This window comes from Phocoena sinus, chromosome 3 (assembly GCF_008692025.1).
Source record: "Phocoena sinus isolate mPhoSin1 chromosome 3, mPhoSin1.pri, whole genome shotgun sequence".
Taxonomy (NCBI): Eukaryota; Metazoa; Chordata; class Mammalia; order Artiodactyla; family Phocoenidae; genus Phocoena; species Phocoena sinus.
The window spans coordinates 5,831,057-5,896,122 of NC_045765.1; the positions used below are offsets into that span (position 1 = coordinate 5,831,057).

At 56.7% G+C, this 65,066-nt stretch overlaps 7 protein-coding genes across 12 annotated transcripts in view; 5 read left to right on the forward strand and 2 right to left on the reverse strand.

Moving 5' to 3' along the window:
* Nucleotides 1-4,327: 4,327 nt before the first annotated feature.
* CAMSAP3 (calmodulin regulated spectrin associated protein family member 3) lies at nt 4,328-19,194 on the forward strand. Of its 2 annotated transcripts, XM_032628947.1 has the most exons (18): nt 4,406-4,604; nt 10,072-10,325; nt 10,624-10,746; nt 10,830-10,925; nt 11,986-12,033; nt 12,295-12,433; nt 13,044-13,183; nt 13,269-13,362; nt 13,442-13,496; nt 13,647-13,720; nt 14,032-14,101; nt 14,187-15,642; nt 16,822-16,961; nt 17,042-17,349; nt 17,706-17,805; nt 18,229-18,341; nt 18,420-18,538; nt 18,627-19,194. In XM_032628947.1, the coding sequence occupies exons 1-18, from the start codon at nt 4,457-4,459 to the stop codon at nt 18,930-18,932; spliced, it is 3,783 nt and encodes a 1,260-aa protein (XP_032484838.1). In that variant the 5' UTR covers nt 4,406-4,456; the 3' UTR covers nt 18,933-19,194. The 2 variants fall into 2 exon arrangements, with proteins under 2 accessions (XP_032484839.1, XP_032484838.1); XM_032628948.1 differs by lacking the exon at nt 11,986-12,033 and having other exon boundaries at nt 4,328-4,604.
* A 1,155-nt stretch (nt 19,195-20,349) lies between these two features.
* Nucleotides 20,350-29,950, reverse strand: XAB2 (XPA binding protein 2). The gene is made up of 19 exons (XM_032628618.1): nt 29,875-29,950; nt 28,630-28,778; nt 28,202-28,325; nt 27,771-27,968; nt 26,636-26,770; nt 26,393-26,557; nt 24,979-25,123; nt 24,354-24,505; nt 24,148-24,267; nt 23,923-24,054; nt 23,687-23,818; nt 23,470-23,583; nt 22,065-22,227; nt 21,766-21,956; nt 21,423-21,545; nt 21,167-21,338; nt 20,826-20,955; nt 20,591-20,694; nt 20,350-20,496 (listed from the first exon to the last, which is right to left on the reverse strand). The coding sequence occupies exons 1-19, from the start codon at nt 29,923-29,925 to the stop codon at nt 20,435-20,437; spliced, it is 2,562 nt and encodes an 853-aa protein (XP_032484509.1). The 5' UTR covers nt 29,926-29,950; the 3' UTR covers nt 20,350-20,434.
* A 226-nt stretch (nt 29,951-30,176) lies between these two features.
* On the forward strand, nt 30,177-31,557 carry LOC116752280 (protein PET100 homolog, mitochondrial). Its single transcript, XM_032629129.1, has 4 exons — nt 30,177-30,259; nt 30,829-30,915; nt 31,067-31,099; nt 31,405-31,557. Exons 1-4 carry the CDS (start codon nt 30,233-30,235, stop codon nt 31,486-31,488), a joined length of 231 nt encoding a protein of 76 aa, XP_032485020.1. The 5' UTR covers nt 30,177-30,232; the 3' UTR covers nt 31,489-31,557.
* A 61-nt stretch (nt 31,558-31,618) lies between these two features.
* On the reverse strand, nt 31,619-33,433 carry PCP2 (Purkinje cell protein 2). The gene is made up of 5 exons (XM_032625484.1): nt 33,389-33,433; nt 33,182-33,277; nt 32,696-32,942; nt 32,345-32,469; nt 31,619-31,738 (listed from the first exon to the last, which is right to left on the reverse strand). Exons 1-5 carry the CDS (start codon nt 33,431-33,433, stop codon nt 31,619-31,621), a joined length of 633 nt encoding a protein of 210 aa, XP_032481375.1.
* Nucleotides 33,434-37,955: 4,522 nt separating this feature from the next.
* Nucleotides 37,956-46,210, forward strand: STXBP2 (syntaxin binding protein 2). Of its 3 annotated transcripts, none has more exons than XR_004349395.1 (19): nt 37,956-38,044; nt 39,305-39,354; nt 39,613-39,694; nt 40,131-40,207; nt 40,334-40,412; nt 40,499-40,602; nt 41,006-41,154; nt 41,329-41,413; nt 41,501-41,631; nt 41,723-41,830; nt 42,117-42,174; nt 42,323-42,388; nt 42,484-42,564; nt 42,992-43,130; nt 43,617-43,726; nt 44,527-45,108; nt 45,371-45,456; nt 45,573-45,730; nt 46,052-46,202. XR_004349395.1 is itself a non-coding variant. In XM_032628608.1 (19 exons), the coding sequence occupies exons 1-19, from the start codon at nt 38,008-38,010 to the stop codon at nt 46,135-46,137; spliced, it is 1,782 nt and encodes a 593-aa protein (XP_032484499.1). In that variant the 5' UTR covers nt 37,956-38,007; the 3' UTR covers nt 46,138-46,210. The 3 variants fall into 3 exon arrangements, 2 of the variants coding, with proteins under 2 accessions (XP_032484499.1, XP_032484500.1); XM_032628608.1 differs by having other exon boundaries at nt 44,527-44,622; nt 46,052-46,210; XM_032628609.1 differs by having other exon boundaries at nt 40,343-40,412; nt 44,527-44,622; nt 46,052-46,203.
* A 2,512-nt stretch (nt 46,211-48,722) lies between these two features.
* Nucleotides 48,723-58,149, forward strand: RETN (resistin). 3 transcript variants are annotated; one of them, XM_032625081.1, is made up of 4 exons: nt 48,723-48,869; nt 57,001-57,128; nt 57,486-57,563; nt 57,862-57,995. In XM_032625081.1, exons 2-4 carry the CDS (start codon nt 57,011-57,013, stop codon nt 57,993-57,995), a joined length of 330 nt encoding a protein of 109 aa, XP_032480972.1. In that variant the 5' UTR covers nt 48,723-48,869; nt 57,001-57,010. The 3 variants fall into 3 exon arrangements, with proteins under 3 accessions (XP_032480972.1, XP_032480971.1, XP_032480970.1); XM_032625080.1 differs by lacking the exon at nt 48,723-48,869 and adding an exon at nt 53,825-53,953; XM_032625079.1 differs by lacking the exon at nt 48,723-48,869 and adding an exon at nt 55,508-56,840 and having other exon boundaries at nt 57,862-58,149.
* A 5,661-nt stretch (nt 58,150-63,810) lies between these two features.
* The window catches only part of MCEMP1 (mast cell expressed membrane protein 1), a 2,799-nt gene continuing 1,543 nt past the window's right edge, over nt 63,811-65,066 (forward strand). Inside the window, exons 1-3 of the mRNA XM_032628147.1 lie at nt 63,811-63,883; nt 64,354-64,516; nt 64,810-64,893. Of these exons, the coding sequence (XP_032484038.1) occupies nt 64,447-64,516; nt 64,810-64,893 (154 nt within the window). The 5' untranslated portion in view covers nt 63,811-63,883; nt 64,354-64,446. The remainder of the gene's footprint in view (nt 63,884-64,353; nt 64,517-64,809; nt 64,894-65,066) is intronic.

Sequence of the window (65,066 nt, forward strand, 5' to 3'; positions counted from 1 at the left end):
TCTCTGCCTGGAACGCTCTCCCTCCAACTGTTCCAGGTCATCATTCCTGTCTCTGCCCATCTCCCTCTCCTCAAAGAAGCCTCCCGGGCTTCCCTGGTGGCACAGTGGTTGAGAGTCCGCCTGACGATGCAGGGGACACGGGTTCGTGCCCCGGTCCGGGAAGATCCCACATGCCGCGGAGCGGCTGGGCCTGTGAGCCATGGCCGCTGAGCCTGCGTGTCCGGAGCCCGTGTTCCGCAATGGGAGAGGCCACAACGGTAAGAGGCCCGTGTACCGCAAAAAAAAAAAAGAAGCCTCCCTATTCCAAACTAAAGCAGCCGCACCCTGGTTATCTCCAGTACACTCGCTTTGTTTTGTTACGATCCCAATAGTTTGTCCCTTTCTGAAATGATGTCTTTGATGTATTTGTTTATTGCCTCTAAATGGGAGTGTCATGAGGACAGGCACAGCCCTGGGCATGCACAATAGTGTTTTGGTTTTTAAAAACATTATTTTGAAATATTTTAGAAATGTTTCCCTGAGGTCCCTGGGGGTCTGATAATAATCTCCCTCTACTCTGGCCAACCTTCAGAGGGGCCACCATGTGAGGAGGACAGAAACAGTGGCCATACCTGAATCCCATCACCACAGCTTGCTTTGGGCTAGAGGCACAGAGAGGGGACCCCAACCCTCCTCCTCTGCTCTGAGATCCCCACAACTACAGGCCTCACCCAACCCCATTTGAGGGTCATAGATATTTAGAGAAGGTGGGCCAGCCTCAGGATGGAAGTTTCAGCGGGTGGAACTTGGATCCAGGTGACTTGGGCTCAAAGCCTCCTTCCATTCTCCTTGCCATGTGACTTCCGGGCTCTTGGCCTCAGTTCTTCTGTCTATAAAATGGGTATAATACTCACTATGCTGGGGTGGCGGTGAGGATGAGATGAGATTGTGCTGGGCATATAATACTCTCGAAAATTGTTACCTGTTAGCATGATCCCCGAAGTGCACACACGTGCAGAATTTTGCAGATGACTTTTTTTGGGTTCATACAGTTCCCTAAACCTAGTCCTGAACCCTTGACCTATAAAGCCTCTAAGTCGTCCCCACCCCCAGCTTAATAAAACCAGGGTCCATCGAATGACTTAGGAGGCTTGAGAGCCAGGCCCCGGGTGAACGAGGATGCTGGAAGCAAACATGCCGGGAGGACAGAAGGGGACGGTGGGGAGGGGGCCACCTGGTGCACACAGGGGAGCCAGTGTGTCCGGAGCTGCCTGGGCCCCAGGAACAGGCCCCGGAGAGAGGTAGGACGTCGATTCCAGCAGGCGTGGGTGGGGCGGTCCAGACCAGCAAGGCATTCCAGTCCGGCTGGTGTGGGGCTGGGCTCCAGGAGGCCCCCGGCTCCTGCTCTGACGCCGCCGGAAGCCCCCTGGCTCTCGCCTCCAAGGACGCCTGAGGGCCTGCGGGGCGCCTCCCAAGGCGGGAAAACCTTTGCTTGCGTGCTCACAGCGCTTCCCCCGGCAGAGTGTGCCGGCAAGCGGCAGGCACTGTCTTCACCCATGTTTACCCTTGGGGTCCACAAAGGTCACGAGAATCTCCCCAGGGAAAGCAAACACACGTGTGCGCCGGCAGGACACGCCACGCTCCCAGGAGGGGATGGGCACGAAGGCACGCCCTTCCCCGCCAGGTCGCCTCCCCTTGCCCTGAGCCCCAGATCCCCCGACAGAGCCGCACATGGGGACACAGAAGCCCAGTGCGAAAAGGACTTGTCCAGGTCTTTCGCGGGGGGCGCTGGGACACGGGCCAGGGCACACGCACCACGCACATCCCACACGTGCGCTCAAACACATCTACACTGGCCCCGTGGTGCGTGCGCCCACACCTGCTACTGCACGGGCACATCCAGACAGGAGGGCCCACGCCCCAGCTCCCCTCCTTCAGGAACCCCCACCCACTGCCCCATGACACCCACGCCTCAAACACGCCTGTGCAACGCATGTTAAGGGGATGGGGAATTTCTACAAAGGCTGGGGCTCAGGGACCACCATGGGCGGGTGGGGGGAGGGGTGGTTCTCAGGAGCCTGACTTGCTGTAGTGATTTCTCATCTCATAAAAAAAATTTTTTTTCATTTACTTTCTTTTTCAAATTATTTATTTATTTTTGGCTGCGTTGGGTCTTTGTTGCTGCGCGTGGGCTTTCTCTAGTTGCGGTGGGCAGGCTTCTCGTTGCTGTGGCTTCTCTTGTTGCAGAGCACGGGCTCTAGGTGCGTGGGATTCAGTAGTTGTGGCACGCGGGCTTCAGTAGTTGTGGCTCGCAGGCTTGGTTACTTCATGGCATGTGGGATCTTCCCGGGCCAGGGCTTGAACCCGTGTCCCCTGCACTGGCAACCGGATTCTTAACTACTGTGCCACCAGGGAAGCCCTCATCTCATAGAATTTTATACAGTCAAGAAAACACTGTTCTGTGCGTGTGTGTGTATAGATTGAAACCCCCGCCGTAATTGTAAAAATTCACCCACCTGGTCTCACTTATATATGACAAACAAGGGCATCTAGATGCACACAAATACCCTTACACACCCACAAAACCATTCAAAACACAACTCCTTACACATGTACACCTCCTCACACACTACAGCCATATGTTCACAACCAGGCACCCATAAATGCACTTACACATAAAGAGATACATTCAGATACTCAGTTTACATTCAGAAACCAGATACACACACTCATACATGTGCACCTCGTCAAACTCACACTCACAGATCCGTGCAAATATCCACAAATCCACACAGATGTAAACGCCAGCTTCACACACACAAATACACAGAATACACTCATCGATACATGTCAACAAATAAACAGATAACATATAAACCCAAACACATACGTACACCTATTATACACATGAAACTACACTCAGGTATACACATCGGGACATACACGAAGACCTCACACTCACAAGCACAAACACTTGTGCATTCACAATTACACACAGTTAAGAGGCACACAGTAGATACCTTGACAAAAAATCACATGGAACACACAAGCAAATATTGACTATCCACAAATAGAGGCTCAGACATTTACAAGTACACCAGGCAACCTCCATACAGTTGCATCATGTATACAAATATCTGCGTTCACACACACACAAATATATTCTCTCTCACACACACACCCCTTCACACTGCCGTACACAATCAAGCTCATGCCACACATAGATTTGCTCACACAAATATGCAGTTCCTAGATAATCTTGCAATCTCATAGATGCATCCAGAAATGGACATTCTTCTACAGTTATACCCACTTCCACTGTTTACGCACCGTCACACCACCTTATCTCACACCATATACCCAAACACAGTCACCCACAAATACACTCACATGTAAATACACATATATGAGCAAAACACATTCCACAATCGCTACCCCCATACACACACCCATGTGCACACAATCATACTCATAGACTCATATACAAATGCACTTAGATAGAAATACATCATCCTCATTTACACACAATTGGAGCCCAGCCCCCAACACATTCTGTTGATACCACAAATGCACACACAGACATTTGCAAATATACCCAGTAACAGCCATTCAACCACACTCACAGATACAAGCTGTCACACTCCTGCATAATTACACACACTCTCAATTTGTCGCATATACTCCTTCATTGACATTCATCACACCCTGACACAAAAGAGATGTACATTTAGATGCTCACAAATAGGAAAACTCACAAATGCACTAACAAAACACAAATACACACACACTCCTGAATCTTCAGGACACCAACACCTACACAACACAGATCCTTGTACACACAACACACATGGAAAACAAGGACGCGCGCGTTGTCACATTCGCACAGATACGGACACGCAGACACCCTCAAACATATTCCACACCCTCCTTTCACCACCCAAACACGTCCAGAGATGCACACACTGATGCGAATACAGACACACCTTCTTGGACGCTCACAAGACACAATGAGAAACAGGTGCACACACGCGCGCGCTGCCTCCAGGCCGGGAATGACTAGCTCACACTCACATCTAAGGAAACACAGTTGGGCAGGCACACACACCCGCAAGCAGAGGGTCCTTCATCCTCCCCAGCGCGCGCGCACACACAGGCGCGCGCGCACACACACACTCCTCCGCAGCCTCCCCCGCCACCACCGCAGTCTGGGCCCGCCCCACCCTGCGGCGGCGAGGGGCCGGGAGAGGCGAGGGGACAGGGTCGGGGGCCAGGCCCGGGGGCGGGGCACACCTGGGCTCCGCCCCGGGGCGGGGCCGACGCAGCGTCGTGAGCGCGATCGGCCGCACCTGGCTCGCCTGCGGCCGCGGCGGTGACGGTGGTGGTGACGGCGGGCCCGGCCGGGGTGCTAGCGCGGCGCAGCCCAGCCCAGCTCAGCCGGAGCGAGCGCGGAGCCGGTGCCCGCAGCCCCGGCGCCGCCATGGTGGAGGCGGCGCCCCCCGGGCCCGGGCCGCTGCGGAGGACCTTCCTTGTGCCCGAGATCAAATCGCTGGACCAGTACGATTTCTCACGGGCCAAGGCGGCGGCCAGCCTGGCGTGGGTGCTGCGGGCCGCGTTCGGGGGCGCAGGTACCAGGCTTGGGGAGAGGGGGCGGCAGGTGCGGGGGGCGGGGCGCCGCGCCGGGGAGGCCGGGGCCGTGGGAACAATAGCGCCGGTCGCCGGGGGTCCCCGGGCCCGGGCCCCTGCGCGCCGGGCCTCTGGGCTTCCTGCTCGGCCCAGGCGGTGGACTTTGCCCGGCCGGCTGCGGGAGCGCGGTGGGGGTGGGGCCGGCGGCCCAGCTCCGCGCCGAGACCCGGGCGTCCCGGACCCCAGGTGACCCGGGCAGGGTCTGCGGGCCGAGTGTTGTCTCCCACTGCGGGCCTCGCCTGGCTGCCCTCCCCCCCTTTACACACACATCGTGCGCCCGCGAGGACCCCCGCCCCCGTCCAGCCCGGACGCACACCCCGCGTCGGCCCTGCCTGCTCTGTGGGCGGTGAGGGGAGCGGGAAGCCCCTGTTTCGCCTCCACTGCCCCGGCCGGCGGCTGGCAGCTGTGACTTATTGCCCCATTTTGCTTAGGAGGCGGGCGAGCCCAGCAGAAGGGAAATGGCTTTTCCAAGATCGCCGGGGGTGGGGGCCCAGGTGCAGGGCCTTCTCCCACTTCCTCCCCCCGGTTCACGTGTGTGAAGAACTCAGGCCACCCCACCGGGGAGGATGCGAATGGGTCCCTAGGTTTTGCGGCCCAGGGAAGGATCAGTAATGGCCCCGTTCCAGAGCTGAGAGTCAGGGCCTGGCCATGGGGAAGACGAGTTAATTAAGGTCTGGGCCTTCTGGGGGGACGCCCTGCCCTCCCACTGGCCCTGCCCACTGGTCTTGGCACCAGCTGAGCACAGCCCATCATACCTTCAGTGGCCTTCCCAGAACAACCAGTTCTGGGTGTGGGTCTTGGTGACAGCTGTCCGGCTCCTGGTTCCGCCTGAGCCTGTCTTTCTCCCAGTCTCTTTCCCTGCACCCTCCCAAGCAGGGCCCACTCTGGGGCTCACCGCCCACAGGGATCTGCTTGAGAAAGGGGGTGGGGGTGGGGGGATGGTTGGCGGGGAGAGACCCAGGTCTGCCCCAGCCCCTCGCATCCCAGGTTATGAGGCCACAGAGGACTCAACTTTGGGAATCAGAATTGGCTTTGAGTCCCACGCTCCACCAGAATGTGGACGAATTAACCCAATTCTCTAAGCTTCTGTTCAGTCCTCTATAAAAGAAGGCATTTGTGCACTTTGTTATCCATTTCACAAATGTCTGCGGGGCACCCACGAAGTGCCAGGGCAGTGCTGGGGTGATTGGGGTCCCAGTTCCTCCTCTCGCAGGGTGAGAGAGACTGACCACAGGATTACTCTGTTTCTGGCGCACGGTACACGCTAAGTGGATGTTGCTATTCCTGCTGCCGTGACCAGTGGTATTTTTATTAACGATAATATTATTCATCATCTGGTCAGGGGACAGAAGAGAAATTACTGTTCCATTTCCCAGAAAGAAAAGTCAGGTCCCTGGGGGACGCCCTGACTCACCCGGTTCTGTTCTCACTGACCCAGCTCCCCTGCGTTGTGTGACATCCTTCCCGAAGGTCACGTTGAATCTGCCCCCCCCACCCACGTTCTCTAAACAGAGGGGGACTGAGGAAGGTGGGACCCCAGGCTCTGAGCAGGAAGTGGGGAGCAGAGCCCTGCTTGCTTCATGAACTCTGGGACTCTTTACTGATCCCTGTTGGGTGCCAGTCCAGTGCTGGGTGCTCAGGATGGCGAGAGGGGGATGAGACTTGAAACCAGATCATTGGTGCTTAGGGTGATAAAGTCGGTGATGTCCAGTTAATGTCGAGGTGTGCTGAGGGCCTTCCAGCGAGCAGGCTGGGGGAGGAAAATCCCGGAAATCTTCCGGGGGGGGAGGAGAAAGGAAGGCTCCCAAGAGGAGGGAGCATTTGAACCTTGAAGGCTGTGTAGGAGTTTGCCAGGGGGAGGAGACGAACAGCGAGTTCTCCAAGAAGAGTGTACAGGTCCCAGTGGTGGCCAGGAGTGGCCAGGGAGATGAGGGAGTCTGGTGCAAGTGATGAGGGCCTCTCAGGCCATGGATGGGGAATCTGAGGGCCCTGGGGAGACATGGAAGGTGTTTGGGGACTGACCAGATGAGATCAGATATGCAGTTGCCCCGGGGGAATAACGGCTGGGGGAAGGGGTAGTTCTGATGGCCCCAGGGTACAGGCGTGAAGAGGCTGGGCAGGAATGCAGGCTAGTGGGCTCCACAGAACTCAAGCTCAGAGATAAGGAAGGGTGGCATCTTTATGCAAGTTTGGGAAACACCACATGCAGTCCCTTAGGCCGCCAGAACCTCCAGGTGATACTTAGGGAACTAGGGTCCCATCGCTCTGCCCTTTACTATCTCTGTGATCTTGGCCAAGTCATCTTAGCTCTCTGGGCCTCGGTTTTCTTATCTGTACAACAGATAAGAATAAGTCTCGGAATAATTCAACGAGCAAATGCACACAAGGCGGCCAAGGCGGCGGCGGTGGTGGTCCAAGGGCTAGCTGCGCTTTAGCTGTGCTGTCCAGTGTGGTAGCCACGAGCAGCATCTGGCCGGTCTGAATTGTGAGGTGCTGTACATGTAAAAAACACAGGGGCTTTGGAAGCCTTTCTACCAAAAAAAAAAAAAAAAAGTGAAATATCTCATTAATAACGTTTTTATGTTGATGACGTGTTGAAACGATAATATTTGGGGTATATATAGGGTGAAATATATTACTAAGGTGATGTTACTTGTTGCAACTTTTTTAATGTAGTGACTATAAAATTTTAAACTTCCTGTGTGGCTCACATGCTATTCCTGTCGGACAGGACTGCTCTACAGTAAATGGTCAATAGAACACTTTATAGTACAGAGCGGTGGATCTCAACCAAAGATGAGTTTGTCACTTAAGGGACATTTGGCAGTGTCTGGAGACATTTCTGGTTGTTGCTACTTGAGAGGACAGTGCTCTTGGCATCTAGTGAGGAGAGACCAAGGATTCTGCTAAATATCTTAACAATGCACGGGACAGCACCCCCCTGCCCCAATTCCCCACACCTCAGCCCCACTAAACACAAAATTATCCAGCCCCAAATGCCAACTGTGCCGAGGTGGAGACGGACTGGTGTAAAGTAAGGACTTGATAAACATTAGCTATCGGTAGCTCTAGCTCAAGTTGTCATCTTCAAGGCCCTGACAAGTCCTGCAGGAAAGAAACTTTAATTTTGCTGATGGGACCAGGAAGCAACCGGGCGCTGGAGAGAGGGGGAGGAGGGTTTGGCTTCAGGGGATGCCAGGAGCTGAAACCAGATGACGGATTGGATGTTGGAGCGGGGAGAGAGAAGGAGAGATGGTGATCTGTCTCTCACTGTGATGATGGGGACAGAGAGAAGGAGCACGTTTGGAGTAAGACGCTGAGCATGACGGGCGATGCCTGGGCTGTGGCAGGTGGCAGTGTTCAGATGGCCATGGAAGCCATCATAGTAGCGGGGGCAAGTCCATTGACAGGGCTGCCCAGAGCTGTTGGGAGCCCAGCATCAAAGAGGCATGTCAGGAGGTGGCCTGGCTTGAGTGGTGGGAGAGAGAGAAAAAGATGCCAGGGGAAGGAAGTTTTCTGGAAGAAGGAGGTACTCGGCAGAGAGCCCAGGCAAGATAGTGGGCGTTGGAAGGCCACTGCTGGCCTTGGGGAGGCCGGGAGCTAGGAGGGCAAGGGCAGATCAGGGAGGTTGGGACAGGGGAATGGTGGAAGGAAAGAAAACCTGGAGAGCTCTTTTTTTTTTTTTTTAATTGAAGTGTAGTTAATTTACAATGTGTTAGTTTCAAGGGTACAGCAAAGTGATTCAGTTATACACACACACATATATATACTTTTTCAGATTCTTTTCCAGTATAGGTTATTACAAGATACTGAGTATAGTTCCCTGTGCTATACAGTAGGTCCTTGTTGTTTACCTGTTTTATACATGGTAGTGTGTATATGTTAATCCCAAACTCCTAATTTATCTCCCCTGCCCATCATTTTTGCTTACCCTAAGTTTGTTTTCTTTGTCTGTGGGTCTATTTCTGTTTTGTATCGTCTCTTTTAGATTCCACATAGAAGTGATATCGTATGATATTTGTCCTTGACTGACTTCACATAATATGATAATCTCTAGGTCTGGAGGACGCTTCTTTCAAGGGGCAGAGAGATGGCCCAACTCTACATGGGGTTTGGGTATTAAGTAGGAAGGTCAAGTGTGAGCTTAGGGGGTGGGGAAAGAGTGGGGGGTGGGGCAGGGAGGGGCTGAAAGCCAGGGTGCCTGGGTCCTTGTAGGTGAGGGTAGGGGCCTCTGGAGAGCATCGCTGTGAATTCAGGCACCTGAGGAAGGCCTGGTACGACACATCCAAATGTTTTTAAGCAGTAGAATCCTGCCCCCTTCCATCTTTTCAAACACACAGAAGCCCAGTATACAAAGCAGCAGCTCTGACTGGGATGAGTTGGGGCCTCCCTGGAAGACCCATAAGGGCACATCCAACCGCCTTGGCCTCGGTTGCCTCCTGTCTACCTCCCAGATCTTCCTGGCGGCTTATTCTGATCTTTCTCCTCCCCACCCTTGGGTCCCACTTGGTTGGGGCTCTGCCACCCCTCCTCCCTCCACATGCGGCTTCCTCAAGCCTCTTCCTACCCTGCCCCTCTCTTTCAGGGTTTTTGTGGCTACCTCTAAGCTCCAGCCCCTCCTGTACCCCCATCTCAGCCACCACCCTCTTTCTCTCGCCTTCCGCCTCCCTCTGTCTCTCTTCCCCCTCACTCCCAATGGAGCCCTGGGTGCCTCTCCCCCCTCCCCTTCAGTCACCAAGTTCAGGCCATTCACCCGCCCCCCACAAAGTATCTGCAGTCTGTCCCCCTCCCCCATTGCATGTCCTGTCAGCCAGCCCCCCCACTCCACAGCTCATCCCACCCCCTGCTTAAGGCCTGGGTTTGAATCCCAGTCCAGAGCTGTGTGGCCTTCTTCGTGCCTAGGTTTCCTCATCTGTAAAGCGGAGTTACCACGTGTGCCCTGGCTGCTTCTTCCTAGGGTTGCCTTAAGGCAAAGCGTGTCCGCTGGGGTGGTGTAGGGCACCCAAGGAGATCGATTAAGTCACACTGTTGTGCAGTCCTTAGGTGAGGGCGAGAGGGGTGGCTACAAGACCCCGCCCATCTGGCCTCCGCCCCCTCTCCTCAGGGTCCAAGAGCCCGCCATCTCCTCGAAGCACGTGCTCTCTCCCACCTCCTCGCCTTTGTATGCAGACCCCCTGCCTGGAACACCGTCACCCCTTCCTCTGGCAAACTCCCCCACACCTGCACCTCGTGTCTCAGGCCAGGTGCCCTATTTTCCCGTCCCGGTGCCATCCTCCCTGGTCCAGACCCGCAACGACCGCCCCCCGCCCCCCGACCCATAATTGGGTCCATGTAATTGTATGTATGCGGAGGGGTTATGTCCGGTGGCCCTGACCCGCCATGATCCACCCCCCCTCCTCGCCCCGGCAGAGCATGTGCCCTCGGAGCTGTGGGAGCCCTTCTACACCGACCAGTATGCACAGGAGCACGTGAAGCCCCCGGTGACGCGGCTGCTGCTCTCGGCTGAGCTCTACTGCCGGGCCTGGCGCCAGGCGCTGCCGCAGCTCGAGACGCCCCCCAGCCCCTCTGCGCTACTGGCCCTGCTGGCGCGGAGGGGCATGGTGCCCGCGCTGCCCGAGCGCCCGGTGCAGGAGGCCGACCTGAGGCACCAGCCTATCCTCATGGTAGGCCACGCCCCTACCTCGTTAGGTCCCGCCCACCAGGCCTGGCTCCTCCCCTCATGGCTGCTCCACCAGGCCAGGCTCCTCCTGCCAAGCCTGGCGCCTCCCAAAAGGCGCTAACTCTGGCTCCTGAGGACTTGCCTACCCGGCCCACCAGATCCCTAAGGCCTAGTTTGTGACCTCAGAGCTTGGACAGCCTCCCAAGCCCCTCCCACTTCGAGCCCCTCCCACCTCCAGGTTCTTCCTCTTTCTCCTCCCTGGGAGGCGCTCTGGTCTCACCCTGCAGCTCTTGCCTCCACAGGGAGCCCACCTAGCTGTCATTGATGCCCTCATGGTTGCCTTCGCCTTTGAGTGGACAAAGACACTGCCTGGTCCCTTGGCCCTGGCCAGCTTGGAGCACAAGCTCCTTTTCTGGGTGGACACGGTAGGTGGGGCTTGGGCCAAGGTGGGCTGGTGGGGGCCAGGATCACCCAGTGACTAGAGCACTGACCTCTCCCTGCTCCCCAGACCATCCGGCGGCTGCAGGAGAAGACAGAGCAGGAAGCTGCCCAGAGGGCATCTCCCGCGGCCCCTGCCGATGGGGTGGCCCCAGCGCAGGCTTCGGTGAGCCTGGGGCGATGGATGGAAGGAAGGAAGGAAGGGTGGCCCCTCGAGGGCTGGGTGGGCAGGTTGGAGCTGTGCCTCGAGGCCATGCCTGCACTGGGGGTGCTGGAGGTGACTCTCTCTCTCTGCCCTCTCCCCTCTGCCGCCCCTGCCACTCTCCTCTCTGCCTCTCTGGCATCAGTGTCCCACACGCTGGTACTGGAAGCTGGTTCCTGTAAGTGGGGCTCTCTCTCTGCCCCGTCTGCCTGCCCTGCTTGTCGCTGTCTGTGTGTCTGTTTCTGCCTGCCTGTCCTGCTCCCTCTCCTGTCTCTCCCCAGATATGAGCAAAGGAAGTAGGACCCCAGCCCTGGGGGCACAGAGAAACCCTTTGGGAACCAAGGGAAGGGGGGAATCTCTGCTGTTCCTGAAAGGACAGACTTCTCCCCGGTACATGACCCACCTCCCAGTAATCAAGAGGCTTGTACACTTGAGCCAAGGTGGGGAGAGGGAGGACCCCAGCCCATCAGACACATGGATCCTGACCCCAACAGGCAGGGCACATGGAGAAGACCCCTCTAGCCAAGAGAAAAAGAGGGTAGAAGAACCTTCCTAACTGAGACTCCAGCTTCCCTAAGGACAGCTCCCTGCTCTCAGTTTTGGGGGCAGTGGGGTGTCCATCCCTGAAGTACAAGGGGAAAGTGACCACTGCAGGTGTCGGGGGGAGGTTTTGGGCTGAAGTCCCTGCCTTTGCTCACTTCAGGGTCTCCTTCCCCCCACACTAGGGCCTGGGTTGGGAGTTCCTCTCCTGCCTTCCTGCTTCCTCTGCATCCCCTCCCCCAGCTGGGACCTGGGTCTTGTGTTGGGGGGAGAGGATTCCCTGCATGAGTGGCTGCTCTGTGGGGTCGCTCCTGGCTGGGAGGAGCTGGGGTCCCTAAAGCCGGCCAGGGCGCAGTCAGGGAGCTGGATGGCCGGGGCTCAGGACAGGGGTCAGGGCTGTCTCCTCCCCCGCTGGAGGTGTGCTTGGGGGCCCAGCAAGTCAGCACCCCTCCCGCCCCGCTGACAGCTGCTCCTCTCCCCCCAGCACGCAATTGCCTTCTGTTTGAAGGAGTCGGGGAGCAAACCCCCCATGGTAACGTATCCCCCACCCCAGGGTCCCAGGAGTCCCTGTCCCCAGCCCCCGCTGCTGGCCTGGCTGCTCGCAGACACCTCCTCTGCCTCTTGCTGCTGCCCTTCCCCTGCTCCAGGCTGGCCCCCCCCACTCTGGCTCTGGGACCCCCGGCTTCACGCCCCCTCGTGGCGGAAACCCCAGGCCCCCCCGCCCAGCCTGCATGACTGCTGACCTCGGAGGGGGCCAGCTTGACCTCTGACGTGACCCGGCTCCCACCCACAGATCCGATATCGCAAGGACCGCGCCGTGGCCCGACGCGCCCCCTGCTTTCCGACCGTGACCAGCCTCCAGGACCTGGCAAGTGGGGCTGCGCTGGCCGCCACGATCCACTGCTACTGTCCCCAGCTCTTGCGACTCGAGGGTGAGTAAATGTGCCTGAGCCAGACCCCGTCCTTGCAAGCCTGGCACCCAGGCATTGGCGTCTGTCCCCAGAGTAGTGCAGCGATTATAAGTGCAGCTCCCAGAATTGGCAGACCTGGGTTTGAACCCCTCTCTTCCCGTAATGAGCTGTGTGACCTTGCACAAGTGTCTAAACCTCTCTGCGCTTTATACAATTCACTCCTGCAGCAGATACCGATAGAGTACAAACTGCCAGGTCCTGTTTTAGGTGCCAGAGCTCCAGCCAGAACAATGCAGACCCGTTCCTGACCTCAGGCGGCTCACATCCTAGTTGGGAGAGAAAGACAATAAGTTCATCGAGTGGAATGTTCCGGATGTTAGGTGCTCTGAAGGGCACTGGGTAGTCAGGATAAGCTTTCTGAGTTGAGTTCTTGGGGAACTAGCACTCCAGGTGGTGGGAACAGCAGATGCAAAGGCCTGAGGAACAGCGTGTCACGGTACGCACCTTGTGAAGGGGGCCTAGCCTGGCTCGTCAGAGGTCCTCTGTACATGTTGGCTGCTGGGCCCCCGCTTCCCCGGGGCCCCATCCTCCTTCCCTCAGAGCTGGGGACGCAGGCATCCTGTCCTTACAGAGGTGCGCCTCAAGGACCCCATGTCTGTGGCGGACAGCCTGTACAACCTCCAGCTGGTGCAGGATTTCTGCGCCTCCCGCCTTCCTCGGGGCTGCCCGCTCTCTCTCGAGGACCTGCTTTATGTCCCACCGCCCCTCAAGGTAAGGCCATCTCAGGGCCTTGTGGGCAGAGGGGGGGTGTCGGGGGCCGTGCGCCTGGTTGGCTGACCCTGCTTTCCACCTCCAGATCAACCTGATGGTGCTGCTAGCGGAGTTGTTCATGTGCTTTGAGGTGCTGAAACCCGACTTCGTGCAGGTCAAGGATCTGCCTGATGGTCACGGTGAGGCCCGACCCTGGGTCCGGGGGGCATGGGGGCGGGGGAGGCCAAGCCCTGCCTGACCCTCCGCTCTGTGCTGCAGCTGCCTCCCACAGGGCCACGGAGGCCTCCCCACCTCAGAACAACAGCGGCAGCAGGTACCGCTCCCCTGTTGGGTTGAGACTACACAGCCACAATGGGCTCCTCCTCCTGCGGGGACGGGGAAGGGAGATGATCTGGTCTGCACTCCCAGGAGGGGCGAGGGAGGGAGAGAGGGGGCCCCTCGGGTGACGCGCATCTCTTGGCAGTTCTCCTGTCTTCAACTTCCGCCATCCACTCCTGTCATCCGGAGGCCCCCAGTCCCCACTCCGAGGATCCACAGGTGAGGGCAGGGAGATAGCTTGTCACTGGAGACCCCCATCCAAAGACCACCCCAGCTGACCTCATGTCGTCCCTCTAGACCCCTCCATTGGGTCCCTCTGGCACCCGAATGATCCTTGGTGATGCTCATTGTCCCCCCAGTGACCTCCCCAGTGGCTCAACAGGACCCCGTAGTGACACCACCCACAGTTATCCATCCGCATAATGACCCATCAGTGACTCACCCATTGACAACCCGTGGCTGAGGCCACCCAGGGTCCCCATTGACCCCCCCGAGTGAGCACTGAGTGACCACTCACTGCCCCTCCCCAGGCTCGCTGAAGTCCTCCCCGTCCATGTCCCACGTGGAGGCCCTCGGCAAAGCCTGGAACCGTCAGCTCAGGTGAGCGCATGGCAAGGGCCCGGGCAGTGGAGCGGGTGGGGCCCAGGCTTGTCCCAGGGGCTGACCCCTCCCTCCGGCCGCCCAGCCGTCCCCTTTCCCAGGCCGTGTCGTTCAGCACTCCCTTTGGCCTGGACAGCGACGTGGATGTTGTCATGGGAGACCCCGTCCTACTCCGCTCCGTCAGCTCAGACAGCCTGGGTCCCCCGCGCTCTGTGCCAGCCCGGACCCCCACCCAACCAGCCCCGGAGACTGGCGACCTGCCTACCATCGAGGAGGCCCTGCAGATCATCCACAGTGCCGAGCCCCGGCTGCTCCCGGATGGGGCTGCCGACGGCAGCTTCTACCTCCACTCTCCCGAGGGGTCCTCCAAACTGCCACTGGCTTCCCCCTACCCACCCGAGGGGGCCTCAAAACCACTGCCCGACGGGCCCACCAAAGCACCCACCTACTCGCCCCACCCCGAGGGCCTCTCGAAACCGTCTCCCTGCCCAGTGGGGGAGGTATCGAAACCGCCAGCCCTGTCTGAGGGCTCCCCGAAGGCGGCGGCTTCATCCCCAGTGGCCAGCAACTCTGAAGTGAAGATGACCAGCTTTGCTGAACGCAAGAAGCAGCTGGTGAAGGCCGAGGCTGAGGCAGGGTCCCCGGCAGCCACCCCAGTGGCACCAGAGGCCCTGAGCTCAGAGATGAGTGAGCTTGGAGCCCGGCTAGAGGAGAAACGCCGGGCCATAGAGGCTCAGAAGCGACGGATCGAGGCCATCTTTGCCAAGCACCGCCAGCGACTGGGCAAGAGCGCATTCCTGCAGGTGCAGCCGCGGGAGGCCGGCGGGGAAGCAGAGGTGGAGCCAGGCCTGGCCCCTGGTGGGGAGCGGCCGGCAGGCGAGGGCCAGGGTGAGCCGTCGCCACGGCCAAAGGCAGTGACCTTCTCGCCGGAACTGGGCCCGGTGCCCCCCGAAGGGCTGGGGGACTATAACCGGGCGGTCAGCAAGCTGAGTGCAGCGCTGAGCTCGCTGCAACGGGACATGCAGAGGCTCACGGACCAGCAGCAGCGGCTCCTGGCCCCGCCAGAGCCCTCTGGGCCTGCCCCGCCTCCCGCAGCATGGGTCATCCCTGGTCCCACGACGGGCCCCAAAGCCGCGTCCCCCAGCCCCGCCCGGCGTGCTCCGGCTGCCCGGCGCAGCCCCGGGCCTGGCCCCAGCCCCACACCCCGGAGCCCGAAGCACGCGCGGCCGGCGGAGCTGCGGCTAGCACCCCTGACGAGGGTGCTCACGCCTCCCCACGATGTGGACAGCCTCCCCCACCTGCGCAAGTTCTCGCCGAGCCAGGTGCCCATGCAGACACGCTCCTCTATCCTTCTGGCGGAGGGGCCGCCTCCCGAGGAGCCCGCGGCCCGGCCTGGCCTCGTCGAGATCCCGCTGAGCAGCCTGGAAGAGCCCACGGCTGAGGATGACGGAGATGGGAGCCCCCCTGGTGCTGAGGATTCCTTAGAAGAAGAGGCATCTTCAGAGGGAGAGCCCCGGACCGGGCTGGGATTCTTCTATAAGGTGAGAGTCACCTGAGCAGGTGGGGGAGGGGCCAGGTGGGTAGATGGATGGATGGTCAGGGATGGGTGGGCAGGTGGGTAGACAGGCAGTCGCATGGATAGGGCTTTCCCAATGGATGGACAAACAGATGGAACTGGGGTGAGGGGGGAACAGAGGTGGATGAGTGGTTAGCCAGCTGGCAGCTGGCAGACAGACAAGGTGTGTATGTCCAGATGGACACATAGATGGGGTGGGTGGATAGACAGAGGGAGAACAGGTAGTAGACAGTTGGACAGGGCTGGGCAGATGGATGGATGGGTGGGTGATGGACAGATGGATAAGAGTGGGTTTAGACAGATGGGGCTAGGGTCCTCTATGGTATCCCCTCCCTCCTGCTCCCTCCTTCATCCCCTACCGGCTCCCCTTCCGGACTCTTCCATATCCAATCACTCTTCTTCCTGTTGGCATCCCCAGCCTGGGCCACCACCTCTTACCTGGACACCTGCAGTCATGTCCTGATTGGTCTCCACTGCCCACCCCTCACCACACACCAATCCCTGGCCATTTTCAACTGAGCGGTCAGCAAAATTTATTTAAAATGTAAATTGGACCTGGTCACCCCCTTATTTCAAACCCTTCTGTAGGTCCTCTTTGCTCTTAGAATAAAAGTCTTTCCCATGGCTGTAGGCTCTGCTTGCCCCTGACCTCATCCTATGGCATCCTCCCCAGCTCTGCATCCCAGCCACACTGGCCTCCCTGCTGTTCCACACCTGCTAGGCTTGTTCTGGCCTCAGGGCCGTTGCACTTGCTATTCGCACTGCCCAGAATGCTCTCCTCACCGCTCACCCCCACCCAGTTCAGTCCTCATCATCACTCTCCGAGGTTGCTTCCTCTGGGAGGCCCCTCTCGGTGTCCCCAGGCCAGGATAGGTCCCTCCCCACAGTGTAGACTGACCGCAGCCTCTGCTGGTGTTCACCAATGTTGGTGTGATACCTGATTGCCTTCCCCGCTGGGTTAAGTGCTTGGTGTGCCCAGAACCCAGCACGGGGCTGTGCGTACAGCAGGTGCCCACCAAGTGCCTTCAGAACAATTACAAACACTCAAGGACAGGCGAGCGGCTGGCAGGCTGGGTCGACACAAGGTCAGACTCCAGCCGAACCAGGGGAGAGACAGCCAGCTACACTTGGTGCCTGCCCCCAGGATGAAGACAAGCCCGAGGACGAGATGGCCCAGAAGAGGGCCAGCCTGCTGGAGCGTCAGCAGCGGCGGGTGGAGGACGCACGGCGGCGGAAACAGTGGCAGGAGGCCGAGAAGGAGCAGCAGAGGGAGGAGGCTGCGAGGTGAGGCTGGACCCAGCCTGGGGAGTCTCCCACCACTGGCGTCCCCACAACCTGACTGCTTCGATCCCCTCAATCTGCAGGCTGGCCCAGGAGGAAGCAGCCCCCGGGCCCCCGGCCCCCACAGCTCCTGCCGCCCCTGCCTCAACTGCAGCCCCTGCCACCCGGGCCCCAGCCGAGGAGGAGGTGGGCCCCCGGCGGGGGGAGTTCACGCGGCTCGAGTATGAACGCCGGGCCCAGCTGAAGCTGATGGATGACCTCGACAAGGTGCTGCGGCCCCGGGCGATGGGGAGCGGGGGGCCGGGCCGGGGCGGTCGGAGGGCCCCCCGGCCACGCTCCGGTTGCTGTGATGACTCGGCCCTGGCGCGAAGCACAGCCCGTGGCCTGCTGGGTGAGGCCCCCGTGGGTGTGTGGGGCGGGCGGTGCAGGGCGCATCCGCAGGGCCGAAGCGTGGGCTCCCAGGGGTCAAGGCTTCCACAAGGATGTGGGGCTGCAGCAGGGTAAGGGCCGTGGGCAGAGCTGGCCTGGGGTTCTCTCCACGGCTTAACAGGTGAAGGGCCGCTTCCCACAGCCTGGCGTGGTGGGGTGAGGTGGGGAGGTCATTCTCCAGCGAGGCTGCGCAGGGCGAGGGTCTTGGACAGGGCTGACCGCACATTCCCTCACCAGCCGGCCAACTAAGGTCCCCTGGGCATATGTGGAGGTAAGGGGACTTCAGGTGGGGCCTGACCCAACACCCTCTGCTCCCAGGCTCTCGGCTCAGCAAAGTCTACTCCCAGTCCACCCTGTCTCTGTCCACTGTGGCCAACGAGGCGCCCAATAACCTCGGCGTGAAGAGGCCCACGTCTCGGTGAGTTTAGCCTGGGCAGGCAGGCGTTTATGTTCCAGGTGGCCTCTCAGAGAGAGGAGAGGAGAGGAGAGAGGGAGAGGGAGAGAGGGAGGGAGGGAGGGAGGGAGAGAGAGAGAGAGGGAGGGAGAGAGAGAGAGAGCGGGAGAGGGGGAGGGGGAGGGAGAGGGAGCCTTAGGAGGGTGATCTGGCACGAGGGTGTGCACCTGCCACCGAAGATGCAAGGCTGCACACCTGAGATGGGTGTTCAATGTGCCCGGGGCCGGAAGAGGGCCTTGCGTGGACTTGGGAGCCCAGATGATGTCAGTGGATGCGTCCTGCCTGCTCGGCTGTGTCCTTGGCTCGCCCTTCCCGGGTCCCACCGCACACTGATTGGGAGGCTTCGTCCACCGCTGAGCGCACCCCACCCCACCCCTCCCCCCGCAGGGCTCCATCTCCATCCAGCCTCATGTCCCCAAGCCGCCTGCCTGGCAGCCGAGAACGTGAGTGGGAGAACGGCAGCAACGCCTCCTCCCCGGCCTCAGTGCCTGAGTACACGGGTAGGTGGGACTTCAGGGGGTGAGCACCGAGCCCCACCGGCGCCCCAGGTTGTCCCTGCTGACCGCCCCGCCCCCTAGGTCCACGGCTGTACAAGGAGCCGAGCGCCAAGTCCAACAAGTTCATCATCCACAACGCCCTGTCGCACTGCTGCCTGGCAGGCAAGGTGAACGAGCCGCAGAAGAACCGCATTCTTGAGGTGGGCCTGGGCCGGGGCTGGTGGACTGGCGGCAGGCGGGTCGCAGGGGCCCTGCTGGCCTGGCTAACTGCTTCCGCCCCCCACCCAGGAGATCGAGAAGAGCAAGGCCAACCACTTCCTGATCCTCTTCCGCGACTCAAGCTGCCAGTTCCGGGCCCTGTACACCCTGTCTGGGGAGACGGAGGAGCTGTCGCGGCTGACAGGCTACGGCCCCCGGACGGTCACGCCCGCCATGGTGGAGGGCATCTACAAGTACAATTCGGACCGAAAGCGCTTCACCCAGATCCCCGCCAAGACCATGTCCATGAGTGTGGATGCCTTCACCATCCAGGGGCACCTCTGGCAGAGCAAGAAGCCCACCACTCCCAAGAAGGGCAGCAGCACCCCCAAATAGCCCCGTCCCGGGTGGTCCGCAGGCCGGGCCCCATGTGCTCTGGCCACCGCCCTCCTGGGGGACAGCCCAGAGGACAGTCCGTTGGTATGCCCGGGTCCTGTCTGTCCCCCCGTGACCTCGCCTGGGTGGGGCTGGAGTCCCCACCCCCTTACTTTGGTCCCATCCTGCTGTGGGGGCTGAGCTGGGAGGTTCAGGGACTCAGGGCTCAGCTCAGTCCCCCGTCTGTCCTCCCCACCTTCTCGAATAAAGTAATTTAAAGAGAGCTCGACTGAGGCTGGCTGGGGTGCCTGGTGACATCTCTGCCCGAGACGGTTTCCCATACTCGCCGGCTGTTCCCTGCCTCCCGTTCCCTCTTGAACTTGCTCCAGCCTCTCCTCTGCCCCCTCGACACGACCCGGCCCCCAGGGCCCCGTGGCCGCTTCCCAGCTGCCTCTTAACTGACTTCCTGGGCACCTGAGGCCTCTGGCCAGCCCTCCCCGCCCCCGCTCGCTTCAGTTTTCTCCTCAGTGTGGCTGTTATTATCGGCCAGTCCTGGCATTTGGTCCTTGGCCAACTGCTAAACGTGATCTCTCCAGCTGCCTGCCTACGTTTCTAGGCTCCATGACCGCCTCTGGGCCGGGGGTTCCTGTTTCTCTCCTCTGAGCTGCACGTCCAAGGGTCTGGTTGCCGCCTTGGCACGGCCGCTGGACGTCTCAGATGGAGGAGCTACATCACAAGCTCGAGCCGGGCGGAGCTCGGGTCTCCCTGCAGCTCAGACTCTCCACCGCCACTGGATCCCACACATTCACCTCCCGAGGGCCTCTCTGTCCCCGTGACTGCACCCCCAGTCACCTCCTGCCACAAGCCGGTCCCCACAGCAGCCTGCCTGGCCTGTTCAGGGCACAAATCCGGTTAAGTGCCCGAATGCTTAAAATCCTTTACTAGCTTAGAGCCCGCTAATGTCTTCCGGGAGCTTAGGACTAAGGACCGCACCTAGGCCATGGCCCATGGCTGAGGCCTGGCTCCTGGCAGCTGTCCAGGGAGAGAAGCGCCTTGCTAAGATCACAGAGCTGGTTGGGGCCCGCCTGCCCCCGGAGCTCTCAGCCCAGTCTCTTCCCAAGGGGAGGGGGGTGCCCTCATCCAAGGAAGAAGGGTTCGTGGTGGGGAGGCTGAGTATCTCTATCTGCTGAGAGGGAGGGGCGCAGGGGCCCCCTCCAGGCTCAGGGCCTCAGGCGGCAGAGAGACTGGCCTCTCGGAGCCCAGAACTGGCTCTGCGGGGTTAGGGTGGAGCGTGTGCCCTGGCCTGGAGCCCAGCTGCCCCACCTCCCCACACCGGCCAATCTGGGGGGTGGGGTGGGGGGCAGGGCGGCACTGAGCTGGCAGTCCCCAGGGGCACCGAGGCAGTAGGAGAGGTCGGGGAGGAAGGAGGCTCAGACCAGAACGTCCAAACACAAGCTTCACTGGGGCAGTGGGGGGGGGGGGGGGGGGGGGGGGGGGGGCGGGGCGGGCGTAGGGGATGGGAGTCAGTCTTCCTTCAGGCTCCCGAACACGGCGGCCGGCACGCTCTGCTGCTCCAGGCGCACCTCTGGGGGTGGGGCGAGGAGGACTCAGTCAACTTCCAGGAGGGGGTCCCGCCCCCACCTCCGCCCACCAGCCCACCTGGCCAGCCGGCCTCTTACCGTTGGGCTCCAGGTCCATCTCGTCCTCGTCCTCACCCAGCTCGATCTCCTCCGGGTTGGCCTGCTGGGCCAGCTGGGCCAGCTCCTCCCGGGAGGCGTCACTCCTGGGGAAGGCAGGCGGCCGGGGGAGGGGGCCACACTGCTCAGCTGGGCCCAGCAGCCCCCCAACCTCCCCGCCCCTCCCCTCCTGCAGAGCTGGCCGGCTCCCAGCTCGGCTCCACCGCCCCGCCCTCACCTCACAAACAGGATCTTGCTCTGGGCCCGCGAGGGCTGGTCCTGCTCAGCCTCAGCTGCCAGCTGCTCGGCCCGCTGTTCCAGCAGTTTCATGTCGTCCATGCCGCTCTGCCCAGGGGCCAGGTCGGACACTGCGGGGGGAAGCGTGGGAGTCAGATGCCTTGGGCAAGCTGTCCTCAACCACGGCCTTAGGTGCCTGCCTCGGTCTGAGTGCTGCTGGGCGTCCCCCGACCTGGGCCTGAGGCCCTGGCCCTCGAGGAGCTCCCAGCCTGAGGCAGGGGAGGCAGAGGAGACCCTGATGCTCCCAGCCCGGGAGACCACCACTGGGCCACAGCTGCTCACCAGTGCCTGTGGCGCTGCCCGTCACCTTGAGCATCTGGGAGGCCATGAAGTTGACCTGAGTGTTGTACGTGGCCTGCACGCTGCGGCGGATCCGCAGCATCTCCCGGATGGTGTCCTCGTTGCCGTGCCGGACCTCGAAGTCCTTCCACGTCTGCCAGAAGGCCCCGGTCGTCTGCAGAGGGGCAGGGCCGGGGGACGTGAGCCGGCTGGCTCAGCCGCAGACTCCCACACCCACGGGCCCGGGACCCGTCCCTACCCGGGGGTCACAGATCTGCGAGCAGAAGCTGTAGATGGCCCGGGCGCGGTCGATCTCCCCGAGCTTGCACTCCATGTCCGCGAACCGCAGGCACATCTCCCGGGCGTGCTCGTCTGACAGCACCTGGGGGGGGTCGGGAGGGATCAGGGAGGGTGGGATGTGAGGCGGAGGGGGCCGCCCCTCTGGGGGAGCCCTGGTGGTTCCCAGCACACCAGGCCGGCCCCTGGGCGGGCGGGCCTCCCCACAGACGCCGCGCACAGGCTCGCTCGGATACCCTGCCTACAGGACCCCTTGTTCCCCCTCTCTAGCCCCAGCTCCGCGCCCCACCCCCTGCAGCGGGCACCTCGATGGCCTTCTGATAGATGCTGCGGGTGTGGGTGACCCCGTAGATCTCAGCCGCCCGCTTGATGTAGATGTTGAACATGTCGTATTGCTGGGCGGGCTCTACGGCCCTGGTGGCGCGCTCATACACGGCCATGGCGTGCCGGGCCAAGCCCCACTCCTCCTCCAGCTGTGCGTACAGCAGGTACAGGGCTGTGACAGGATGCAGCGGCGGGGGGGGGTGGTCAGAGGTCAGTGGCTGGGCCTGTGATGCCCCCTCCAACCCCCCCACCCCCACCGAGCCCACCTGACCCTCCTCACTCTTTGCGTATTTGGGAGGGCAGCCATCCAGTGCCTGCTCAAACAGGTCCCGTGCCCGCTCCAGCTTCTGGCCCCCGTAGCGGGCGATGAACTTGGTCAGGTAGGTACTCCAGATGTCGGACACGTTGGGCCACTTGAACAGCGAGATGCCGCGCTCGTATGCCTGCCCCGGGGGGGAGTCATGTGAGTCCACAGGGGGAGACTCCTTAGGGCTCAGCAAGTAGGCCCCTTGTCTGCCCACCTCTCCCCATCCCACTTCTCCCTGTGATCACGCAGTCAAAGCCAAGAGTGTCTGTGCGCTGCCTGTCTCCCTGGACAGACTGCAAGGACCCCAAAGACAGAGCTGGACTAGGGCTCACTAGGATCAGTCAGTGACTTTATGGCTGAAGAGGAGGGTGGAACCTCAGCTTGCAAACACTGGAGCCCGGTGCCCCGGAAGAAGGTTCACCACCCAGGCAGAGGGGCAGGGCCTGCCACTCAGGCAGAGGGGGCACTCGCACGTGTGTATGACTTCCCCGTCCATGTATGTGCACAGTCTCCACTTGTACACGACAAAACCTCAGACAGTGGGGCAAGGCCCCGCCACACGTACACGTGCACATGGAAAACACCCCACGTGCCTAAAACCCACCGCCTGAGCAGCAAGGCAGGCGCACCCCCGCATACACAGGCAGAACTCCATGCCTGTGACAGGCTGACCTGTGTCCCCCCCAAATTCAAGTTGAAATCCTAACTCCCCGTACCTCAGAACAAGACTGTCTTCTGAGATAAGATCTTTAAAGAAGCAACTAAGTTAAACAGAGAGAACTTCCCTGGTGGCGCAGTGGTTAAGAATCCACCTGCCAATGCAGGGGACACGGGTTTGAGCCCTGGTCCGGGAAGATCCCACGTGCTGCAGATCAGCTAAGCCTGTACGCCAAGACTACTGAGCCCGCGAGCCACAGCTACTGAAGCCCACGTGCCTAGGGCCCGTGCTCCACAACAAGAGAAGCCATTGCAACGAGAAGCCCACGCACCACAACAAAGAGCAGCCCCCACTCGCCGCAACTAGAGAACGCCCACACACAGCAACGAAGACCCAACACAGCCAAAAATAAATAAATTTAAAAAAAAAAAAGAGATTAGGGTAAATTTCATTCCAATACAACTGACAGCCTCACAAAAGCAGAGCTGGGAACAGGAGGGACACCAAAAACACACAAAAAGGTGTCCACGTGAAGACACAGTGAGAAGGCAGCCTCTACAAGCCAAGGAGAGGGGCCTCAGAGGAAACCAGCCCTGCCGACACCTTGATCTTGGGCTTCCGACCTTCAGAACTGAGAAAACACATCTCTGTTGTTTAAGCCTCCCAGTCGGCGGTGATGGCAGCCCGGGTAGGGGACAATGCCGTCCGGGGCCCCCTCACCTTGAAGCTCTCTTCAAAGTACTTGTGCTCCTCCAGGAACATGGCGTAGTTGATGACGATTTGGGGTGTGGCGATGCGCAGGTCCAGGATGCGGTCATAGACGGCTTTGGTGGACTGTGGGGCAGGGGGCCGGTCAGAGCATGTCCCGGGGGTGGAGTCAGCGGCCCCCCGTGGGGCGTGTTCCATCCCACGCCCCCATCCCATCCTGGCGGCTCACCTGGAAGGTGCCGAGGCTCTCCTCCAGGTCGGCCAGCATTGACCACACCTTCAGAGACTTGTATACGCGGTTCTGCACGGGCTCTGAGCCGTCGAAGTACTCGGCGCGGCGGGCGGGCAGCGCCGTCGCCTTCTGCACGGGCAGCGCCAGCAGGGGGAAAGCCACGGGGGGTGTCCAGGACCAGATCACACACCCTGAGGCTCCCCCACCCCCTCCCAACCCGGGCTCGTGTTTACTCGCAGCAGCCGCAAGGCCTGGTCGTAGTTCTCGTGCCGGAGCTCCAGCTCGCCACACTCGCACCATACGCTGGCCAGGTCGTCCACCTGCTTGAAGCTCACCTTGGTGGCTTTCTCCAGGATGACGCGGGCCTGTGGGGTGGGCAGAGGCCAATCTGAGACCCCGCCCGCCCGCCTGTGGGCGCTGGGCGGAGGACCTGTAAGTACTCGCAACACGGCACTCACGTCATCCAGCTGCCCGTTGTCCTCGTAAAACTTGGCGAACGCAACCCACAGGGTGTGGGGCTTGCCCGTGGCCTTGAAGGGGTCCACAGTCTGCACGGCCTCCGTGTACGTGTTAATGATCTGGGCAGGAGGGGTTGGGTCAGGCTGGGCAGGGCCCTGGTCGGGGAGGGCGGGGCCTGGGGACAGGGGGTGGGGCCGCCACGTACCTCCCTCGGGCGGCCCTCGTGCAGGGCCACGCGCTTGTGCCACTCGTGCACGTGGTGCGGGTTCTGGCGCAGCAGGACGCTGTTGAGGAGCAGGGGCCGCCGGCTGATGAGCTGCTCAAAGCGAGCCAGGCGTAGCTCCAGGTCCACGTCGTCTGGGACCCGTGGTAAAAGCCGGGAGCAGGGGGGGAGGCCTCAGCACGCGGCCCCCGGCCACCTCCGTCTCTCAGGTCTCTCTCCCTTCAGCCCCCAGCTCCCCGCCACTGTCCATCCGGGCACTCCCTCCCTGAGCTGCCCCAGGGCCACCCTGACCTCACACTTGCCCTGGGGCCAAGCTACTCTGGAACTCCCTCCAATCCCCACCATTCCTCCCAGCCCTTCTTCCCTGCCAAGCTCTGGCCCAGGCCCCCCCTCCCCATGCCTGCTGTCCAGCCAGCTCTCCCTTCCCACCAGTGGCCGGCCCGAGCCCCACTGAGATATGTTCCCAGTCCTGGCTACCCGCCGAGATCCCACCCGCAGCGCCCATTCAGACTCCCTCCCTGCTGGCCTCTGACCCCAAGCCCCACACCTCCCCTGACCCAGCCACTCGGGACCCCTCTGAGCCCTGCGGTCCACCCCTGCTGCTCACCTTCCTCCTCCCGCCCCAGCTCCGAGGCCGTCTCCATCTTCGCCGCAATCATGCTCTCCTCAAACTGGGCATAGCTGTCGAACACCTGGGTGAAGTCCCGCACGGTCATCACGGTCCGGATGGCCTCCTCGTACACGTCCCGAGCCTGTGGGGATGGGGAAAGTGCTGGCAGGGGAGAGGCACGTGTGCCCACCGCATGCACACAGGGCATCCGGCAGCACCGCCCTTGGCACCAGTCCCAAATCAGAACCCCCGTAGGGCCTTCCCTGGGCCCGCCCAGCTCTGTCAGCGCACGGCCGTGGTCGGAGCTCCCCTCCCGTCCTCTGCCAGAGCGAGTTGGAGGCCTCAGCTCCTCAGCAGTAAACCGACAGTGACAGCCCCTCACGCAGAGTCACTGCGGGGCTCGAGTGAGACGCACAAAGGGTCTGGCCCCAGTGAGACCCAAAAGGTGACCAGCCACCCTGCAGGGACCCTGCCACGGAGTACTCAATCGTTGCTACAAAGTACCCCTCACGCCTGCCCGACCCCCTTCTGCAGCTCACGTTCTCCCCGTCACCCCCCACACCAACCCCCAAGGGCAGCATGAAAGGGAAGTGCTGGCGTGGGCGAGGCGCATCCCCACCAAGGGCAGGCCCGTCGCTCTACCCCTGGCCCTGGCTGATCCTGCCCCTCTGCCTCTGCCTGGCCGCTGGCTCCAGCAGCCTCCTGGCCGGTCTCCTGCTGACGGCCTCGGCCTGTGCGCTTCACTCAAAGTGTCAGCCTGAAGGGTCTTTGTAAGACACACACCTGGTCAGGCTTATGTCCTGCTCACGGCTGGCTGGCTGGCGGCTCCCCACAGCAGGACACAGCCGGCCCCTCCTCAGCCTGCAGGGCCCCCCTTCCCTAGTCCTTCACCACTCCCTCTGAGCCCCCTCCAGCTCCTCCTTCCCACTCTGCTCCCCCCGGCACCCCCCTCCCCAGCCAGTCCCAAGCCAGCCCCTCTGGGGACCTCTCAGAGCTCCACACCCCGCCCCCCACCCCAGCCCCAAGCTCGCCACTCCATGGCCCGATGAGGAGAACAGCCGACATGGACACTGACAGAAACACCAACACCTCGGGAGGGACCCTCACACCGGACACCCCCTCGGTGCCCGAGTCCCAGTAGGCAAGGAAGTGACTGTCACTCTCATTTTGCAAATGAGGACACCCAAGCTGAAGCAGGTCCAAGGCCAGAGCAGAGAGATCCAGGTCTGGCTGGCCTGAAGTGGGTGCACTTGCCGGCAGGGCCATGATGCCTGCCTCTCCCCACCTTCAGAAAGGCAAAAGCGGTCCACGTGCACGTCTTCTGCTCACACGCGTGTCCTCAGGCATCCCCCAATACTACGTGCTGGAGGGAGACCCCACCCCACTCCCGGAGCCCCACGTGCTCAAGCACCTTCTCGAAGTGACCGCTGCGGATGTAGTAGTCGGCCAGCGAGCACCAGAGCTTGCCCAGTTGGTCGGTGAAGCGGGTGAGGCCCCCGCGGATGATGGCGTCCACACTGAGAGACTGCACCTTGTCTGGGTTCTGGGAGATGAGGTCGCAGAGCTCGTGCCACAGCTGCAAGGCATGGGAAGGAGCGTCAGCCTTGTCCCTGAGGGGCGAGCCCTCCCGCCCAGCCGTCACCCCGGGGCCCACCTGGTAGTTGGACTTGCCGGCCTTGGACACGAAGCGCTCGTCGTTCACCACGGTGGCCAGGCGCTGTGCGGCCTCGTCCAGCCGGTCGCTCGACTTGAGGTACTCGATGTACTCCTCGGCACTCTCGGGGCTCAGCTGGGCACCCATCCACCCGCCAGCTGTCAGTGGGGCCACAGGGCCATGCCACCGTGCCCCCTCCCACTCTGGGCTTTCTGTCAGCCACCCACCACTGTCCCGGACAAGAGCTCGCCCCGCACACCCAGTCATAGCCACACCTGTCCAGCCTGGGCCTCATTGGTCCAGCTCCAGCCCTGACTGGGCCCTGACTGGTCCACCCTGCGCCCCAGTGGTCCAGTCTCAGTCCTGACTGGTCCAGCCTGGGCCCCAGTGGTCCAGTCTCAGTCCTGACTGGTCCAGCCTGCGCCCCAGTGGTCCAGTCTCAGTCCTGGCTGGTCCAGCCTGGGCCCCAGTGGTCCAGTCTCAGTCCTGACTGGTCCAGCCTGCGCCCCAGTGGTCCAGTCTCAGTCCTGGCTGGTCCAGCCTGCGCCCCAGTGGTCCAGTCTCAGTCCTGACTGGTCCAGCCTGGGCCCCAGTGGTCCAGTCTCAGTCCTGGCTGGTCCAGCCTGCACAGGCCAAGACCTGCTTTCATCACAAGCCCCTAAACAGCACCATGCTAAGCATTTCAAGACGCGTAAGAGACGTTATAAGTTCAGGAAAACCACACAGTGCCTTCCGACTATTGGCACCTCGACTCTCAGCCCTGCCTGTTATTTGTTTCCCTAGTCGTTTATCTCCTATTCCCTGCCCTCCCGTGGCTGCAGTTTTACTCTGATTTATGGGGTCAGGTAATATGTATCTGTCTGCAAAGTTAGACTGAAAGCTCCATGGAGGCAGCAACTGTCTTAGCCACACTGCCCCCGGCACCTGTCTTAATACCTGACATGGTTACTAGCAAACTGTCTGGAGATTAAACACAGAACTCACAAACAAAACCCTGTCTTAAGAAGCCTTGTTCCCATATTCTGTCTGTTAGGGCAGACAGTGTCCCAACGAGCCAGTTTCCGGAAAGTCTTGACCTGGGGGAACTGGCCCACCTGGCTGAGCCTGGCCCCATCTCGCCCTCTGAGGGGCTTACCTTGAGGAAGCGCCGGTAGCCCCGCACAGCAGTCTCAGGCAGGGGGTGTGAGCGCAGGAAGCGCAGGTACAAGGGCCAAATACGAGAGTGCTGTGTGATGGGCAACGCTCGGAGGGCACGGTCGAAAGTGCGCCGCGTGTGTGTGACGCGTCCCTGGTCCATCAGGAACTGGCAGTAATCTAGCCACAGCCGGGGCATCTGGAGGTGCGGGGAGAGGCAGGGTCTGAGCTGCCGGCACCACCACCAGGCCATAAAGACACCAGAAGTCCATTGCAGCAGGACCCGGAAGTCCCGTGTCCCTGGAACCAAGTCTTGCTCAACCCTGAGTGCACAGAGGCCACAGGACTCCAACCCCCTGCTCTGTCCACTTCCGTGGACTCTGAGCCCCACCTCCCCACTCATCCCCTGGCCCAGCCAGGCCCCCTCCCCACCTTGTGCATGAACACAAAGGCCCTCTCGTGGCAGTTGTTGACATCTTCGTAGGCAGGGTCAGTCACACAGCGATGCTTCACCTGTGCCCGGCGTGCCTTCAGGTAGCGGTACCAGAGTTTGTAGCTGGGGGGGTGGGGGGAGAGGGGAGGGGCAGACAGTGATTGGTCAGCTTTATGGACCTGGGGACCCTTCACTCTGCCCCATGAGACAAGTGCTGGGAGAAGGGGCTCAGGGAGGGGTGACAAGTCTCTGCAATGGGGGAATGGCCGGGACGTCAGGGAAGGCGTGCTCACTGATCAGGGGAATGTATATTCGGCAACACAGCACATAGCAATCACGTGGGACCTACTAGCAAGTTCTGGGGTGATTGGATAAGGTGGGGTGGGTGTGGGGCTGGGGCAGGCAGGGCAGCTGCAACCAATCTCACCTGCAGGGCAGCAGCTTCAGCGCCCGCTCATAGAGCTGATTGAGTCTGGGCTTCGGGGCACCCTGCTTAAACTCAATGTAGCGGAGCCAGCATTTGACGGAGAACTGGTTCCGCATGATTTCCTCCTCATAGGGGAGGTCCTCCTCCTCCTGCCAGGGCCGGGGTACAGGGAGAAGACAGGCCTGTTCTCAGAGCCTGCGCGCAGCACCACTCCACTCCAAACTCCAGACCCCTCCCCAGGTCCCACAATCCTCACCATCGGGAGCCCGGTCACCAGACACCCAGATACCAGGAATCTGGTCCAGACCCTTCAGAATACTACTGCCTACAATCTGACCCAGACCATCAGACTCCTTGGTCACAGCGTTCTAGGCCAGATATGAGACTGTCACCCAGACATCACTCTTTTGGCCTTCCTAATCAAGCTATCCACTCTGGTCCAGATCACCAGACTCTTTTGCCACCAAGACCCTGGTCCGACGCCAGGCCTCTGCCCTAGACGTCAAGTGTCACCTCCTCACAACATGGCTCTTCCCAGACACGAGACGTTTGGCACCTCAGGACCCCACTAGCCAGAGTCTAGCTCAACTCTGCCCCAGAACTTGGAAGCTAGACCCTTATCTCAGAAAGAAAGGTATGTACAAGATGCCTAGCCTTTAACTCGAGACACCAAGAATCTAGTGAAGATACCAGGCTTCTACTTCAAACACCAAGCCTTTGACTCTTCAGGAGTCCACGGGCCATCGCCTGATCAGCTCCACATCACCCGGTCTTTACTTCTGATTCCAGGGTTCTCCCGGTCCAGACACCATGCCCTTATCCCAGAAACTATAACGCTCAGGACCAAACCTAGACCGTTACCCAAGACACCAAGATTTTACCACTGAAACCAGAGACCTGGACTGGTCGTCATGCCTTTACTTCAAACACCAGGCCTCTCAAGATTGAGCTACGCGAGTCTCCCTTCTCGCCCACTCCCATTTCCGCCCCAGGCCCGGGACGCCAGGCCCTTAACTTCAACCACCTGCTATTTGCTCAGGTCACCTGGGCTCTAGCACCAGACCTCTGCTCCTGACCAGCCTGGTCCGTACATCATAATCCGGTCTCTGGCCCGTAAGGGTCCTCCTGCCCTCAGACCGGCATAACTTTGGCCTAGATCCCCCGGGCTGCCATGCCCGAATCTCCTGAGGCATCTGAGCCCCAGTGCCCCCAGGCAGGCCACCCCCGGGCCCGCCGCGGACTCACGAAGACAAGATCCGGCCGCTCGGGCCTCGAGAGGCGCGCCGTCACCACCATTTTTCTGGCACTCCAGGTACGCGCAGGAGTCGCGTTATAATGACGTCTCCGGCTGAAGGCCCACCCTCTCGAACCAGGCCCATTTCCTATTGGTTGAACCCTTCCCGATTGCGCGCCCTGCGTTGTTGACTTTCACGTAGACGTCCAGCTACCGGAAGCACAGGAGAAGCGCCCGAATATGACGTCATCACGGATCTCATCGGACCAATCAGGTTCAGCAGCGGAACCCTCGGACTCCCAATGGGCTGCTGTCTTGCTGGATGGTTGGCTTTGGGCGGAAGCGGCTTTGAAGCCTGAGAAGAGCGAGATGGGGGTGAAGCTGGAGGTGTTTCGGGTCAGTGAGCAATGGAGTGGTTGCATGCCTGGGCGCGGGGTCTTCCTGGTTGAGGAGGAGGCTCTGAAAAGGGGGACCTCTGAGAGAGGGCACTCTGGAGCGAAAGCTCTTGAGATTTGATAGGGACCTTTACGGTTGGAATCCTAGAGAAGGGGGCACAGGGTTCGGGGCTCTGGGAGGGCTCGTGTGAGGAAAGCCTTCTGAGAAGGGTGATCTGGGGAGGGGGTGGGATAATGAGATCTCAAAGAGATGCCTTTACTGTAGTACGAGCTTTTCTGTTCCTGGGGCGAGTGTGTGTGTGTGTGTGTGTGTGTGTGTGTGTGTGTGTGTGTGTGTGTGTTTGAGAGGGAGTCTCCCGGACTCGGAGGGGGCTTTTGGATTATGGAGGCTAGACTTTAAGGTGTATGGCTTCTGTACCCTTGATGGGAGTTTTGGAGTTCTGGGGGCGCTGGGGAAGCACCACTGGTCTCTGTCAGGGGATGGTCCTCTAGGCTCTAAGCAGCCTCTGCACAGTTTGGGGGTGGTGGGGGTGACTCCTGGCTCTTCTTATCTCACCCCTGCCCTTCCAGATGACCATCTACCTCACCTTCCCTGTAGCTATGTTCTGGATTGCCAATCAGGCCGAGTGGTTTGAGGACTATGTCATACAGCGCAAGGTGGGCACAGGTTCATTCCGGGGGTGGGGGAGGTTATGGGGCACCAACCTGATGGGGACCAGTGTCTGCCTCCCCTGAGCCAACCCTGCCCTGGGTGTGAGGCTCTGGAGGCTCCTGGCTTGTGTATCCAGCTGTGACTTTGTCCCTACAGAGGGAGCTGTGGCCCCCCGAGAAGGAAGACAAGGTAAGCAACCTCCTTTTCCTCCCACCGGAGGAGGGAGGAACGTGGGTTCCTGTGGCCATCATGGGACCCTCAGTCATGGACAGGGAACCGAGAGTGGAGGGACATGTGATTTCCTTATTGCCCTCTCCCTGAAGGTTGAAGCTAATCCCACTTGGACCTGGGTTATAATTGGCACAGGCTTCCAGTGTAGTCACTGAACTGTGAAGTGGTGGTCTGGGGGATTAAAGGGAGGGGTGCTGAGAAAGAGGTCCAGGCCCTGAGGTGTGTACGCCCCTCCTTCCTTCCCATCCCACTCCCTTACCCAGCGCCAAGAGCTAGAAGAATTCAAAGAAAGGATACGGAAGCAGCGGGAGGAAAAGCTCCTTCGTGCTGCCCAGCAGAGGTCCTGAGGCCTCCAAGTGCCTGAATCCCTGCCTCTCCACCCACAGAATGACACACATACACGGTTCTTCGTTGCTCGTGGAAGTGTTTTATTGTCTGCTTTGGGGGGCCAAGTGGGGCCCAGGATGCCTCAGGCCCTCACGGGGCTTGTGTCTGGGGCTGGGGGCTGCTGTTTCGACGGAAGCTGAGTGCAGTCGGGTCCTGAGGGGTGAGGAGGGGTTGGGGGCTGAGGGTCCCGGCTCGTTTCTGCACTCCATCCTGTGGATGCAGAGGGGTCAGCCAGAGGGCCAAGGGCAGTGCTGGCCAGTGCAGGTGGCAACCGGAGTCCCACCTCCCCCCATCTGCCCCACCATCCCTGAGCTTCTCCACTCCTCAGTTACTCAACATTGAGGGTGGTATTTGGGAGCTGGTGGGTCTTGGGGACGTCCCTGGGATCTTGATCAGAAGCCAAGCTGTGGGTGAGTACGTGTGACATGGACACATGGGTGTCTGGATGTGTCCTGGGCATGAGCTCGCATGCTCTCCACCCTCAAGGTGTCTTCCCAGGAGTGGGTCTATTCTCTCTCGCTTCCTTGAAGTTCTCAGACTTGGGAGCGGGAGCCACAAGTTCTGGCCACAGCTCTGACTTTAACACGCCCCCTGCATGACCTTGATCTCTTCCCAGCCCTGTCTGGGCCTTTGTCCTACCTCTGAACTGGGGTATTGGATGGGCCGGGGTCTTGTGCCTGGCAAGTACACAGGGTGGGTGCTCCTACCAGGTGCTCATCCCCAGGGGCAGATGATGGACAGGGGTGGGGGTAGGAGGCAGGGTTAGAGGGATCAGTGTGGCTGGTCTCTCCTCAGCCCTGGCAGAACATCACCTACCTTGGGGCCCAGGGGCTGGAAGCCAGGCAAGGCGCTGACTGTCACACGCTGGTCATCCATGCGGCGGCCCTGGGTACTGGCCAGCATGTCCATGAGACTGTCCATCTCGGGTGCAGGGCCGCTCTCTGCATGAAGCAGAGGCCGTGGGGAAGAACTCAGCCCGGATGGAGGCCCCCAACCCATCCCTCCACCCCCACTCACATTCTCCAGGAAGCATGCTCACATCTGCCCCCAACCCGCAGGCATCTCTGTCCCCACTTGCCTGCTCACTTTCTCAGACGCTTGCCCACTGGTCCCCCAGATGGGCACTTGCCCCATTCACACCCCCCCATCACGCCCACTTCCGCACACCTCCCTGCCCGCTCTCACGGCCCTGGGAGGCTGGGCCCGGCCCCGCCTGCAGTGAGCAGCGCTGCTCCTCCATCCGGCCGCCCTGCACGTGGCTCAGCAGGTTGAAGAAGCCCTCCTGGTCTGGGGAGCCCGCCTGGGGGGCACACACACTCAGTCCGGCCGGCCCCTCAGCTGGAGGAGCCCTCAACTCCCCTCCTGGCCGGCCAGCTTCCCCCCGACCCCCGGGCCTGCCCTGCCCCTTCTGTGGCTCTCACCATGGTGCCCGCCGATGTGCTGCTCTGCAGAGCTGCTCCAAATGAGACATGAGTCTCCTCAATCCCGGCCCCCGCCCCAGGGGCCACACCAGCAGTGCCATGTCACGTGGTGCTGCCCCAAGGGAGAGGTCCACCGTCCTAGATTGGGGCCTGACTGCGGGGTGGCCCGGGGGCTGGGACACGAGCCAGGGGAACGTTCCCCTGACAGCTCCTGAGTCCCAGCATCCCTCACCTCACAGGGGGTCAGCACTAAGAGCCCTGACCTCTGCCCTGGGGCTGGGTTAGGCACTCGGACCCTCCCGCCCACCAGCACCTTCTTGGGCAGCAACTGGGTCGGGGGTCCCAGGAGACTCACTTGCTAATTAGGTGCCCTACAAACTCATTAGCCTTGTCATTCACGGGCCCTTGAGTTGGTGGGGGGGGGGCGGGGCCTGCTCACCTTGTCGCAGGAGGCCGAGCCCCCATCCTCCTCTTCCTGGTCCATTATTGTCCCTGCTCCCCTCCCCTGGGTCCTGTCCACCTCTCCACTGGCCTCTGCCCTGGCCCCGTGCCAGAGAAGGCTTTTTAAGAGACGGACGTGGCGGGGAGTGGATACCCAGCCCGAAATCCCCAGCTCACGCCCCATCTGCTCCCATCCAAGCTTAAGCCCCATAAAGATGATCCAGATAATCGTTTTTGCAGCGTGAGGCCAGGGCTGACGTGGGGGGCAGGAGGCAGGGTGACCTGGGTTCGGACATTGTTGGCCCAGCAGGACTCGCTGGGCCCCAGGGACTCTCAGGTGGGGTGCAGCAGTTGGCCAAAGCAGCGCCCCCACAGTGGGGAGCTTGGGCTGGCTTGGTCCCGTAGGGAGAGGACAGGGTCATAGGGCAGCCGAGATGAGGTCTGAAGCTACCCAGCTTGCCCACCGATATCTGCCAGAAAGGCAATTGCCATCCGCAGGTGGTGGGAGGAGGGGAAGCTGGGCCCGAGGACCCCTGAGGCACCACCGGCTGGCCTCTGTCACCTGGCCACCCTTCCTCTCTACTCACTGTCCCCTGGTCTGGTTGCCCACCCCCTACTCCCAGAACAGGAAGGTCTGGTAGCTCCTGTCTCCCCACCGCCAATGCCAGGTTGGTCTGTCTCCTCTGATCTTTCCCCCCAGCCCCGCCTAGGAACTGGAGGCTAGACTCCTGGGGAGGAAGGTGCCTGCCCCCTCCGCTGAGCAGCTATGGCTCTCCCTCAGTGCCCCGGGAGAGGAGGATGCTGGGAGGATCCCACCTGCACCCCACTCCATCCCCAGGATGCCTTTCTGGAAACCAGTTAAAGTTTCTTCTCAGAATACACGGGCCACGCTCTCATCACCTCTGCTCAATTGAAAAGCTTGGTCCTCCTCTCCAGGCAGCCCTCCACCATCCGGAGCCCCCATTCACACCCTCTCCATGGCCCCAAGACCCGGATGCCAACGTGATGTCCTGCTCCTACCCGGACATATTAGTTTCCCAGGCTGCCTTAACAAAGTGTCCCAAACTGGGTAGCTTAGAGCAACAGACGTTTATTGTCATACAGCTCTGGAGGCCGGAAGTACAGAATCGAGGTGTTGGCAGGGCTATACTCCTGTAGCATGGAAGAGAGGGTCTTTCCTTGCCTCTCCCTGGGTTCTTGTGGCTGCCGGCAGTCCTTGGTGTCCCTTGGCTTGTAGCAGCAGGACTTCAGTCTCTGCCTCTGTTGTCACAGATGTCCCCCTTGTGTCCTTCACATGGCTGTCATAAGACATGGACACCAGTCACGATGCTTTAGGGATTCACCCTCCTGCAGCACGACCTCATCTTTACTAATTGCACCTGCAGAAACCCTATTTCCAAATAAGGGCACGTTCTAAGGTTCTGGGGGTTAGGACTTCAACACACTTTTCTGTTCTGTGGGCAGCCTTGCGCCCATAACAGCAGAAGACCTTGGTCACCCTCACTGAGTAAAATGAGAGGAGGCAGACCCTACAGAGCCTCACCACCAGGGGACAGGCTGAGAAGCTAGAGGTGGTCCCAGCTTCCTCAGGGTCTCCCAGCTCCCTCCTTTGCCCCTGCAATCTGTCCTTCCTCCCAGGAGCTGCAAGGGTCCCCTCCTTCCCCTGCTCAGAACTCTCTCTTGGCCCCCACTGTCCTCAGGAGAAAACCCGAGCACCTTGGGATCATGGGAATGTTCTAAACTTGACTGGTTATGCCGTCCATCATTTAAAAATCTACAAATAACAAATGCTAATGAGGGTGTGGAGAAAAGGGAACCCTCCTACACCATTGATGGGGATGTAAATTGGTGCAGCCACTATGGAAAACAGTGTGGAGGTTCCTCAAAAAACTAAAAATAGAACTACATTATGATCCAGCAATCCCACTCCTGGGCATATACCCAGACAAAACTATAATTTGAAAAGATACATGAAAAGATATACCCAGTGTTCATTGCAGCATTGTTTACGATAGTCAAGACATGGAAGCAATCTAAATATCCGTTGACAGAGGAATGGATAAAGAAGATGTGGTAAATATATACAATGGAATGTTAGTCATGAAAAAGAATGAAACTGCCGTTTGCAGCAACATGGATGGACCTAGAGATTATCACACTAAGTGAAGTAAGTCAGAAAGAGAAAGACAAATACCATATGATATCATTTTTATGTGGAATCTAAAATGTGACACAAATGAACTTATCTACAAAACAAAAACGGACTCACAGACATAGAGAACTGACTTGTGGTTGCCAAGAGGGGAGAATGGGGGATGGATTGGGAGTTTGGGATTAGCAGATGCAAACTATTATACATAGAATGGATAAACAACAAAGTCCTACCGTACAGCACAGGGAACTATATTCAATATCCTGTGATAAACCATAATGGAAAAGAATACATACATAGGGACTCCCCTGGTGGCACAGTGGTTAAGAATCTGCCTGCCAATGCAGGGGACACGGGTTTGAGCCCTGCTCCAGGAAGATCCCACATGCCATGGGGCAACTAAGTCCGTGAGCCACAGCTACTGAGCCTGTGCTCTAGAGCCTGCGAGCCACAACTACTGAGCCCGCGCCCATGAGCCACAACTACTGAAGCCAGTATGCCCAGAGCCCTGCTCTGCAACAAGAGGCCACCGCAATGAGAAGCCCGTGCACGGCAATGAAGAGTAGCCCCCCACTTGCCGCAACTAGAGAAAGCCTGCGCGCGGCAAGGAAGACCCAACGCAGCCAAAAATAAATAATTAATTTAAAAAATATATATACACGTATATGTATATTCTCAGAATCACTTTGCTGTACAGCAGAAATTAACATTGTATATCAACTATACATCAATAAAATAAATTTAACAAAACAAAATTGGTGATGGATACACAACTGTGAATATGCTAAAAGCCATTAAATTGTATGCTCTCAGTGATCAAGTTGTATGGTATGTGAATTATATTGCAATAAAACTATGAAAGAAAGAGAGAAAAGGAGAGGATGGGAGGGAGGGGGAGAGAGAAAGAGAAGGTGAGCAAGAAAGAGAAAGAGAAAGAAATAAGGAAAAGGAAAAAGGAAAGAAAACCCCAAACTCCTACATAGAGAGAACAGCCATCCTGGTTTGCCCAGGACTGTCCCAGTTTTAGCACTGAAAGTCCTGGGTCCTGTGAACCCCTCAATCCAAGGCAAATCGGGTTAGTCCTACCACGTCCCACAGAGGTCTGGCCTCCGTAGCCCCTTCAACCTCACCTCACTCCAGCCACTCCTCTGAGCTCATCCCTCCCTTCTCTCTGCATGGTTGCTCCCTGATGTCATTCAGGGTTAAGCCTAAAGGCCACACCCATAGGGTACCCCTCTGGCACCACCCTCAATAAAGCGCCCCCCACCGTGGCACTTGTTATCAGGTCACTGTTTATTTCCTTAAGGCATAACCGATTATTTTCTATCCCCTCCTCCTCCATTCAACTTTAAGTGCTGCCTGGCAGGCTTTCTGGTCTTATTTATTCACTGTGGTCAGTCCCATGCCTGTCCCATGAAAGTGGCAGAGGACCTGGCACCTGGCCGACTCTTAAGAAACATGGCCAAATAAAAGCATGGGTTCGGGACTGAACCAGCTTAGGACTCTGCATTCACACACGTGTGTCACACTTTAAATCCTCATTTAAAGGATGAGGTGCTGCTGAACTGGGCCCTTTGCATGACAAGGTGTCAGCCCTTTGCTGGTGCACAGCAGGGCAGGCCCTGAAATTTCTAGTCGAGCGTGAATTGAGGGGTGTGTGTGTGTGTGTGTGTGTGTGTGTGTGTGTGTGTGAGAGAGAGAGAGACAGAAAGAGCGAGCAAGAGAGAGAGAGAGAGAGAGAATGCAAGCCGTTGAGCATGCCACTGAATCCACGTGCGTATCAGCAAGGCCATGACCAGCAAACCTCCCGGGACAGACTCGTGTTTTAGATTGCAATAGGCCTACTCATCACGTGGCCTTGGACAAGGGTCCGGCCCAGCCCCTGTTTCATTGTCTATCCTGCATCTCCCGTCAGGGTCTCTGGCAGGATCGACTGAGAAGCTGGCACGGGTCCCTAGCACACAGTAGGTACAGGCTTAGCTTCAACCATCCCTCCAGGCCTCCTCCTCAGTTTATCAAGTGTTGCCTAAGCCCAGTGCTGCTGTTAAACTCGGGTACATTAGATAAGTGGGGCACGGGTTTGTGGCCCCGCGGCTCCGGGTGGGCACACTGTATCTTTCGGACAAAGAGAAACTTCGGGCAGGGTGGAGCTGTGCCTGGGGAAGATGAAGAGGTTATTACTGCCTTGCGATCCCACTTTCTCGCTGCACACAAGCTAGGGAAGTGTGTCTGAGCTCACGTCTGTGAGTGCGTCGTCCGGCGACTTGGTGCGCGTCTGCGTGGACTCATTCGCGGGTCGGCTCCACACTGAACCCAGCATCCTCTCTGAAAACCGACGGCGGGGCGGGGCCAGGTGCGCAGGGGGCGGGAGCCAGGCCCCGCGGGGCGGAGTCCACGTGGATGACGTTCAGGGCCACGCCCCCACCTTGGGACAGACCCGGAAGCGGCGGCGCCCCTAGGGGAAGATGGCGCCCTCGGGGCTGAAGGCGGTGGTGGGGGAGAGTGAGTGCCGCCCCCTGGGGGCGGGGGGCCGGGTGCGCACGGACTCTGGGACCCAGGCGGCGGGGAGTTGGGGGCCTGGCTGGGCGTCGAGCACCTGACGCTCGAGGGGGCGGACGGGGACTTGGCCTCAGCTGGATGTCCCGTTTCTCCCTTGAGGGAGCGGAACTAAGTTGGGAGACAGAACTCCGGGGACCTAAAGGAATCAGACTAAGGGTGGCGTAGACAGGCGCTGGGCAGGGACTCCTGGGCCCCCTAGGGTGCCAGCGGGGGGAGGGCACAGCTGAACATCCAGACTCCCGGATCTCAGCCGGGCAAAGTCCGGCGAGCTGGACTCTTGGGGCCCCTGGTGCGGACGGGGTCCGGGCCTGGGTGCGCTGGTCAGCGACCCCAGGTGGTGAGAGTGCTCAGGCGACGCGTCCGGACCCCTATCCAGGTCCATGGGTGGGGGACGCCTTCCTCCTTGCCCGGTCGCTAAGAGCCCAATGCAGCTAGAGGACCCAGGCATCCAGGCCCAGCAGGCTGGGTTCTTGGGGGAGGGGTGGAGGTCGCCCCCTCCCCCACCTCCGGTAGTTCCGGCCTCAGCGGCTCCTTCCGCCCTGGCCGTCATGATAACTGTGGACACGACACTCTTGCCGGGCGGGGCTGCCTATCCACTCCCTCCACTAGGCAGGGACCAGTGTGGCTCAAACCCCCAAAACCCCAACTGAAAAAGGAGTCTCCTACATAGGAGTTAATGGGGAGATAGGAGAATCGCTGATTCCATTATACCGATGAGGAAACTGAGGCTGGATGTTGGGTAATGGGATGACCACAGCCAGGCATGCTTCAGACCAGGGATCCAGGGGTCCTGTGTTCTGGTCCAGGGGAAACTGATGGAGGTCGAATGAGGGTGTGGCTGAAATATACAGGCCAGGAGTACTTGAGTAGCAGATAGGGAGGCTGAGAGCCCAGCTCTGGAGGCAGGTAGACCTGTTATGTGAGTCTTGGCTTTCTAGTTATTCGTTTATCTAAAGCATAGTTATCCAGTGGCTACTCATGCCTCAGGCACTCGCCACTTAAGTGCAAGGGTGCTTATGCAACTTACTTCTCTTCTCTGAACCTCAGTGGCCCTGTCTGTAAATTGGGGCTGACTAGGAGCTACCTCACAGGACTGGGGGGAGGAATAAATGTGAGTTCAGATGGAGGTCCAGCCCGGGACCCAGAAGGTTTGGGGGCACGGTGGGGCCAGAGGACCTGAGCCTGCCCCTCACTTCCCCGCAGAAATTTTGAGCGGAGTCATTCGGAGCGTCAAGAAGGATGGGGAGTGGAAGGTAGGGGTGAGACAGAATGCCTTGTCCAAACCCATGTAGGGGGCCCTGAATGTGGGACTCCCTCCAACTCCTTAAGGAGGTTGCTGGTCCACAGAGGTGGGATGCGGTGGGTTGGGGATGGGGTCCTGGGTCCTCGTGTTCAACCAGCTCTTGAAGCTGTCAGGCCTGCCCACTGCCCCAGCCCCTCCTCAGGGACAGGTTCAGCCTCTCCCACCCTCTTGTCTGTCCGCCGGTCCATCTGTCCATCCATCTGGACAGGTGCTCATCATGGACCACCCGAGTATGCGCATCTTGTCGTCCTGCTGCAAGATGTCAGACATCCTGGCTGAGGGCATCACCAGTGAGTGGACACTCCCACCCCATGCTGCCCAGATGGGACCTGAGTGTGGGATCCCCTCAAATTCTCCAGAACTCCCAAATATGCAGCTTACTGCACAGACAGCCCTGATTTGGGAGCCCATGGCTGTGCAGCCCCTGTATGTGGAACCCCATGTAGGACTCTCAGTGCGTGACGTCCAGAATGGATAACTTTCTATGGGCGATCCCCAAGGGGTATGACTATGTGACCCGCGAATGTGCAGGACCCTGCCCATGTAGCTCTTAGCCGTGTGACCCATGGGTGTGCACCTCCTGCTTTGGACCCTTAGGGAGTGCAGTCCCCCTGCTTCACTCCAGGATCTGACCCTCCTTCCCAAGTGTCCAGCTCCCTGAGTCAGAGACTCCCCATGTGCCCTGGCCCCACTGCCATCATGTGCCCCTTCCTCTGTTCCTACTAGTTGTGGAGGACATCAACAAACGGCGAGAACCCATCCCCAGTCTGGAGGCCATTTATCTGCTGAGCCCCACGGAGAAGGTGCCTATGTGAGCGGGTGTGTGCGCGCATGTCTGCAGTGTATGGGGGACAGGCAGCTGGCTGGAGGCTGGGGCAGGGGATGGTCAGTCTAGGGGCCATGCCTGGAGAGTGATCCGCATTCCTCAGTCGGTGCAGGCCCTGATCGCAGACTTCCAGGGGACCCCGACCTTCACCTACAAAGCGGCACACATCTTCTTCACCGACAGTGAGTGAGGAGAGCCAGTGGGGTGGGGGTCAGGGCGAGGGGTGTGTGGGCTGCCCTGACCTGATGCCCCCTCTTGCCCACCCCAGCCTGCCCCGAGCCCCTGTTCTGTGAGCTGGGCCGCTCCCGGCTGGCGAAGGTGGTGAAGACGCTGAAAGAGATCCACCTTGCCTTCCTCCCGTACGAGGCTCAGGTACAGCCCAGCCTAGTCCTGGGAAGGGGTGGGGGTCTGTCACCAAACGTCCCAGGTTCCCTCAGAAACAGGCACCGAGACAAGTAAAGGGGACACTGAATCAGAAAGCAAAGGAGCCAACACCGGGCGGAATGAGCTCCTAGCGCTGCGGCACCCGGAGTACTGTCCCACTGGGTAACGGCAGGGGGCAGCATAGAGCTCACCTCAGCGTCGTCCCAAGTTGGAGGGGACTGAGGTATTTCTCCACCTCCTTCTCTAGACAGGAGCTGGGGGCTGCCCCAGGCCTGCCTCCTAGATGGCAGAGCAGGCTCCAGAGACCAGAGGAAGCCCCAGGGAGTGGCAGATGGCGGCTGCTGGAGTTGGGCAAGGCTACATCTCCAGCGGCGGCTCTGTGCCCTCCCAGGTGTTCTCCTTGGATGCCCCGCACAGCACCTACAATCTCTACTGCCCCTTCCGTGCCAGCGAGCGGGCACGGCAGCTCGAAGCGTTGGCCCAGCAGATCGCCACCCTGTGCGCCACACTGCAAGAGTACCCGGCCATCCGCTACCACAAGTGGGAACCCCACCTGGATGCCACCCTCTGACCTTGACCCCATCCTGTTTCCAACCCCAGCCCCAGTCCTCACCCTGGTCCCTAACCCCATCCCCGACCCCCAGTCTGCGCCTGGCCCTCCCCAACCTCACGCCCTGAGCCCCCCCCCCCCACATCTGCCCACCCCATCCCCAGGGGCCCAGAGGACACGGCCCAGCTGGCCCACGCAGTCCTAGCCAAGCTGAACGCCTTCAAGGCAGACACTCCCAGTCTGGGCGAGGTGAGGGGGCTTTCTGGGGAGGTGGGGGGAGGGCCCAGCCAGGGTCAGGGTCAATGTCCTCATCCCTGCCCATCCCCTCCACCCCAGGGCCCTGAGAAAAGTCGCTCACAGCTACTCATCATGGACCGGGCGGCCGACCCCGTGTCCCCACTGTTGCACGAGCTCACCTTCCAGGCCATGGCCTACGACCTGCTGGACATCGAGCAGGACACGTACAGGTGGGTGGACCCCGGGACTTGCCATCTGCCATCACTGCGGACCTGGGTCCTCAGCCAGTGCGCCCGACGCTCATGTCTCCCGCTACCCCAGGTATGAGACCACGGGGCTCAGCGAGGCCCGGGAGAAGGCCGTGCTGCTGGACGAGGACGATGACCTGTGGGTGGACCTGCGGCACATGCACATCGCAGATGTGTCCAAGTACGGGCACGTGGTGGGCGCCGGGGGTATGGGCCCTTCCGCACGCGGTCCCCACCCCCTCCCACCCCTCTGTGGACCGGGTACATGGCCTCCCGCTGTGGGTGAGCGCCCCTCCACGAGCCACACCCCTCCGCTGGCCTCCCCGGCGCGTCCCCAGTGTGGGCTCGCACGTGGCCTGTGTCTCCTGGCTCCCATCCCCTGGCCGTGCAATGCCCCCCAACTCTGCCGTCAAACTACGGTCTTGGCACCCGTCCCCATCCTGCCCCCTGCCCACTCTCACTGCCAGGAAGGTCACGGAGCTCCTGAAGACATTCTGTGAGAGCAAGAGGCTGACCACAGACAAGGTAGGGTGTGGGCCTGTGTCAGGGTGAGCAGCTTGGGAGGAACGCCCCTCCCCCCCAAAGATGGGGGCGGGGCCTCAGTCTGGATCCCTAGCCTGCAGCAGGGGCCTCCGGTAGGCAGGGCCTGGCTCACGCTCCTTCCTGTCCCCAGGCCAACATCAAAGACCTGTCCCACATCCTGAAAAAGATGCCACAGTACCAGAAGGAGCTGAACAAGGTGAGCGGGGGCGGGGAACCTGCCCCCCTCCAACTGCCACCCCGTCTCCACCCTGGCTCACCTCTGTTACCCCAATTCCCACCTCTGCCCCTCAGTATTCTACGCACCTGCATTTAGCCGATGACTGCATGAAGCACTTCAAGGGCTGTGTGGAGAAGCTGTGCAGTGTGGAGCAGGTAGGGTGAGCCCAGGGCAGGGGTGGGGTCTGTGGAGGGGAGGCTGGGCGTGGGGGGCGGGGTCTGTGGGGAGGCGGGGCCTTGAGGGAGGCGGGGCCTGTGAAGGGGCGTTTTCTGGGGTAGAGTATGGCTTGTGGGCGTGCCAGGCCCGTGAAAAGGTAGGACCAGGGTAAGGGGCGGGGCCTATGGAGAGGTGTGGCCTGTGTGAGGGGTGGGGCCCGTGGGGAAGAGGCTGGGGCTGCGAGGGGGTGGAGCCTATGGAGAGGACGGGCGTGTGCGAGAGGTGGGGCCTCTCTGCGAACACATGTAGAACCTTCAGAGACCTGGTGGTCAGATGAAATGAAGCCCAAAGGTCTTGCCGAGCCCTCTGGGATGGTCCTGCCCCGCCCCGTCCCCCCACATAGTGGCTGACCCCCATGCCCCACAGGACTTAGCCATGGGCTCTGACGCAGAGGGCGAGAAGATCAAGGACGCCATGAAGCTGATCGTGCCAGTGCTTCTAGACGCCGCAGTGCCAGCCTACGACAAGATCCGGGTTCTATTGCTCTACATTCTTCTACGGAATGGTGGGTAGGGGGCAAGGGGGGGCCTTGGTATACCGCCACTCACCGCAGTCTCCAGTGATCCTGGGACTCTCTAAACCCCACAGTTGCCCTGCCCTCGGGATGCCCCCAAACCCCACAGATACCCCTGTGGACCCTGGGCCTCCTTCCATTGGCCTCCGTTGGCATGGAGAGCCTGCAAATCTATGACGTCTCCAAATTTGGCCCCCTCAACTGATTCCAGAGGATCCCCCAGTCTACTACCCCCTCTGGGATTTGCATCCAGAATTCTAACATCAGGAACCCCCCCGCGCCAGCCTGGGTGGCTCCCCTGGTCCCGAGGGTCTCTGAACTGTAGGCTGCTCCTGTCATGGTTCTGGCACCTCCTCACCCCACCGCAAGCCCCTCAACCCAGAAGCGTGCATGGCCACCTCTGTCCCCCCACCCTCCCCTCCCCCACAACCCCGTGAGCATCCCATCCACGTCAGCCCGCCCATCGGCCTCCTCCAGGTGTGAGCGAGGAGAACCTGGCCAAGCTGATCCAGCACGCCAACGTGCAGGCACACAGCAGCCTCATCCAGAACCTGGAGCAGCTGGGGGGCACTGTCACCAACCCCGGGGTATGCTGGGTCAGAGACTGCGGGGGGAGGCGGATATGGGGGTGGGGCCGCCTGGGGAGCGGGCACTGAGTCAGAGGGCAGTGACCAGGGCAGGGATACGCAGGGCACGATGTGGTTCTTGGAGGACAGGAGGCTTGAGTGGGGTCTGGGGACCGGGGGGCACCAGGGCTGTCCCCAGCCTCGGCGGTCATAGGAGAAACAGGGCGGGCAAGGCATAGTCAGAGCCCCAGTCCATGTGGTCCGAGTCCCAGGGGCGGATAGCCGGGTCACCAGCATGGAGCACACAGTTGACCCTGGGCTCCTAGAGGTCTGAGGGCCACCGACCTGGGCGGGACACACATGGCAGCTTCCTGTGCTCCGATCTCCACACATTCCGCTTCCCCTGACCCTGCCTCCGCCTCTGGCCACGCGCATCTCTCATGTTCTCCCCTTGCCGGTTGGTCCTCCGTCTCTCTCCCAGGTGCCCGTCTGTTGCCCTGTCCGCCACTTCTCAGTTCCCTTGCTTCTGTGTCCTCCCACATCTGTCTCCATTTTTCTCTCTTAGTCCTGATCTTTCTGTTTGTCGCATCTTTGTCTCACTGCCTCTGTATTTCTTCCTCCCTCTCATTTTCCCTTCCTCGCTCTCTCTGCGTCTCTCTCTCTCTGTCTCCCTCCCTCCTTCTATCTTTCTCTTTGGTTCTCTGTCCCCTTTCTCCATCTTTGTCTGCAACCTTCCCAAGTCCGACAAGCCCCCAGCCCCATTTATGACCCGCTTCCTTCTCCCTGATTCCCCCACTGACCCCGGCCCACCCCGCCTGTAGGGCTGTGGGACCACAAGCCGGCTGGAGCGGAGGGAGCGCTCAGAGCCCACCTATCAGCTGTCCCGCTGGACCCCGATCATCAAGGATGTGATGGAGGTACCGCTGCTCGGGGGTTGGGGCCTGACCCCCACCCCCTGCCCCTATCCAGGCAACGCTCAGCCCTCTTCCTGATTACCGTCCTAAGCCCCCAGGCTTAAGGGGAAATCCTTCATTATGGGCATCCCTGTGGCATCCGATTTGCGCTGTCACGGGGGCAATCCCAAGCCCACACTGGAGGAAGTGGGGTGTCAGAGGGGTCCCTCATAGGGGAGCTTCATTTCCTCTCCACCTGCTGGTCCCCTCCTCTGTCCCCCTCTATTCGCTCCTGCCCCCCAGAAAGCCCCCTGGGTCCCCCTTTGTCCTCCCCATGCCAGTCCCTGCCCATTCTGGGAACCAAAATTAGCAGCAACACAAAGGACCAGGCCAGGGACCTGGCTTCCTGGCTTCCTGCCGTCTGTGTGGAGTCCGGGCACCTCCGCCTGCTTGGAGACCAGTGACCTTGGCCCCCGTATCCCCATGGACTCTGCATGCTGAGACTTCTGGGTACCTGAGGGGCAGGGAGCTCAGAATCCTGGGTTCCCAAGGGTCTGGGGGTCCACACTTCTGGGTCCCTGAGGAGCTGAGGAGGAGCAGGGTCCTTAAGAAGTTAGGGGCCCAGAGTCCTGGATCGCCAAGGGGCTGGAGACACAGATGGTAGCTCCTGTCTGCCGGGATCTTGGCCCATGAACACACCCTATGGAGGGGGCTCCAGGCCGTGCGCCCCGTCGCCCGGACCCCTCTCTTCAGCCTCCTCCTCTGGCCCCAGGATGCCGTGGAGGACCGGCTGGACCGGAAGCTGTGGCCCTTTGTGTCTGACCCTGCACCCATGCCCAGCTCCCAGGCTGCTGTCAGGTGAGGCCCAGGGATGCCCCCGCCCTAGCTGTGCCCGGGCCTGTGGGGGGTGAGGCTTGGGTATGGGGGTGGTGGTCTGCTGTTGAGACTGACCTTTCCCTGTCTCCCCCGGACAGCGCCCGCTTCGGCCACTGGCACAAGAACAAGACGGGTGTGGAGGCACGGGCAGGGCCCCGGCTTATCGTCTACATCATGGGCGGTGTGGCCATGTCAGAGATGCGGGCCGCCTATGAGGTGACCAGGGCTACTGATGGCAAGTGGGAGGTGCTTATTGGTGAGTGGCCAGGACTGGGGCCCCTTGGCTGGGGTGGGGTCGGGAGCCTGCCCCTGTGTGTGGGTCCCTGGGGGACTGACAGCTGCATGCCTTCTGGGTGCCCAAAGCCTAGAGCCTCCACAGGGCCTGGGTGAGAGGATACCGGATACCTGAGGGGCTAGGGCTTGGCTTCCCAGGGAAGGGGTCACCTAGGAGTGGACCCCTCTCTCTCCGAGGGGTGAGCCTTCTGAGGCCTTAGGGTCAGGGCCTGGTTTCCCAAGCACCCCACCTGGGGGGTGTCGGGGGCCGAGGCCACTCCCCCAACCCCATCCTCCTGCCCAGGTTCCTCACACATCCTCACCCCGACCCGCTTCCTGGATGACCTCAAGACGCTGGACCAGAAGCTGGAGGACATTTCCCTGCCCTGACCCTCCCGCCCCTGCCTGACCTGCCCCCTGCCCTTTTCAGAGAAATAAACTCCCATGTTTCTGCCAGCTGGCACCCACCTCACTTTCTTTCCATGGGAGCTAGACGAGGACTGCCACCCTTGGGTCCCATTCCCTGACCTGTGCCTCAGGCCCCACCCCATCCTGTTGTCCTTCCAGAGGGCATCCCAAGCTCTAATTTGAATATTGGCTCCAAGATCTACTAGCTGCTAGGTTTTGGCCAACTTCTTGGGTCCCCCTTCCAAAAACACGGGGGCCAATGACGGCAGTGGCTTTACAGAGGAGGTGAAATGGCGCCGAAAGCTGACGGCACCGGAAAATGACAGCAGCTGCTCCTCTACTGGTACTAGGGTTATCTCGGCTGCTCCAGTGGGACCATCAGTAGTAGTGTTAACAAGCAGAACAGGCCCTGTATCCCAGCACCCCCAGCCCTTCAGGAACTGTCTCAGTGGGGCCTGGGGCCACACAAGGCCAGGGGTCTTCTCAGGCTCCTAGGATCAGAATCTGCATTTGTGTGAGGAACACAGCAAACAATGCCCAGTTCCCACCCCAGAGAGAACTCTCCCTGCTTATCCTCCTCCCCGCCCCCACTTTCTCCAGGCTGTTCACAGGGGCTCCTAACTGCAGGACTTATCAGACCCTTCATTGGGTGTGTTAGTTTGCTAAGGCTGCCATAACAAAGTGCCACATTCCGGGTGACCTACACAACAGAGATTATTCTCTCACAGTTCTGGAAACCGGGAGTCCAAGATCAAGGTGTCAGCGGGGTTGATTTCTTCTAAAGCCTCTCTCCTTGGCTTGTAGATGGCCATCTTCTCCCTGTGTCTTCACATGCTCTTCCCTCTGTGTGTGTCTGTGTCCTAATCTCTTCTTCTTCTTTTTTAAAATTTATTTATTTTAATTTATTTTATTTTTGGCTGTATGGGGTCTTCATTGCTGCACACGTGCTTTCTCTAGTTGCAGCGAGCGGGGGATACCCGTCGTTGAGGTGCACGGGCTTCTCATTGCGGTGGCTTCTCTTGTTGTGGAGCACAGGCTCTAGGCGTGCGGGCTTCAGTAGTTGTGGCACGTGGGCTTCAGTAGTTGTGGCACGCGGGCTTCAGTAGTTGTGGCTCACAGGCTTTAGAGCGCAGGCTCAGTAGTTGTGGTGCACGGGCTTAGTGGCTCCGTGGCATGTGGGATCTTCCCGGACCAGGGCTCAAACCTGTGTCCCCTGCATTGGCAGGCGGATTCTTAACCACTGTGCCACCAGGGAAGCCCCTAATCTCCTCTTCTTATAAGGATACCAGTCATATTGGCTTAAAGTCTACACTAATGACCTCATTTTGACTTAATTATCTTTTAAAAATCTTGTCTCCAAATACAGTCACATTCTGAGGCATGGGGGTTAGGATTTCAGCATATGAATTTTCTGGGGACACAGTTCAGCCCATAACACTCAGCTTAAGTGAGATGTGAATCTCACAGCCTGAATAAGATAGATGAAGGCCCTTCTCTCTGGGGCACAGACACACAGCCAGGCTGGCAGTCTGTGGCACAGGTGGCTGTGGGATCCCCAAGAACATGGTAATCCACTCAGGGGCAGCCTGGGAAGGCTTACTGGAGGAGGTGGCACTTAAGAGAATGAAAGTGAAGAGGAGTCTGGGAAGGGAGGGGAGGGCACAGTGGAGGCAAAGGCAAGAGAGCAGAATGGAGCCAGAGGGAAAGGTCTTGAGGGACGACAAGGTCTGAGAGCCACCTGGGGCCTGAGTGAGGATTTGGCCCCTGCTGGGATGATGGGAAACTACAGAAAGGATCTGAGCAGGGTCAGGTGGGGGCCCCAAGTCTAATGTTGGCGATGGGGCTCAGCTGGGATGAGTGCCTTGGGAGGGGGCCCTGGTGGGTGGGTAAATTGGGTATAGCGCCCCCCAGTGGAGCACTACTCATTTCCATCCTGTCACCTCTGGAGTTGTGGCCCCTCCAAGACTGCGACCAGGGGGGCGTGGGCGGACACAGGACACTTGAGGCCCTCCTTCCCTGCCCACGGAAGACCTGGCCCTGATTTTGAGGTCACCTATCCTTTTGGGAATTCAGAGAGATCTAAAGACACTCTTGCCAGAAAAATTGCTCGGACAGTTTTGCAGGTAGGGCCTTGGAGAAGCAAAAACCCCTCCGATTCAGCAATTCTACTAAGATTTATGCGAAACGCGTAATAGGGCAGAAAGATGGACGTGCAAGGCTGTCGAGTAGATGAGGTGCAGGGGAGAAAGTGAGTCATCTCAGACCACTGAGACGGCTGGCCCTGGATGCCCCGCCCCTCGCCACGGCTTTGGCAGGGAAGCCTTTAGACTGGGAGACGGAGTGGGAGGGAGGTGGATTCAAAAGTTTAACTTTTAGGGACTTCCCTGGTGGCGCAGTGGTTAAGAATCCGCTTGTCAATACAGGGGACACGGGTTCGCTCCGTGGTGGGGGAAGATCCCACATGCTCAGGGAGCAATTAAGCCCGCGAGCCACAACTACTGAGCCCACACGCCTAGAGCCGGTGCTCCGCACCAAGAGAAGCCACCGCAATGAGAAGCCCGCGCACCGCAACGAAGAGTAGCTGCCACGCCCCCACGCGCAGCAAGGAAGACCCAACGCTGCCCAAAATCAATTAATTAGTTAATTTTTTTTTAAGTTTAACTTTTAAACTCTCCTCCTTGGAAAGCCACGGTTTTCCTCCGGGACCCGCTTAGGTAGGTAAGCGCTCCGAGCGCCAGGGGGCGCTGTGGCTCAATTTGCTGGCTGCTTTGCTCTTTAGCGTCTGTAACCCGAGCTTGGGTGACCCTAATTAGAGACGGCGGGGGTGGGGGAGGGGGAGTAGGTCATGAGTTACTCAATAGTTCTCAGCGCCTGCGAAACTCTGTTGCTTAAATCGCCTCGGCCTCTGGCCCTTATTTGTACGTAGATGATGTTGTAAAGTCTCCCACCTCAGGGCATTTTGATTCTACAAATATTCACGGACCACCCCCATCCCCGCCCCCGAAAATGGGCCACAGCAGCCGGTAGTGTCAGGCCCTGACCACGTCCCAGGCATCCTGCCAAGCCCTCCACATGCATTACACAGAATTCTCAAAACCCTCGTGTGAGGGTAAAATCCACCCTCTCTCTGCGTCCTGTGAGGCCTCACGTCAGGAGCTCCATGATGTCATGTCCCTACGATTGGTCGGTGGGTTGGGGGCGGGCGGGAGGTGTCCCTGGTTTCCAACAATTCTCCACATAAAGGTTTTAGCAGCCATGGATTCCTTCCGATCTCTCCCTTTTTTTTTAAAAAATTTAATTTTATTACTTTTTTCCCCGACGCTGCGAGGCTTGTGGCATCTTAGTCCCCAACGAGGGATCGAACCCAGGTCACCGCAGTGAAAGCGCGGATTCCTAACCACTGGACTGCCAGGGAATTCCCCAATTTTTTTTTCTGTACTTTAAAATTTTATCTATTTATTTATTGCCAATATCTCTTGAAGATTATTTTCAAACTTGTCATTCCTCCCACTGGAATCAGCTGGGATCCTTCTTGAAAGGACTCTCAGCAACTACTGAAGTTGGTTCGTATGGAAAGTTACAACCTAGCGCGTTTTGTTACGTGTTATTGTGGGCGTGGATTAGGTCGCTGAATCCCCGGGGGGCAGCTGGACACATGAGCTCATGGGGAGGGCGGGAGTGGGAACAGACTCCAGAGTCACCGGTGGTCATGGTATAAGCTTAGAGGCAACATCCAAGAACCACCGACTGCCACAATAATAATATATTAATATATACCACGATAATATAGTATTAATATAATAATACATCATTATTATTTAATACTGTAAGATGGTCTGGCCCCGGCTAGGCGGTAGTTCTCAGGATGTGCCAAGAAGGAGGACTCCACAAAGTGAGAAAAAAGGATTCCTCAGGTCAGCATCAGGGCTTCAGAAGGTCAGGAGGGCACCCCTGGGGTGGTGAGCACTGATGCTCTTGGTTGTGGGGACATGGGGACACATCATAGCAGGGAGACTTCTCAGCCCATGCTGTGCAGGGCAGGGGGCTCTGCTAGAGCAATATCTCATCCAAGTTAACAGGAGGGAAAAGTTTGTGGTCTTGAATTTGCTCTACTTAAAAATAAAAGTGAGCGGGGGAGATAAATTAGGAGTTTGGATTTCTGGGGTTTTTTTTTGTTTGTTTGTTTGTTTTTTTGCTGCACTGTGCAGATCTTAGTTCCCCTACCAGGGATGGAACCCCGGGCCCATGGCAATGAAAGTGCTGAGCCCTAACCACTGAACCACCAGGGAATTCCCAGGAGTTTGGAATTAACATAGACACACGACTATATATAAAATAGGTAAAAAACAAGGACCTACTGTATAGCACAGGGAACTATACTCAGTATCTTGTAATAAACTATAATGGAAAAGAATCTGAAAAAGAATATATATATGTGTGTGTATAACTGAATCACTTTGCTGTACACTTGAAACTAACACAGCATTGTAAATCAACTCTACTTCAGTTTTTTTAAAAAAATAAAAAAAGTTTAAATACTTTACGGTACATTTAGACAATGGAAACTGACCCTGCATTAAAAAGAATTCACCCAAGAGAAAGGAAAATATACATCCACACAAAGATGTGTCCAGGAATGTTCATGGCATTATTCATAATAGCCAAAAGGTGGAAACAATCCAAATGCCCATCAGCTGGTGAATGGAAATCAATGTGGTACATCCAGGCGATGGAATGCAGCTCAGTCAAGGACCAAAATACACGTTATGACATTAATGAACCTCAAAACACTATGCTAAGTAAATAAGCTTGATGCAAAAGACCACATAGTGTACGATTCCATTTATATGAAATGTCCAGAATAAGCAAATTCACAGACAGAAAGTGGTTGCCTAGGGGTGGGGGTGGGAATAGAGAGTGACTGCAAAGGAGCACAAGATTCCTTTTAGGGGTGATAGAAACTTTCCAGAATTGGATTGTGGTAATGGCTGTGCAACCCTGTGAAACTTACTACAGATCACTGAGTTGTACAATTGAAATGGATGAATGTGGTATGTAAATTATACTTCAATAAAGCTGCTTTAAAAAAGAACGAAAAAGTGAGGATCCCAGACATGGTGGAGCTGCCGGCTGGGCGGAGAGGGGTGGAGGTGGGATGGTGAAACCTCCAGGACCCTAGCAAAGCAAGAATTGCCTGAGGCCTCTGGGGGAGGGGCTGAGTGGCCCCGGGGAACCCAGCAGATGTCAAGGAAGCAAGGCAAGCTTCCCCCACCCTTTTTTTTTTTTTTTTTTTCTGTAAAGTTGCTCCAAATCTGAAAACACAAGTTAACCAACAGCTACTGCCAAAAATATTGTGAAAAGACTCCTGGAGGTGAGGAAATAGCCCTGAAAGTGGGAAAGTTCTGTTCCTGTTGGGCTGAGATGGGGTCCCCAGGGCTGAGGTATTGAGGGGACAGGACAGGAAGAGGAAGTTCTGGCTGGTGGCCCCTCCACATTGAGTGACCACTCAGAGCCTTGATCCCTGTCTATGGTTGGGGAAATTCTGGGAAAATATTGATCCCCCTCCCGAAAAAAAGCTACGTTTGAAGCATCCACTACATACCGTGCCTCATTCTGTATCGTCTACATAGATTTACATAAAGTATTTGCTGGATGAAATAAGTCAGATGGAGACAGACAAATACTTAAATGTGGAATCTGGTTGTCCCCCAGCTTCGTTGACATAAGCTTAAGGTGTACAACGTAGTGATTTAATACATATATACTGATCAAAGAAATGTTCACATATTGAGATATAGGGAAAGTCATTCTGGCTTATACATGAGTTAACTTGAATTTTATGCTAACAGCCTGTTTGTGGCCTATGCTGACAGCCTGTTTTATGCTAACAGCCTGCTTGTGGCCTATGAAAACTACATTGTGCGTTTGCTTTAATTATTAAAGAAAAGGGCACATTGACCAGAAGTAAAGAATGTCCATGTTCAAAATAAAGATTAAATGCCTCCCTTCCTGGGACGCCAGGGCTGGTCCTCCTTTGATGATAAGACTCCCTTCCCAGGCACCGAGGTCATACCGACTCGCTGTGTACATGCTGATCTGTTTTTTTTTTTTTGAAACCTTGAAGGAGTGTCTCCCTGACTTGTTTGATGTTCTTTGTTCTGACAAGATATAAAACTGCGCTGAAAACCATGCATCTCTGGGGCAGTTCCTCAGAGTTATCAGAGAGGCCGTCTTCCAGGCTATAGTCCTCAGTGTGGCTCAAATAAAACTCTTTTCTGGGACTTCCCTAGTAGTCCAGTGGTTAAGACTCGGCGCTTTCACTGCTGGGGGCGCAGAATCAATCCCTGGTCCAGGAAGTAAGATCCTACAAGCCAAGAGCTGCGGCCAAATAAATAAGGACTCCGGCATCCAACAAATCTGGATCTGAAATCTCCCCTTCGGGAGTGACTCAGCCTCACCCAACATCAGTTTTCCCATCTGTGAAATGGGGCACAAGGTGGAGGCTGTCAGGAAGCTGTGGTCAGACTCTCCCTCCTGCCTCCACACCATTCCCCTTTCCTTTAAATTTTTTCTAAACATCTTTATTGGAGTATAATTGTTTACAATAATGTGTTAGTTTCTGCTTTATAGCAAAGTGAATCAGCTATACATATGCATATATCCCCATATCTCTTCCCTCTGGAGTCACCCTCCCTCCCACTCTCCCTATGCCACCCCTCTAGGTGGTCACAAAGCACCAAGCTGATCTCCCTGTGCTATGTGGCTGCTTCCCACTAGCTATCCAGTTTACATTTGGTAGTGTATATATGTCCATGCCACTCTCTCATTTCGTCCCAGCTTACCCTTCCCACTCCCCGTGTCCTCAAGTCCATTCTCTACGTCTGCATCTTTATTCCTGTCCTGCCCCTAGGTTCTTGAGAACCTTTTTTTTTTTTTTTTAGATTCCATATATATGTGTTAGCATACGGTACTTGTTTTTCTCTTTCTGATTTACTTCACTCTGTATGACAAACTCTAGGTCCATCCACCTCACTACAAATAACTCAATTTCATTTCTTTTTATGGCTGAGTAATATTCCATTGTATATATGTGCCACATCTTCTTTATCCATTCATCTGTCGATGGACACTTAGGTTGCTTCCATGTCCTGGCTACTGTAAATAGAGCTGCAGTGAACATTGTGGTACACGACTCTTTTTGAATTATGGTTTTCTCATGGTATATGTCCAGGAGTGGGATTGCTGGTATGGTAGTTCTATTTTTAGTTTTTTAAGGAACCTCCATACTGTTCTCCATAGTGGCTGTACCAATTTACATTCCCACCAACAGTTTTTTTAATTTTTAAAATTTTATTATGTTTTTTATTATTGAAGTACAGTTGATTTACAATGTCATGTTAGCTTCAGGTGTACAACACAGTGAAACAGTGTTGAGATATATATATATATGATATTTATTGTTTGTACTTTTTGATGATGGCCATTCTGACGAGTGTGAGGTGGTACCTCATTGTGGCTTTGATTAGCATTTCTCTAATAATTATCAAGGCTTTTACTTTTATTTTCTTTCATCCTTGTGGGACAGGAAGCAGGTGTCAGTGACTCTCTTCTGATTGGCAGAGGTACCTGTCATTGCGACATCATCACTAGGCCAAGTTATGTAGCAAGGCAACCAGTCAGAAGCGTAGGTTGCCTCTGGAAGTCAGTTTCACAACAAGTGGCAACAGTTTCCAGTCCTCTGAGTGATACAGGCCTCTTTGTTCAAAATTACTTCAAGGACAGATGTATATTAACAGAGGTGAGAACAAGCTGGTAACACTTACCAATATTCACAAGATCTGCAGCGCACAGGAAAACCAGTTGTGTGGGTAGAAAAATCTCCTTCTCTGTTACTTCAGGACAGTTTTCCTTCAGATCTTTGGGAAACTTCCTTTTTTTTCTTCCAATTATAATTTAAATTATAAGTATTTGGTGGCAGTGGTTACGCAACTGTGTGCATTTGTCAAAACTCAGAACTCAGGAAAAAGGGCGAATTTTGCCGTATGTAAATTACACCTGATTTTTTAAAAAAGCAATACTTGGGAAAAACAAAACATTCGTGCAGTATGCAGGTATATAGACTTGTCAAAATGTTTGCAACTGAACACTTAAGATAGATGCATTTTATTATATGGAAATTATACCTCAATAAGATTGAGTTTTAAAAATTGTAGTTATGTGATTGCCCTATTGTACTTTTTAAAGACCTGGTTCTAGAATTGTATTAAGTAGTATCAGATGTAAAAGGTCACTAGAGCTCAGTTTTGCTGGTAGAAATCAGGGAGAATAAAGGGATTTTTTTAAAGAGAATTAAGGGGCTATCGATGACAATAATCAATAAACAATCAATAATAGCAATAGAAAGAGTTTTATTTTAGCCAAACTGAGGACTATAGAGCCCAGAAGACAGCTTCTCAGAGGAAAACTCTGAGAAACTGCTTGGGAGAAGCAGGGTTTTCAGCACAGTTTTATATCTTGTAAGAACAGAGAACATAAAAGAAGTCAGGGAGACACTCCTTCAAGGTTTCATAAAAACAGATCAGCATGTACACAGCGAGTCGGTATGACCTCGGCGCCTGGGAAGGGAGTCTTATCATCAAAGGAGGACCAGCCCTGGCATCCCAGGAAGAGGGGCTTTAATCTTTATTTTGAACATGGACATTCTTTACTTCTGGTCAATGTGCCCTTTTCTTTAATAATTAAAGCAAACGCACAATGTAGTTTTCATAGGCCACAAGCAGGCTGTTTTACCTAGCACAAAATTCACATTAACTCATGTATAAGCCAGAATGACTTCCCCAGACCTCAATATGTGAACATTTCTTTATCAGGGCATATATAACTCTTTCCTGCTACTGAACTAAGGGTTTTCAAACTGAGTCCCTGAGGAGCCCCAGGGGGTTCCACACATTCTCTCTGCTTTTCACCCTGCCTGTAGTTAGAGCTGCCTACTTCTTTTACATCCTTCAAAAGTTATTTTTTAAAATTTTTTAAACATATTTATTGGAGTATAATTGCTTTACAATGTTGTGTTAGTTTCTGCTGTATAACAAAGTGAATCAGCTATATGCATACATATATCCCCATATCCCCTCCCTCTTGCGTCTCCCTCCCACCCTCCTTATCCCGCCCCTCTAGGTGGTCGCAAAGCACTGAGCTGATCTCCCTGTGCTATGCAGCTGCTTCCCACTAGCTATCTATTTTACAGTTGGTAGTGAATATATATGTCAGTGTTACTCTCTCACTTCGCCCCAGCTTACTCTTCCCCCTCTCCGTGTCCTCAAGTCCATCTCTACGTCTGTGTCTTTATCCTGTCCTGCCCCTAGGTTCATAGCATCATCCTTCACAATAGCCAAAAGGTGGGAACAACCCAACTGTCCATCAACAGATGATACACGAAATGCGGCATGGACATAAAATTGAATATTAGCCTTAAAAAGGAATGAGGTTCTGATCCATGCTACAACATGGATGAACCTTAAAATGTTATGCTCGGTGAAATAAGGCAGGCACAAAAGGATAAATATTGTATGATTCCACTTATTTGCTATATGAATAGGCAAATTCATAGAAATAGAAACTAGATGAGAGATTACCAGGGGCTTCAAGAGGAAGTGGGACTTAGCGTTTAATAGGTAAGGTTTCAGTTTAGGATGGTAAAAAGAAAGTTCTGGAAATGGACAGGGCTGATGATTGCACGACACTGTATGGCTGAAATCAAGCCATACTCCCTCTAAAGACTAGGGAAAAGTTGGTTCTTTGCTTCTTTCAGCTTCTGGTGGCTTCTGGCATTCCTTGGCTTGTGGTCACAGCATTCCAGTGTCTGCCTCGGTGGTCACACTGCCTTAATGCTGCTGAATTTACAATTGAAAATGGTTAAAATGGTACATTTTATGTTACGGGTGTTTTATCACAATTTTAAAAAAAGCCATCCATATTGGAAACAAAACAAACCCAAACAATGTGAAAACCATTCTTAGCTCATGAGTCATACAAAAATAGATGGTAGGCGGGACTTCCCTGGTGGTCCAGTGGTTAAGACTCCGTGCTTCCATTGCAGGGGGATGGGTGTTCGATCCCCGGTTGGGGAACTAAGATCCCGCATGATGCTCAGTGTGGCCTAAAAAAGAAAAAAGAAAAAAACAAAGACGGTGGGCTAGATCTGGCCCATGGGCCGTAGTTTGCACACTTCAATTGTCGATTATTCTATCGAAGGAATAAACCGTGATTTTATCTATCTCTTCTATGGTGATAGCTTTTTGGGAATGAACATGGCATGCAGTTCTCAAACAAGGACATTATTTTGGTCACGTTTGTGTGCCCCCTCCCCTCCGTGCGAGCTCCTATATCTCTCCCTGCCCCGTCGACTATGGTTCCTGGAGTTATCCCCCAGGTTCTACCCTCTGGACCAGTCCCAGCCTGGATGTGGGAAGGGAAGGCTCTTGAAGGAGAGGCTGTGGCATCACTAGGTCCCTGGACTCTACCCTGGGGGCTTCCTCTTAGCCCCGGATGTGGGAAGGGAGGCCCAGGATGCCAGGGGTCTTAGCCAAGACAGGAAGCCCCACACTCGGAGGCTTTAAAGAGACAGCTGAGGCAGAGGCACGTCATTCGTGTCCAAAATTGGGCCTGCTGAGTCCACGGAGAGGGTAAGTGACAGTTGCTCCCGCCTTTAGGGGCAAAGCTGGGCCTCCAGCCCCGTCCCCCGTGGGGACCCAGGGTTCCCGATCCCACACATTCTGTGGGCCTGACCCTTCCCAGGTTGGAGAGGGGCTGATGCAGCTGGGGTCTCTCGGTTCCCTCTTGCAGCACCTACAGGATGAAGGCTCTCTCCCTCCTCCTCCTCCCAGTCCTGGGGCTGCTGGTGTGTGGCAAGTTGATGTGTCCCATGGATAAAGCCATCAGTGAGAAGATCCAGGAACTCACCAGCTCCCTAAGTGAGCACCCTCGCATCCAACCTCGGCAGGGGCCTCAGGGGCCCCTCTGATTCCTGACATGGAGCGAACATCAAGCCAACCCCAGCTCCAACCCCAACCAAATCTCAACCCCAAACCCAACCCAACCCCATTTCCCCCCAGCTCCACCTTTAGCAACAGCTCCAAACCCTCCTCCCTCCAAAACACCCACCTCAAAGCAGAATCTTGAGAGGTGATGAGCTCCCGACCCCCTGGGCCTTCCCCAGGGGCGGTTTTCTTGAGCCCGCCGCCCATCTCCAAACCACCAGGGCCTGGGCAGCATGAGATTGGGGGAGGGGCAGCTCGGTTTCACAGTTACCTCCGTCACTCCTTCCATAGTTCCTGAGGCAATAAGGAACATTGGCCTGGACTGCCGGAGTGTCACCTCCAGGGGGCACCTGGTCACTTGCCCCGCAGGTGAGTACAGAACCCGTGGTCCAGGCTCTCAGTTCTGTTCTCAGTACCCCATAACCCCCTCCCCTAGGTCCAGCCTCTATTTCTCTAGTACCACAGAGTCTCAGCCTCTACTTCTGTAATGTCCTGGTCTGCACTCCCATCCTTGTCCCTTCCCCCAACTCCCGGACCCCATTTCCTCAGGACACTGGTGTCCAGGCCCCCGGCCTCCCCGCCGCCCACGCTGTCAGCCCCCTGGAACCTCAGGCCCGCAGCCTCTGGCTCAGAGTCCAAGCTCTCTCCTCCTCGCTCCGCCTCGCAGGTTTCGCCGTCACCAGCTGCACCTGTGGCTCTGCCTGTGGCTCGTGGGACGTGCGCGCCGAGACCACGTGCCACTGTCAGTGCGCCGGCATGGACTGGACCGGAGCTCGCTGCTGTCGCCTGCGGGCCGAATAGCCTAAAGTTGCGCTTGGGGGGCGGCGGCGGCGCGGGCCTGGGTGCGTGGCCAGGCCTCGGAGGGGCGGGGTCCTGTCTAAGAGGGGCGGGGCTGGAAATAAACCTCCGAGAAGATGATGGGGAAAGCCCGGGACGTGTGCTGTTGTCTTCTGTGGGGTGTGGGCGACTGAGCTGGCATCTTCAAAAAGAGCAAGGCGCCAGAGGGAGGGGGGTGGGGGACAGCCGTGACTTTCTTCCGCCCCATTCCCCCCTCCTCCCTTGTCCGCCACTTCTACTTCTGAAAATGGGGCCTTAACTTCCTGTAATGACAACCACACCCAAGGCTCATGGCCTAAGGGAGTGTAACCTTTATTTATTTATTTTTGGCCACACCGGGTGGGCATGTGGGATCTTAGTTCCCTGACCAGGGATCAAACCCGCGCCCCCTGCATTGGAAGCGCGGAGTCTTAACCACTGGACCAGTAGGGAGGTCCCGAGAGTGTTACCTTTGAGGCCACCTTGACGGTCACCCTAAGGTCTCGGGCCTCCTGGGAAGTTGCTGGGCCATTCTCCCCCACTGCTCACAACGAAGCCTCATCGCGATTTGGGTCTGGACAGGACAGGAACCCCACCGCCCCCTACCCCACATACACTCCAGGGCCTCAAGCCACCAGCAGCCCCAGGGTCAGGGTGCATCCCTGAATCCATTGCTGAGTCCAGAGTCCTGAGCACCATCCCTCACTCCCCACCTGCATCAAGGGACATTTGTACCCGTCATGAACACTCAAATATGAAAACACAGGGCAGGGGACTTGTTTGCTCTTTGGTGTATCCTGGCGCTTAGAAGAGAGCATGGCACATAGTAGGTGCTCAGGAAAATGTCTTGAATAAATAACCACACACACAGGTGAATACACCACCTAGGTACACACACTACACGTATGTACACACGGCCATGTGCACACACAGTACACAACCCAGTTACCACTGTCACACAAAGACACCATGCCCACAGACACACACATGCCCACTGTGGAGAGGGACCTAGGGACACATAGACACATGTATGCCTTGGACAGACACTCGTACTTCCAACATCAAGTCCCCACCCCAGCTCGGATGACGTTGGTCTCAGTCTGGAGTCAAAGCCCTAGAAGGCAAATCCTCAGCATTGCTGCGGGCACAAATCCAGGTGATTCAAGGTCCCGTTTCCTGAGAATCTTAACCCAGGAGTCTCAAAATCCAGCCCCTGAGAGATGCAGACAGAGACTTCAGAACACTTACCACCCAGTCTTTTTTTTTAATTATTCTTTTTTAAAGTAAATAATTAATTAATTAATTTATTTATGGCTGTGTTGGGCGCGGGCTTTCTCTAGTTGTGACGAGCGGGGGCTACTACTCGTTGCGGTGCGCGGGCTTCTCACTGTCCCGGCTTCTCTTGTTATGGAGCACGGGCTCTAGGTGCACAGGCTTCAGTAGTTGTGGCATGTGGGCTCAGTAGTTGTGGCTCGCGGGCTCTAGAGCTCAGGCTCAGTAGCTGTGGCACATGGGCTTAGTTGCTCCGCGGCATGTGGGATCTTCCCGGGCCAGGGCTCGAACCCGTGTCCCCTGCACTGGCAGGCAGATTCTTAACCACTGCACCACCAGGGAAGCCCCAGTGCCCAGTCTTAAGAGGGACCCAAGACTTAAATGTCACAGACCCCAGCAGCACACTCCAGAGGCTGGAGAATGGGTGACAGGGTGGGTTTGTGGTTTTCAGGATGTTTTGGACTCTCTTCCCACTGACAACCACCCCCTATGATGGTACACCCACCTGTCTGATCATGGTAGTCGTGAGCTGAGATCACACAAACACTTCTGGTGCCCATGGAGCCCACCAGACCCCAATCCAGGGATTCCCCTCCCAGGTCCTCCCTCCTAACCCCACATTGGCTATGGGGTTGGAGTGGGACCACTGAGTCAGAAGAGTGTTAAAGGACCAGAGAGGGCGAGTGTAGTACCTTGTCCATCCTGCTCCCTCGCTGTCCCCTGACCCTGATGCGAATGCCTCTTTGTCTCCAAGACCCACAATTGTCCACCTGTATCTGGACCCCCAAGAAGAGCCTCTTTAGAGGTCTCAGTTCCAACACAGTCATCCTCCTGTCTCAGAATGCAGACTTCGACAGGCAAAGCCCCTTCTTAAGCCTCTTTCTTCATTTGCCAACTGTCCGGCCCCCTGTAGTAGCCAAGATTGTGCTAGTTGCAGGTGCCGCAGACCCCCCGTCAAGCTAGCTCGAGCAAAAGTGGAAGGACATTTCTGGATTATGTAACTGAGGGGCTCAGGGTTAGAACAAAAGATTCAGGTATGGCTGGATCTAGGGTCTCAGATAATGTCTCCAGGACCCGACTCCCTGTCAGGTCTGCTCTCCATAGTGCTGGCTTCACTCTCAAGCAAGTTCTCCCCTGTCACAGCACCAGTCTTATACCCTGGCAGTCTGACAGAGGGGAAAAAAGAGAGAATGCCCTTTGTCCTGGTTAACCCAATAAAAGCCTTAGGCTTGGGGACTTCCCTGGTGGTCCAGTGGGTAACACTGCGTGCTCCCAATGCAGGGGGCCCAGGTTCAATCCCTGGTCAGGAAACTAGATCCCGCCCGCATGCTGGCACAACCAAAATAAGCAAGCAAACAAAAGAATCCCTAAAGCCTCCGGCCTGAGTCTCATTGGTTGAGTCTGGCTCATTTTGCCCACCCCTTTGCCAAATTTTGGACTTTGATTGGCTGGGCCTGGATCATGTGCTCACCCTAAACCAATACCTGGTTAGGACACATTTTCTTTCTTAAAAGAAAATTGAGACTGTTGCTCCATGAAACGATCTGGTCAGGCAACCCCATGGAGCCCTGTTAGGCCACCATGACATGGTTGCTTGTGGATTTCCAGTTCCGGGGCTACCTTTTTCTCAAAGTCCAGAGGGCTGGAGCCTGGTCTTAGCCTCATCGGAGCCAGGGAAATGTGTAATGCCACGGCCCCGCCCCCTATGCCTGTCCATCAGAGCAGAGCCAGTTCCCCATTGGTCCATCTCTTCTGTAGCTATTACATCAGCAAGGGCGGGGTCACATCTCTCAATGGCTGACTTCTTTGTAAGAGGAGTTGGAGGAGCTGGCATCTAATCATTATTAAATTGATCGTCCTTGAATAGACAAGATTGGCAATACTTTAGGAAAGAGAACATTATCCTCACCAGCCAGATCTCAGGGACCATTCCAAAGTTATCTAGAATTTAATCACATATTTTAAACCTAAAACATACTCACTTTCCACACATAGAAAGTTTTAAACTTATTTTTTCCAAAGGGAGTGTAACAGAGCAGGACCCTACGGGGCCTTCCCAGGACAGACACCACCTCCCCCCGTGTCCTCTGCCTGCCTCTTGTCTGTAGAAAAACTTTAGCCAAAGAATAAATTTAATCTGAGAAATGAAAAAATGCAGAACCAAAGAAAAACAGTCAAACAGGACAAAATAGGAGTTTTGCCATTAAGCAAAGTCAGGACCTTTAGTTCCTCCTCAAAGGCTATAGATAATATTCTGAGCCATAGGCTTTGAGCTGCTTAGTGGATACCAAAACCCCTACCAGGTTGGGGAAGTGAACTACGTGATGGCCAGACTGTAGCCATGACATAAGCTGCCACATCTTACACAATTCTGAGAACTGGCCTCAAGGAAATGGGAACAAACCAGCCCTGGAACTGAAGGTTAATTGTACTTAAAACAATCCAGATGACATTGATCAGACCACTTCATGAACAACTTCAAGGTGATTGTCGGAGCCGACTCTACTGTTTCTGCATGTGGCCCCCTCCCTCCATCTATCCACCCCTGAGACTCCCCTTTAAAAGCTTTTGCCCCCTGATCGGCAGCTGGGAGATGTCTTTTGGACATGAGTCTGCCTTCTCCCCAGGTTGCTGGCCTCCTGAATAAAGCAACCTTTTCTTTTCAACCAACACTTGGCTCTCGGGTATCAGCTTTTGAGTGGTGATATGCCAAACCTCAGTTCAGTAACAGGAGAAAATTATAATATTCTAGACCAGCACTGTCCAATATGGCAGTGAAATGTAGCCAGTCCAAGTTGAAATGTGCCTTAAGTGTAAATACATGTTTGGTTTTGAAGACTTAGTACCCCCCTCAAAAAAAGGTAAACTATCTCAATAAACATGTGGTTCACAAACAAGTGATTAAAAAATAGTCTGAAAACCCGAACAGACATCTTTCCAAAGAAGACATACAGATGGCTAATGGGCACATAAAAAGATGCTCAACATCACTAATTATTAAAGAAATGTAAATTAAAACCACAGTGAGATAACCCCTGAACTTATCGGAATGGCTTTTATTTAAAAGCCTACAAATGACAAATGTTGGCAAGGATGTGGAGAAAGTAGAACCCTTCTACCCTGTTGGTAGGAATGTAAATTGGTCCAGCCACAATGCAAAACATTATGGTGGTTCCTCAAAAAACTAAAAATAGAACTAATATATGATCCAGAAATTCCACTCCTGGGTATATATCCAAAAAATTGAAAACACTAATTTTAAAAGATAAATGTACCCCAATGTTCATAGCAGCATTATTTACAATAGCCGAGATATGGAAGCAACCCAAGTATCCATCAACAGATGAATGGTTAAAGAAGATGTGATATATATGTGTGTATATATGTATATAAATATACATGTAGTGGATCGGGACAGAACCACCTAGATAGAGCTGATGAGGGTGCTCATGAGATCCTGGTGATGGAAACAATGCTGGCAACAACAGGCATTGATGTTGGTGGGTGTTGGTGACAGGGATGTTAAGGGGGGCATGATGGTGACAGTGTTAGCGATAGTTGCTTGTGGCACTGGCCAGGGTGCATGTTGGTGGCAGTGTTGTTGATGGCCACAGCTGCGTAAATATACATATATACACACATACATACACACGATGGAATGCTACTCAGCCATGAAAAAGGATGAAATTCTGCCATTTGCAACAACATGGATGGACTTGGAAGGTATTATGTTTAGTGAAATAAGCCAGACAGAGAAAGACAAATACTGTATGCTATCACTTGTATGTGAAATCTAAAAAAAATTTTTTTTAATGAATGTATATTAAAAAACAGAAACAGACTCACAGATATAGAGAACAAACTAGTGGTTACTAGTGGGGAGAGAGAAGGGGAAGGGACAATGTATGCTTAAGGGATTAAGAGATACAAACTACTATGTATAAAGTAGATAAGCAACAAGGATATATGGTACAGCACAGGGAAATATAGCCCTGGAGTATAGTCTATAAAAATATTGAGTCACTATGCTGTACACCTGAAACTAACATAATATTATAAACCGACTATACTTCAATTTTTAAAAACCCTGCCAAAAATCCACATTATACTCTATCAGAAGGCACTACTCTAGACTTAAAGAAAAAATTCCTTGTATACTTTGCCTCATTTTAATCCCCAGTTCTCAAGGTCAGATAGACACAAAGAGAGATTTAAGACACCTAGACAGAGTGGAGACAGTGTGAGCGCATGAATATGTATAAGCATGCCAATGGGCATGCCATGTGTACACGTGAACAGATAGGCGACTGGGGGTATTCAGGAGTGTGTGTGCAAGTGTGTGTGTGGGTCTGGGTAGGCGAGCAGATGTGTGGATGAGGCTGGGTGTGTTTCTGAGTGTCTCTCTGTCAGGGGTCTCCAGGTGGAGGAGGAACTACTTCCAGGGTTAGGTCAAGTTGATGTCTGGCATCAGTCCCAAATGTAGGGGTGGAGTTCCAGTGGTTAGTCCCATTGCCTCATATCCGTTCCTCTCCTTCAAGGGGCCTTGGAGAAGTAGAACTTCTCAGGGTGGAGCTGAGAGCTGGGACTAGGCCAGAGGGAAGGTAGGTGTGGGGACCTAGGAATCCTGCCTCCAAGACTGGATGCCCCTGCCCCCAAAGTTGGGACTCTGGGGTGCCACAGCATTTCCCATGAGAGCAGGAGGAGATGGGAGGATGAGGTTTATCCAGGTAGACACACACACACACACACACACACACACACGCAGCTTCCTGTAAAGTTCCTGACCATCCTCTTTTTTAAGAAAAATTATTTTATTGAATATAATTGACATATGACATTGCATAAGTTTACGATGTACAACATGTTGACTTGATACATTTGTATATTGCAAGTTCCTGACCATCCGATTCTGTTTCTGGGTCTATGGGCATCTCTTCTTGGTCCCCCCTGAGACCTCTGGTCTCCTAAGATCCCTCTCTAGGTTGGGGTGAGAATGTCCCAGGGTGGGAGGGTCCTGCATCCCTGAAAAGAGGAGGCTGACCTCTCTTTCCTCTCCTCCACCCCAACCCAGAGATTTCCTCATCTTCCCAGACACTTTCTAGTGGGTGGGGCTGTGTGTAGACAAATTGGTAGGCTGGGGACTACGGAGGCCGAGGAAAGCTCCATGAACCAGGAGATCAAGATGCAGGCGGCAGCCTTCAAAAACAAGAAACGGGGGTCCCCAGCCAATGAAGGTTAGACACCTTGGGTCGGGAGGGGAGAGGTACAGAGCTGAAAGCGGGGGCCGGAGGGTTCCTTCCCCTACCCAATGTGTGTGTGTGTCTGTTTATCACCCAAATGTTCACTCACATCCTCTCCACTTAATCAAGATGTAGATCTTAGTTCCCCACTCCTTATCTTTACACCCAGAAGCTTGCTGAGTGCAGGGCTCCGTGAACCAAGACGTCTGAGGCCCCTCTCCCACCCTCACCCCTGCCCCAGCGCTCTCGGCAGCTTTCTTCAATCCCTCTCACTGACCTGCCCACAGGTGCAGATGACCCTGCCTATGAGAATATCACCTTCAAAACCCAGCACCAGCCAAAGGGCAGTCATTCACCACCCGAGAATAAGGGTAAGCAGCCGCCCACTAGCCCACATCACACAGCCTTGGGAGGGGCCCACGGGAGGGACAAGGGGCCGTGTGTGGAGGCCAGGGCCAATGGTGTGGGGTGTGGTGGCATCAAGGCTTGTGTGTGACAGCGGTGGGGGGGTAGCTTTGAGGAGGTGGTGATGATGATGGTGTGA

Excerpts from the sequence above, each read along its gene's own strand:
- CAMSAP3 (XM_032628947.1), top strand. The coding sequence starts at position 4,457 with ATGGTGGAGGCGGCGCCCCCCGGGCCCGGGCCGCTGCGGAGGACCTTC. Across the intron at positions 10,747-10,829 it reads TCCTTTTCTGGGTGGACACG|ACCATCCGGCGGCTGCAGGA; the intron begins GTAGGTGGGGCT and ends CCTGCTCCCCAG. Across the intron at positions 13,721-14,031 it reads CCCACTCCGAGGATCCACAG|GCTCGCTGAAGTCCTCCCCG; the intron begins GTGAGGGCAGGG and ends GCCCCTCCCCAG.
- XAB2 (XM_032628618.1), bottom strand. The coding sequence starts at position 29,925 with ATGGTGGTGACGGCGCGCCTCTCGAGGCCCGAGCGGCCGGATCTTGTC. Across the intron at positions 26,558-26,635 it reads CCGGCAAGTCCAACTACCAG|CTGTGGCACGAGCTCTGCGA; the intron begins GTGGGCCCCGGG and ends CATGCCTTGCAG. Across the intron at positions 24,506-24,978 it reads GCTGGGGCGGGAGGAGGAAG|ACGACGTGGACCTGGAGCTA; the intron begins GTGAGCAGCAGG and ends CACGGGTCCCAG.
- LOC116752280 (XM_032629129.1), top strand. The coding sequence starts at position 30,233 with ATGGGGGTGAAGCTGGAGGTGTTTCGG. Across the intron at positions 30,260-30,828 it reads TGAAGCTGGAGGTGTTTCGG|ATGACCATCTACCTCACCTT; the intron begins GTCAGTGAGCAA and ends CTGCCCTTCCAG. Across the intron at positions 30,916-31,066 it reads ACTATGTCATACAGCGCAAG|AGGGAGCTGTGGCCCCCCGA; the intron begins GTGGGCACAGGT and ends TTGTCCCTACAG.
- PCP2 (XM_032625484.1), bottom strand. The coding sequence starts at position 33,433 with ATGGACCAGGAAGAGGAGGATGGGGGCTCGGCCTCCTGCGACAAG. Across the intron at positions 32,943-33,181 it reads TAGTGCTGACCCCCTGTGAG|CCACAGAAGGGGCAGGGCAG; the intron begins GTGAGGGATGCT and ends CCATGGTGAGAG. Across the intron at positions 31,739-32,344 it reads TCCAGCCCCTGGGCCCCAAG|GATGGAGTGCAGAAACGAGC; the intron begins GTAGGTGATGTT and ends CTGCATCCACAG.
- STXBP2 (XM_032628608.1), top strand. The coding sequence starts at position 38,008 with ATGGCGCCCTCGGGGCTGAAGGCGGTGGTGGGGGAGA. Across the intron at positions 41,155-41,328 it reads CCGGCCATCCGCTACCACAA|GGGCCCAGAGGACACGGCCC; the intron begins GTGGGAACCCCA and ends CCCCATCCCCAG. Across the intron at positions 41,831-42,116 it reads CACATCGCAGATGTGTCCAA|GAAGGTCACGGAGCTCCTGA; the intron begins GTACGGGCACGT and ends TCTCACTGCCAG.
- RETN (XM_032625079.1), top strand. The coding sequence starts at position 56,704 with ATGTGGGAAGGGAGGCCCAGGATGCCAGGGGTCTTAGCCAAGACAGGA. Across the intron at positions 56,841-57,000 it reads CTGCTGAGTCCACGGAGAGG|CACCTACAGGATGAAGGCTC; the intron begins GTAAGTGACAGT and ends TCCCTCTTGCAG. Across the intron at positions 57,129-57,485 it reads GGAACTCACCAGCTCCCTAA|TTCCTGAGGCAATAAGGAAC; the intron begins GTGAGCACCCTC and ends CTCCTTCCATAG.